General features: G+C 31.5%; 1 protein-coding gene and 1 long non-coding RNA gene across 2 annotated transcripts; both read right to left on the bottom strand.

Annotated features, from left to right (window-relative positions):
* Nucleotides 1-23,658: 23,658 nt before the first annotated feature.
* Nucleotides 23,659-62,863, bottom strand: LOC127739309 (adhesion G protein-coupled receptor B3-like). The gene is made up of 22 exons (XM_052250981.1): nucleotides 62,797-62,863; nucleotides 61,680-61,822; nucleotides 58,904-59,017; nucleotides 56,852-57,051; nucleotides 52,002-52,190; nucleotides 51,720-51,791; nucleotides 50,048-50,156; nucleotides 48,841-48,960; nucleotides 47,741-47,813; nucleotides 46,615-46,729; nucleotides 46,139-46,185; nucleotides 45,441-45,564; nucleotides 43,862-43,965; nucleotides 40,841-40,943; nucleotides 39,926-40,076; nucleotides 39,379-39,448; nucleotides 31,534-31,600; nucleotides 29,926-30,011; nucleotides 27,655-27,781; nucleotides 26,330-26,371; nucleotides 25,832-25,915; nucleotides 23,659-25,040 (listed from the first exon to the last, which is right to left on the bottom strand). Exons 1-22 carry the CDS (start codon nucleotides 62,859-62,861, stop codon nucleotides 24,987-24,989), a joined length of 2,259 nt encoding a protein of 752 aa, XP_052106941.1. The 5' UTR covers nucleotides 62,862-62,863; the 3' UTR covers nucleotides 23,659-24,986.
* An 895-nt stretch (nucleotides 62,864-63,758) lies between these two features.
* On the bottom strand, nucleotides 63,759-68,978 carry LOC127737043 (uncharacterized). The gene is made up of 3 exons (XR_007999278.1): nucleotides 68,561-68,978; nucleotides 66,763-66,834; nucleotides 63,759-63,824 (listed from the first exon to the last, which is right to left on the bottom strand). It is a non-coding gene; the product is annotated as an uncharacterized LOC127737043 (long non-coding RNA).
* Between the last annotated feature and the right edge of the window lie 3,111 nt (nucleotides 68,979-72,089).

The following is a 72,089-nucleotide window of genomic DNA, read 5'->3' as shown; positions in this document are numbered from 1 at the left end:
AAAGTAAATATTTTGTTAAAATTGAAATTAAACGAGCAAAATTGATTTAAAAACTAAAATCACAAAAAAAAACTGAACTCCGAGGAAAATTCAAAACGGAAAGTCCCTTTAAGTCGAGATGCTTGGTACAAGCTTGACACAATTCTGCATTGATCATTGTATTTGAATATCTATTATCTTACTTCCTATAAATGCTATCCCCATTGACTTACTATCGTTATATTTCTATATTACTGGATCATACATTTCATTTTACCTGTCGAAAATGCATCTTTCCCCTGTATGGTACCGTTTGACATCATGAAAAATAACATTTTGCGCTAGCGACGTCATAGCGCATACAATCAAAATCATAAAGTAAAGGGACAACGAAGTATGGCTAACGCATTTTAACTCTCTCTGAAAGTGCCTTGACATTTGGTGAAGAAAATATGACTAATCTATAAAAGCAATAAGTGAATTAAAAGTCACCAAATTTCAACAAGAAAAACATTGCCATTTGGAAGGAAGCCTAAAATGCAATTAACAGGTTCGAACACACAACATCAGTGATGAAAGGTTAGTTTGATATAGTAGATGAACTATTGAATTCACTTGGCAACCGAGACTCAAGTAAGAAAATAGTGAGTATGAGATAGAAAACAAACAAACCAACCAATAATTCAAATTGACATCATATTTTTGGGCCACAAAAAGTTTTCAAACATTCTACTCTTTATTGGTTTTTTTTTCTGAATAATTGTTGGCGGAAACAAAATATCAAGTGCAAAAAAAAGATCAGATTTCACCATGGATGGTTTTTATGCAATTTATTACGTTTTCGCTTGCTGAACACACATATTGATTTAGCTAACTTTCTGAGGTTTGTTCTTACCATCTCAAATATGAGTATTTATGGTCATGCCTGTTATGAAAACTGTTATCTGTCTGATGTCATTTATTAACAACTGAATACTATTAATTCTAAATACTCACATAAGTGTTGTTGAAATTGGAATTCCAGACGGAACTGTTGTAATATTCTTCGACCAGCAATAAACTTCCATGTCATAGCAAATACACGTAGATGGACAACCAAATACTGTACTGGTCAAAGCAGTGATTACAATTAAAAAAATTGTTTGTCGCATTTTCTGCAAAATATTCTTAATACTATAAGGGTCATCATTAATCATTATAACCAAGATAGAACGGTCTTAAAATCAAAAGGTAAATGTCTTTCGTCTCAATATGCTTATTTGAAATAGATGAAGTATATCTATGTTATAAGAAAAAATATCAAATAGAAAGTTAATGGAATTTTTGGACATTGTTGAAAAAGGATAAATAATCTAGAGACTAATGTTCCAACTCCTTCAGTTGACCTTTTATGAATTTTACAATACGTGTACGGTCCCGTTTGATTATATAGATACCACTATAGCAATACTGCATTCAGTCTGGAACGGTAATTGTGATCTGATAAAGTCTTCATCGACTAAATGTACCACAAGAGTAAACTGTTTGGACTTTTCAAGCCTTGCGGACCCTGTTCTAATCGATAGTGTTCAGTGAGTTTTTTTCCTGTCAAGATAAACAAGACATATTGTTCTTGCCTACGATTCAGGCTTTATCAGATCTATTCAGACCAAATCAGACCAAAGGTTAAAATGCTGTTTAGATTTTCTAAGACCGTGTTAAGTTGTGTTACGATTTTAAAAATATCGATGCAAAACGGGACACTTTAAAGGCGCCACACCACCGCTTATAAATCAAATCGGCAAAGCTTGGAAGATGTTCTTTTGGAGTCTTTTATATGGCTATTTCTTTAATATGTTTTTGTATAAAAAGTTGTCAACATTAAATAGCTTATTAAAGACAATAACAAGTATTTGAACGGTAAAAAAAACTGTAAATCATTATAAATCTTTCATTCGTGCATTATTGCTTTCTTATTCTCCGTATTTATTCATTCCGTATGTACAGATATACAGATTAGTAATATATCCCAATTTTGATTTGATATGAACTTTAAAATTTTCTCCAAAAGGGGCCTGATTTGTTATTAATCATAAGTACATATGAATCTTTATATATTTTGCATTATGGATGATAATGTTTCATGAATTATTTGCATGTGTACGAATTCCTAACAATATTATCAAACCACTTCGCCCTACATATAAATAGTATAAATTCATTGTTCGTAGCCAATTATTGGTCAAGCAAATTATTCCTGAGTATCTGATTTAGTTTATTATTTTTTTTACTTTTGACAGATGTTTGTTGAAGGATCTTTACATTTCAAGAGACGGATTATCTGAGACGTCAACCAATATCAAAATAATTATAGATAACCATGTCTCACAATGTGGTCGTTTTTAATATATAAAGAAAATCCGGGTAATATTGGACATTAATATTTTTAATAATGCATCAAGAACACAAGCATATTTCAAAAATGTGTGTAACAGTTTATATTTAACTTAATATAAAGCCCGATTTTGATACTTCTCTTTCATTTTTTACCATCAATTTCTAAGAGCAAGACAAACTAAATGACTGAATTATATTATAGAAAAATCAAAAGAAATACAAAATTACATAAGTTGAAAAACAATTGACATACATAAAATGTAAACAGATAAGTTTCAATACCAAGGATATTCGTTTAATCACGGAACCGGACAACCTAGTATAGCCGAGATGAAAATGCATTCTACTTTTTTTGGGGTAATACAAAGTAGTTACCTTCAAAGATTCTTAAACGGAGATAATTATAGAAATGATATTTTGCTTACTATATAACTTTCGTCGGAGCGCATGGTGTATATATCTGTCAGTCAATATGCTATGTCAGGGATTATATTTCCTATCATCATTTCCTTATGGAGGGTTGATGCTCACAAGGAAGTTATTAAGCCAAGAGTTAAAAGTTGTGAAATTACCCATTTGCAAATTTTACGGACGTCAACACGAGTTGGTTGCATTGACCGTTATTGAATATCGGTCCCACATATGACAACGGATGTGCTTGAATGTTGTAACCACAAACCCACTCTCCTTTTCCTCAAATGTGAAATACCCAATAAGACTGATGACCGGGTTAGTACTTGCACGAGCAAACGATTGGTGCCACATGTAAAGCCGGATCTGTTTGTACTTCAGGGGCATCTTTCGCCTCAGTTTAATGATATGAGATAACATACTATTTGTATCTATTAATAATGAACTTGTTATAGCACTGCCATTCATTGTTGTATAAATTGACGTATGAATAGAAACTTTGATTGAATGATAGCACCATAATGAAATAATATAAACATTAATTGAATTGAAACTATTCGGTTTCGTTTCTGCGCCATTAGGATTTGTTTTTTGCTCTAGGTAATAAGACTCCGATTCAGAATGATTATTTCAAATTTTTTTTATATCTATTTTAGAAGTTCAAAATATTACATTTCTTAAAATTCAAAATTATACTTTTTTCAAACAAATATCTTTTTTATAAGAACTTTTACTCGTCCATCGTAACATTTTAACATATTTTGTCTATGAAAATTTGGTTCAGCACGGAAACATTGCACAATCAGGAATACATTTCCAGTTGTGCAGTTTTTTAAACATCAGAATATAGAATAGTATAATCACAAAGTGCAACTAAAAAGGCAATTTATCTAACGGGCCCGGTAAACACTTTTTACTTGTAAACATTTGCTGACAAGAAAATGTGTTTCATACATAAATAAAATCCACTGTATCTTAATATATTACTTTCCTCATTATTAAAAGCTTTGCAAATGGCACCTTCTAAATGGGGTTATTGTTCTTCTGAACTGCAGTAGTAAACTTGAAATCTGAAGTTATCTCCTTAGCAAATACGTTTTCTCATATATGCTATGGTCATACTTGCAACATAATCAATTACTTCAAGAAGTTCGAAATGATAGAATAAATATTTCCTCTGTTCAGTAGTATTCAAAGTGAATGAATCATAATACGTGCAATGTTACGTCGCTTGTTAGTTTAGCTGAGATATCTACAAATTCTGCCAAGTAATAACATGAACGTTAACAATAAAATTCTTACTGCATCAGAGTCGCATTCCGACATTTAGTGTCTCTTCAGTGGTGCCAGAAGCCAGATTATTCTAAAATCCAAAACTTATTTAAAAATTAAAGAGAAGTACATTAAATTATTATTTAGAGAATAAACATTAGAAATTAAAATGATTAAAATTATTTACCTTAGACTGCAGTCGAAATAATTGTGTTTTCGTATATGTTTCAGTAAGGACTTCTCTGTGTGTTCAACGATACGATACAGTGATTCGAATTGAATATTATTAACTGTACATTTGATATCTTTGAAAAGTAGGTCACACTATAAATATATATATTTTTAGAAAATCAAAGGTCTCATCAGCATAAACTCCAACCAGGCATTTTTTTTTTAAATATTTTCGTTAAGCATGTAATTATTACCAAACAGCTATAAAAATTTAATTTTAACAAGTTTTAATCAAATGATGATCCTTTTGTAAAATGTTAACCCTTTTGATCGTGAAAGGTATCTAGTCATAACGAATAGTACAGCTCACATTATTGCAACGACATTAAAAGCAATTATTTATAAAGAAATCAAATTGTATTATCAAAGAATTAAAACCGATGTAAAATAGTATCACGAGTCTCACGTTAAGTTGGTCTTGTATAAATTTCGGTCGTATAGCTCATAACGTTTGTACGAAATTTTGCATCCTTTGCTTTCTGAAGGTAAACCATTTAGAGTACTTCGGACTGACGATATTTATAAAGTGTTATTTGTATCCTTCTACGGAAAGACAGAGAGAGAACGCCCTTTTTTCCATTCGTTTCGGTTTTTTTTGTGGTTAACAAGTTCGTATACATCAACGACATATTTATATGTCGTTGATGTATACGAACTTGTTAACCACACAAAAACCCGAAACGAATGGAAAAAAAGGTTTTTACCATGCTCACATTTTGTCACTATTTACTGTGACCAAATTGTTTTAGATTGTGTATATTTATCCAGATTACGATGAAGCTTTATTCTCGTATGTCAAGGTATAAAAAAGGAAGGGCCAATTAACCCTATATATATAAAGTAAGAAGACGTAGATGATTGTCTATGAGACAACTAGATACAGGAGTCCAAATAAAGCGGATAAGAGCAAGTATTTGTTTCATGCGCTTTGTTAAAATCATAAAGATGTTGAAAGCTTCTAGTATTCGAATACTAGAAAATCAATATAAAATGCGGGTTCATATTTTCAACAATTCTGTACCTTTTTTTAAGTCATAGATTTATTTTATCGCTAGATATTGCAACGGAAGAAAATGTTTATAGGTATTAATGAAATATTCCGCCGAAATATGTTTCTTATCAAAATTAATCAATTTGTATTTGAATGACAAAACGAAGTTCTACTTACGATATTTTGTTTGTTTTGATTACGGGTGACCTTTTATAACAAAGAAACAATAAAACTTGCCAATTTCAAAATTTAAGCTCAAACATTTGTATCGTCTACAAAAAAGGGGCGAAAGGTACTAGAGGGACATTCAAACTCATAGATCAAAAATAAACTGACAACGCCATGGCTACAAAAGAAAAAGATAAACAATAGTACACAAAACACAACATAAACAAATAAAGACTAAGCAACACGAACCCCACCAAAAACTGGGGGTGATCTCAGGTGATCTGGAAGAGTAAGCATATCCTGCTCCACATTTGGCACCCGTCATGTTCCTCATGTTATTACAAACCCGGTAAATTGTCTACTTCGGTACGTAGGTCACACTCGTGAAAAGGGAACGGAATTGAAGTTACGACATTAGGAACATATCCGATATCATCTATAAAACGGATATTCTAGTACGGTCAGCCACCTTGTGATGGCGTCCGTAAAATTTACGAAGGGAGATAAAAAACTCACCAGTTACTCTCTTATCAAAAATACTTAAAAGACCACATACAGTATCAACATGTTGTTTAAATCATAGATTTAACATTTGAATCTATGATTGTGTCAATTTAAGAAATTATCTAAATTAAAAAAAAAAGATGTTGTGTGATTGCCAATGAGACAACTATAAACAGAAGACCAATTGACACAGAAATTAACAACCATAGCTCACCGTATGGTCTTCAACAATGAGTAAAGTCATAAAGTCAAAAGATTCCCTTATTTAGTTGACAGTATGGTCATTCAAATGTTTTGATTCATTCAATATTATTTGGTAAACTAACTGGCATTTAAAATGAATAAACGTTACCATTATAATTAAAGACTTGTAGCTAATAATTATATCTCATTGAATAGTGTATGCAATAACATTTCCTTGTATCTTGATAATATATAAATACGGTTAATATTGAAATATTAAAACTTTTAAAATACGTGTAAAGATAGCATATATGTGGCAATAGGAGTTAATGAATTGTGTTATATATCTATAAAAGATAAAGTAATATGTGTTTTAAAAATTGACAATGTGTATGCACGATAGGACTTTTTGTCTGTTACAAATGATATAAGATATTAACAGATTAAATTTAAATAAGTGAGATTACTGACTTTGTTTTCAGATCCCCCTCCTATTTTCAATATATATCAGTGGAGTAGCAAAATATTAAATGACAGAAAATACGATACAAATCTTGCTAGAAAAGCACTTCACTGTGACATTACGGTACATGCTTAATGCAATACTAAACAATCTGATGCTGTGTCCGCAGGTAAATACTCACTTTAAGTACCTCAAATGTTAGTTAGAATATCTTCATCTGTCTGTCTGTGGTTTGTATTGACTTTTGGCAGGGGAATGGGGTAATATTATGCAATCAATGTGTCAGCTTATACAAAACTGATCTGTCAACTTCTCACATACACTATAAACAAGTATATCATTACACAATAAATTATTTCATCATTACACTTTACAATATTTCCCTTTCATCTTTTTTATTTAAATCATACACGATTCACATCAATGAATATTTACCAGAACGCACCATATGCGATAGCAAATGTCAGTTTACCTGACGTCATAACGCTGTTTATTACAATGGCGAACAATGACAGTGGTTTCAGATTTTGCCTGTTGTAGTTAATCATATAGTTATAATTGAACGTTTTAAATTTTCTCTTTCCTGCATAACTTAAATATGTGATCAATAGATTATAACATGTCTATTCCATATTAACCCTGGTATCATCCCTCGACCCAATATCAGTCCTAGGCTTAAGCCTTGTAATGATACCAGGTCCAATAAGGAAAAGTGTATGTTTTAATCTATAATTACAATATAATAAGTTGATCACTACTTCATGGCAACAAAAACGTCTTTGTCTAATATAAACATTTAATTCTTAGTGTTAATTCTGTTTTTCTACCGGTTCGTTTAATTGTCCCTTTATGAATGCATTCATAGTTTGAATAACGTGCACACCTAATTCATATTTAAACTTTATTAACACATTATTATCTGAAAGATATGAAAAGACTTAAATACCTTGTGTTCAAGAACAAAACTATACGGACTATCGATTACATGAATGATTATTATAAAATTACAGTTTTTAATATAAGTCGACATGACATTTAATAGACCAATAATCTCTATTGGCTCGAAACGAGGGTCAATATTGAGTTTTGTACTTTTAAACATTGTTTAACAAATCTATATCACGTTAAAATTTTTTCGTTTAATACGAATCCAATTTCACATTAGCTGTTTTTTATAGTGATCCATAATTATTATTTATAGAAAGCAAGTGCGTATCGATGGCAACTAATTTGTCTTGGAAATAATGGAATCTCATAATCCAGGATATACAAAAAGAGAAGATGTGGTGTAATTGCCAATGATTGCAATGAGACAACTCTCAACAAGAGACCAAATGACACACAAATTAAATACTATAGGTCACCGTACGGCTTTCAACAATGAGCAAAACCTATATCGCATAGTCAGCTAGAAAAAGTTCCGAAATGACAATGTAAAACAATTCAAACGAGAAAACTAACGACCTTATTTATGTTCAAAAAATGAACGAGAAACAAATATGTAACTCATAAACAAACGACAACCACTGAATTACAGGCTCCTGACTTTGGTCAGGCTCATACATACAGAATGTGGCGGGGTTAAACATGTTAGCGACCCACCCCCTAACCTGGGAAAGTGGTATAACAGTACAACATAAGAACAAACTATTAAAATCAGTTGAAAAAGGATAAACTCATCAGATGGATAGAAATACAAATACTACAAATAAAAGTGGACGTGGCCGGGTATGATTGCTTTCAATGATTATTTTGTTATAGTCAAATGGCTGATATGTAGTTGTTTATCATATTTTAACAATGAAAAAAATACTGTTATTCATTCGTTTAGCACAATTTCGTAGTAGTACAAAATAATTTTTGTCAAACAAATAAATCTCGTCTGATATTTGAATGTCTTTATCATAGGTATTGCAAAAATGATATCATATGTAAAATTTCAAACCGTTATTGAATATTTGTTTCACAGATGACAACGTCTATATTCCATTGGTTTTTATCAAAATCCCGTTCCCTTTTCCCCGAATGTGACCTCTCGCCAGGTTCGTACTTCTGTGAGTAACACGATGGGGACCACGTGTGGAGCAAGATCTGCTTCTACACTATTAAACGAGAAGACCTCATTTTGTGTGTCGCTTCTCTTCCTCCCACAGTAAACTAATCATTATGTCTCTGTGTTCTATAGGTACCATGCATAGTCGAATTTGTCATCCATTCTTATGACTATTCAGTTTGGGTTATTTTGGAAGAAAAACGAAAATAAAGGCGTCCGGATATTGTTTCCGTCATCAGACCGACTTTTAAGTCAGACATGATTACCGGTTTTAACTTTGAGAACCAATCGTATGATAGATAACAAAAATAAAAAATAAAAAAACCAATCAGAGCGTTGTCCATATCGTGGTTTTTAGATCGTAAGAACCACTTCTATTATACCTCCGTTTTAACTTGCACATAGTTTTCATAAGTACCCGGACGGGGACAGGACAATTATTTTTGCGTTTATCTGCATGTATACTTTGATTAATATACTACTATAATACATAGAGACTCTCTAAATAATATAGCAGTGATCGCCATGGAGAAGAAACTTAGAATTAATAGTTAATAGAAAATTAAATACACTTTAATATTTAAAATATAGATACGTATGTTCATAGTATACAGAAACGCGAAAATAATGGAATATAACAGAAAACAAAATAATAACGGACTTTGAAAAAAAGAGAGAGGGCTCAAACATATTGTCCTGTCTCCATGTACCTATATGACTTTTGATATCATTTCTTAATTCTCCAGACATAAAATCGTTTACAAAAATTCATTCTAAAATAGTTAACATACTTTCAACCAAGCTTAAAATGCCCGCAATTTCGCTTTTAAATCAAACAGGACTTCCGGTTTTAAACTTGCTCATAAATTTCATAAGAGTACTCGGGGACATGACAATAATTATCGCGTTGATAGAGACTCTCTAAATAATATAGCAGTGATCGCCTAGGAGAAGAAACTTGAAATTGATAGTTAATAGCAAATACACTTTATTTATAGTATACGTATGTTCATAGTATACAGAAACGCAAAAATAATGGAATTTAATATAAAAAAAAATAACGGACTTTGGAAACAAGGGAGAGGGCTTAAACTATTTCCAAATACCTATGAATTTTGATACCTTTTCTGAAAGTCGCCAGACATAAAATCTTTTACTGAAATTCTCCAGACACAAAATCTTTTACGAAAGTTCTCCATACAACAGTTTACATACTTTCAACCAAGCTCTAAATGCCCGCGATTTCGCGGGTGTGTTCTAGTATTCTTGATTTGTGCGGGGCTCGTGTCTTTTTTTCGATTTTATGTGCACCATTGTTTTGTCTTTTGTTTGGTTTTTTTTGTATGATTGCATTAGTTTGTTTTTGACTTACGAGTTTTATTGTCCCTTTATTATCTTTTGCATATCTTTAAGAGAAGTGATATGGTTAATCAATCCGTGTCTCGATATAAGTACATATATAAACAAAGGGAACAGTTTATTCGTTTTTTTTTTATCAATATCATATAAGAGAAAAGAATAAAGTATCCTACCACTGAGATAATAGCGAATTTAAATGATCTCTAATCTGCATAGATTATTGTTATCATGCAGAGGGAAAGACGATACAAGATAAAGCTATTTTTAATGTTTGTACTTATTTCAGATTGTCAAAAATTGTACCTGTAAATTTCCGCTTTTAATAGTCAGTTGGATATTGTTTTATAACTGAAGAAATACAAGATGTTCTGAATGATGGCATCTACTATAGCTCGTAACTTTATTGTCCACATATCGCTTTAGTTTAGATTCTGTTCAGATTTTAATCAATCGGGTTTATTACTTTGATTTGATTTTTAGAATCGGGTTAAACCTTGTATATATGATGAGTTTATTGCAAACAGAGTTATCAACATGCATCCTATTTATATATTAAATTTTTTAACATTGACAAAAATGGGGGGAAAAACGAAACAGCGAACCGTAGAAAATTAAAAAGGCACATTAGTGAGATACTGTTTAACTATCATTGTTAAATGTTTAAATTGTTGAGATAAAGATTTGACTCAAAATAAAATTATTGAGTTTTTGTACTACATTAATGACAAATATATATAATTGTACTGCAACTAGTTGTGTTTATTTCCTAAATATCGTAACAGAGCTATAGATAAAGGAAGATGTGGTATGAGTGCGAATGAGACAACTCTCTATCCAAATCACAATTTATAAAAGTTAACCATTATAGGTCAAGGTACGGTCTTCAACACGGAGCCTATGCTCACACCGAACAGCAAGCAATAAAAGGCTAAAAAAATTACTAGTGTAAAACCATTCAAACGGGAAAACCAATGGTCTAATCAATATAAAAAAATATGCATGTATTTTGTATATCATGTTCCAAATAATACAGTGTTTAAGAACAGTTTTGACAGCATCTATTTCAATGAACTTTTTAATTATTGATAACACTGGTACTTGTAAGTCAGCTGTTTATCATCCCTTATGTCCAGAGATTGACAAAGAGTGTCGGTTGAGAAATTAACTATTAAGAAAACGTACATTTAAATGTAATCACTGTGAACTACTTCGTCAACCGTTTAATGTTCTAATTTCCAAATTAAAGGAATACTGCTAACAAGGAATACGTTGCAACAAAGGGTTATATATGGTGCATTTATCGTAATCTTTTTGCTGTATTATGCATGTTATGGACGTACTTATGATGTGTTTTATCGCTCTGGAATATATATGTCAGAAAGTACCACGTATTTGTTTAATTTGTGGCAATGTGGTTGAAATAAAAATACATTTTTATCAGTGATCACGATTGAACATACTTTATCATTGATTGCAGTAAAACACTTACTTGTATAGTTGATTGATATAGGATAAATTAAAAAAGTGATTATGACCTAATGAAATATAAAATAGAAAAACAAAACTGATTGGGATTACTTTATTGATATTATGAAATGTTTGTACATGTTTCCTTTTTATTCTATTTGATTTTTTTTCAGTGTTAATTTTCTTCATATTTGCAAAGTAATAGAATAATAAGACATACATAAATATATGTCCCTTTTGTTGCTTTAATCATTTAAGTTTTTGATTGTCTTCTGAAACAAACCTCATCTAGGCGTTCATTGGACCAGCATTACTTGTAATTATGGTATGTATATAAGGCCGAAAACATATCTGAGAGGGCGATTGAGCAGATTAGTACCCCTCGAAAAGGCATTGTAAACCTTAACTTCGGCTTGATTGACAATGTGTTCTGGTGGTAACAATCTTCTCTATCACCCGCTCATCTATGCGTTATTTATATATTGTAAAACCATGTGAAACATATAAACTAGGAACTTTCGACGCTTTATCTGAAATTAAAAAAAAGTGTATTCTTAATACCATCTCATGCCGATCACATAACACGTTATATGTTTTTACTTTATTAACAACTGTCGACAAAAAAACTTTGGAAGACATCTTTTTAAACCGTTTTGTAAAACATAAAAGTCATTTCAGTATTAGATTAACTAAATATTATTTTGCAAACCGAATTAGGTACAGCAAACATCTATATCAATATCTAAAATGTATGTTTCATTAAAGGTATCAATTTTTTGCATATTTATACGATACCAGTATCTATACACTGTATCAACTTAGGACATTCTAACAGTTTTTTTTTTGTTTAGTTATTGATCGTTCCTTTTGAAATTATTGATTCGCTCTACCGAACGTTTGGTTCTTTGACATTCCAACTGTAAATCTGTCCTAGAAATTTTGATACTTAGTAACATAGATCAAAAACAAAACAATTTTAACGGTAGACAATAGTTTTTATGATTTATTTATTTGTATTATCAATTATTCAGTTTGATTTTAAATTGTGTTTTTCAGATTATTGTTATCATCATCATTATAACTGTATTTAAAATGATGACTGTGAAAACGGTAGCTGCGAAAACACCTAAAGAGAAATCCAAGTAAGTCTGTTATCGGTACTACATTTGTCTGGATTATTTATTGGTAGCCATACTTGTATTTTTATATTATGGAACCAATTAAAACTGCTTTAAAGTATTGAAAATTAGATAAAATGTGAAACAAATGTCAATGACAGATGCGTGTTTTATTACGACCCACATAGCTGTCGCACACTAACATTGCCACCGGGTATATATTTCACCTTTAATTCGTTATCATGGTTATCATCGTTACAATTGGTTGAATGACAATCATTATGCAATCGTGTTTAACAGTGAAAGTTAAGGATCGACACATTCCTTGTATTTGATCATCTTTTCTCTTTTTTGAGAGAAAACACAGTTTAAGAAGGAAAGTTAAAAACGTTAGAACATTTGATTACTGTGTCAAATGCATTTAAGTAATGCTATTGCTCAAGGTATGAGTTGCTAAGTGTATGAGTGCTGAGTGCTGGTATCTATGATGAGTTTATTTTCTTTAAATAGTGCAATATTGTCAAATTGATAAACAAAACAAATCCTTTATGGAAAACCTCTTTAATGTGTATATTTTGTTGTTGTTATCATTTTACTGGCTTTGAATTAGCTGTCAGTAGTTGCAAATACTCTCAGATTTTTACTTTCGTTGTTACAGATGAGAGAGGGATAAATACCCTGCAACGTCCTATCTGTGTTATTATGAAGTTTTTCAACTTTTTATCGATCTAATGATTTCTGCTTTTTTTCAACTGATTTGTATTGTTTGTTCTTATGTTTTATTGTTATACCACTATTCTATGTTAGGGAGTGGATTGAACATCAACTATATCTAAACCTTGGTGGAAAGTTGTCTCATCAATTGCTCATTGGATATCAAAATACATCTCTTTATTATTGTATAGAATGGCACCCGATATAACGTGTTGATTTAGTTTTATCAGAACGCTCCAAGCTGAATATTTGTAACTCAGGATGTATAAGAACTAGAAAAATAAAGGCAACAGTAGTATACAGTTGAATAGCTATGTAATCAAACAATACCTGAAAAGAAAGAAAATTCCAGAAGACATTGACATTTTTTAATTTAATGATTTTAAAATGTAAAAAACGTTGGTTAACAAATTGTCAAAAAAACATCAAATAGCATTACTTCAGAGATGATAGAGGATATATTCTTCGAATGTGAGCTACCGAATTAGTCGTATTACCGTGTTTGCTCACCCTCACGGCTCATATAGGGTCGCCATCAGTTGTTTCGTGGGATTGTAGTTGCTCAGTTTTCAATTTGTTTGTGTTTTGTGTATTGTTCTATCTGTTGAACTGTTTCGTTTTTAGCCAAGGTGGTGTCAGTTTATTTTCGCCTGTTTTATAGTACCGAATTACCGACTACTGAGCTTCCTACGGTGATGATGGAAGTGTTTAGCAGCCCTCGCACGGTTGGTGTCTACTGTGACTGAAAGTCTACCACCCGAAGTATCTATCCAGAAATGACAAAACAAAAAAAAACTACAAATCGTAAATTGCTTGCGTCCGACGCGTTTATAATGAAACATAAACAAGATCATCAATCATTAATTAAACAGTTATTTTTCTTAAGTCAAAACATGAACATGATGTTTGTTGTTTCATTATAGAATTGGATTAAAAGGCATTCGTGTTATGTTACCGTTGTTTGGAGTAACGTGTAACGTGGGTACTAGGAACGTTTTCGTTGAACGATGATCTGGTCATGTTCCAATACCTATTTGCAATTTACAACTCTCTTCAGGTAATGTATACTGTTTTTTGCTTAACATGCACTCAAATGCATTGTAAAGTCCCTTTTAACCACATAAAATCATGTGAAAAAAGTCTTCAAAGTAATGAAATAGTTACAGATACCAGTATAATTCAACGGTAGCTTATTTTTCATTTGATAATTTTTAAAGTAATTGAAAAGAAAGGTGTGAAATACATGTACCAACCGCATATTCGAAATCATAATTCAATAACAAGATGAGAATGTCAAATAAATAACAAGCCAAATGAGAAAAAGATGAACGAAACTCACAAAAAAACATCATATTAAAACCAAAGACTGAGCAGCAAAAACTGAACCTACACCGGTGGTGACCCTATGTAGCCGGAATAAGTGAAAAGATTTTGGCTACAGGTTTGGCAACCGTCGTATCATTCATGCAAGCACACATTTTGTAATAAGTCTCTTTCGCTGATATCAAATTCGGAGAAAAATAATCAACAACCTAAGACCTGAATCGTTGTTATATAAGATAAATATGTTATAGAGCTTCGTAGGTGAAAAAGTAAAATGACATATATACCGAACTCCCAGGTAACTTCAAAACGGAAATTATGTAATCAAATGGCAATTCAAAAGCTTAATCACATTAAACGAATGGATAACAACTATCATATTCCTGACTTTGAACAGGCATTTTCTTATGTAGAAAACGGTTGCTTGAACCGGGTCTACCTCTAACTTGTATGACAGTCCCATAAAATTCCATTATATTGACAGCGATGTGTGAACAAAACAAAAAGACATAATCATGATAATAGATAAAGATGTCAAAAATAGGAGTACATCAGGCAACATTGTGTAATTACTATAAAAACAAACAAATTTGTAACAAAGAAACACAACAAAACATATCGACAAAGCACATTAGCAAGGAATTTTAGACAAAAGTTCAAAAATTTACCGTGACACAATAACACAATGACAGGATGTATAAGTACAGAGCCACGTCATATGTAGCGAAGAAACACAAAAAGACATATAGACAAAGCACATTAGATAAACTAATGACAAGAATGCAATTTGTTTTTGCCTTGGAACAATACCACAATGACAGGATGTATATTTACAGAGCCAAGTCAAATGGAAACCACAAAATAAAAACCAAGAATAAACAGTAAAAGTAATATTCATAAAGACAAACAAGAGAATACTATAACACGTTATTATGCCGATAAACAACGTCAGTATCCAGAATCTAATACTTTGGAAAATGAGTCTTTGGTTACTGATTAGTCTGAATTAAAGAAGTTCATTAAGGAGTACATCATAATTGGTTGGAATGAACAGGGATTTAATGTTAATAAACGGCAATGTAAATATTAAATTTCAATCCTGGTATCTATGATGAGTTTATTTACATGTGTTTATATTCAATTATCTGTTTTAGATAAACCCAGTAATTACAGATGACGTTTGTTTCGAACCTGTTCGTGACGTTCGTTGTCGATGATTATATTATTTGCAGTTTTTGAATTTAATTGGGACAGTGCACATTCATAATGTATAGAAAAACTAATAAAAAGATGCGAAAAACTATAAAAATCTAATAGGTCTACTGTGGATTCATTGGTGTTCGTTGAATACCAATTTTCGTGGATTTCATCGGTATAGGGGAAGCACAAATTAAAATGTGCAACGAATTGCAAACTTGCAAAAGGAATGTAAGCAAACTGAATCAAAACCGAGAAATTAAATATCCACACATATGCAAGTTTTTTCAAACCACGAAAATTGGAACCCACAAAAATAAATAAATCCACAGTATTAAAACTCCACGTAAAGGGAAATTTAAAACTCAGAAACACAATAGGCTGAAGAGGATGGTATGCATATCCCATTTCACATCTAACAACCGTTGTTTTGCTCATATATTTTCAATTAGTATTAGAATGATAACATATTGTTGACTCTAATTTAACCCGATATAAACAGTGTTATGTTTTATAATGTGTATAGATCAGAAAAGGTTACCGGGAGTATAAGAGACGACGTGCCAATCTAATGGATTCAAAATTATCTACCGAGTGTACTAATGATGTGAGTATATAGATATAAATATAGACAAAGATTAACAAGAAAGTAGGTCATACAAAAATTTCGCCTTTTTATTAAGTTTGTCTCTATGAACCTGAAATAGCTGATAAAACGAATACAGTGAGGCATTCTTCATGAATGTGTCGAAAACAATATTCAAGTGTTGCCTGTATATGCATTTTATATCTCCGAATTGACACAGTTGTCAAGCGCTAATACATCATGAAGTCACACATATATGAACTGTAGACTTTTGTGTAGATTTTTTCTATAGCTTTGTCAAATTTTATGTATACCTTTTGTATAACAACTAAAAAAAAACACAAATTAATAGTTTATGTTTATTGTTTAAAAAATTAATATAAACATATGTATTAAAATTAGCTAGAATGACTGTTTACTGGTAAAATTATAACAATGATTATTTCGTTATCAATATACTTGTTTTGTTGATAGAAACAATGTTACTCCAACATTGATGATCAGCAACATAGCGATATATTTTCAGTAGTATTTCATTGTTTGAACTCTCTTTCAAAAAAATATGCATATCTCTTTCTTCTACACAATATCAATAATTCATAATCGTTCATTTTTGTATAGGACAATCTAAAAACAGCGCATCGACGACAAAATGTGTACACTGACGAAATGGACGATACACTATAACAATATATGTCTAGGCAATCGTGTACAGTCTGGTCTTGTTTTTTTTCATTTAAAGTATATAAATTTAGCTTATGTCCACAATTGTATTCATTTGTCTTTAAGAATTACAGATTGGAGGTATCAGTTGCAGGTATCATAATTCGTGTTTAGTTTTATTATTTTACAATACGTTTTACTATTACTAATATACGTAATCCATATATTATGTATATTATATTTCATGATATAAGGAGCGCGAAACGCGCGTCTGGCGTTCATAATTATTATCCTGGTCCCTTTGATAACTATCATTAACCATAGAGTATTATTTCAATCATATATATCTGGGACTATAGTTCATTAACATAGCGAGAGCGACATTGTAGAAAATGTCATGTTCACATCTAATATTCATCAACTTATTGTTGATAACATATTGTTTTTGTTTCTTGTTGTGTCAAGACTGTTTATACTTAGAGATTTTGCTCTATCTTTTTAGATAAAGAATTATGATAATCAATGCATATCCATATCAATAGGTTATCTTTATGCATTTTTTCAGTTATGAAACTTAATTAAAATTTTATCAAAATATTATTATATAGAGGACATGTACACTAACGATGGAATACAACTTCAAATGCGTAAATACAACCAAATTTTGTTTTACTATCAACAATTTTTTTAACAGCACCAAGCCATTCGTGTTAAGAACTTTTCTGTTTTTGATATTAACATAACCTTAAAATTTTATTTTCTGTAAACGCTAGCAAGCAAGACAGCTCATAGCTTTCTTAATGTTTAATAAAATAAGGTATACTTCATTGTTCGTAACAACCACTTACATTGTCTCAAGAAAAAAGAATTAAAAAAATGTCATGCTAACTTTCTCGTCTTTGTCATATTTTATCCAAAAGAAAAGATACATGTACATGTTTATGTTAAACCTAGAATGTATTGCAAGTACTTTTTGTCACAAACATTGCACATCTCGTATTGAAATATCTATGTTTTTGTTTGTGTCTCCAGATGCATACAATAGAATTAGTCTTAAAGTGTGCTTAACAATAATTTTATTAACTATGTATTTGTATTCAGGTATCGCAGATCAAATTTATTTCATAGTGTGTTAATTTACGTTTTTTGATTGAGTTAAGTCTTCCAATTGAAATTTTATCGTGTGTTTTTCTATGTTGTGATGTTATACTATTGTTTCAGAAAAAGGGAGAAGGTTTGGTACCATTAAAACGTGTAATCCCGCTGAAAATGTTTGCACCTGTCCTAAGTCAGTAATCTGATGTACAGTAGTTGTCGTTTGTTTATTTAATTTATTCATCTTTCTCGTTTCTCGTTTTTTTATATAGATTAGACCGTTGGTTTTCATTTTTTAAATAGTTTTACACTAGTAATTATGGGGCCCTTTATAGCTTGTTGTTCAATGTGAGCACAGGCTCCCTGTTGAAGGCCGTACCTTGACCTATAATGGTTTACTTTTATAAATTGTTATTTTGATGGAAAGTTGTCTCATTGGCACGCATACCACATCTTCCTATCTCTATTAACAATGCATATTACATATTTTTTTAAACCTAATAAAATGTTATTAATAAGAGACGACAAGAGATACTATAAATATTTATTAATGTTATTATAATTCTAGTTTTACATAGAAATATCTTATTACATCTAAAATTTATTTTTACTATATATCAAATGAAACAAACAAAAATAAATAAAGGCAATACATTCAACAAGTCAATATGTGCTCCACTAGTAAAAACAGTAACTGAATATCGTAATTTATAGATTATGTATAACGTTTAACGATGTTGTGCTTAGTACTAAGATATGGAAGTTGACTGACAATAAAATTAATTATAAAACTAGGTTTAATCAACAATTGTTTACATAAGGAAATGGCAGTGGTTTTCCATTCGATTGTTTTGTTTGAGCGTTTGATTTGGCTATTTGATAAAGGACTTTTTGTTTTTAATTGTCCTTGGACAGTGTTTCATGTTACATCTGCAATTTGCGGAAGCAAATTTTTTGTTCTTCCCTCGCAGTCAATTCAACTTTATGCCTTATACACCATGTTCTGTATTACAACTCTAGAATCAACTGACGAGGACAGGTAACTTTTGGCCACTGAAAGCTGAATTTTTAGTTCAGTCGAGGTGGTCGTGTTGTCTTGAACGCTAGACACAGTGCAGGCTGTGTTGTCTCGATATCCCAATAACTTGAGTTTGAATTCCGGCGAAAGAAGATTAAATGCAGATTTAACATGATTGAACTGATATCAAGAGTAATAATGTATATATTTACTCACTTAATTAAAAGACTGTATCACATATTGTCTTTATTTTTTAAATTCGTCTGTTCATATGACGCTCAAATAAAAATAAAGTATAAATATGCCAAGTAAAGTACGAATATGAAGCTTTAAAGACCCGTGGTTTGCTAAATACAGATTACGAATCAATTATAGAGGCGGGAAATAATAAGAATTTCGAAAGTCAACGTTTTGTTAACATACTATTTACAATAATAACCATATAACACATACACTTCATGTAAAAGAGGGGCGAAAGATACCAAAGGTACAGTGAAACTCATAGATAGAAAATAAATGGTTAAAAAAGAAAAAGGCAAACAGACAATTGTGTAATTAACGGTAGAGGAAGATATGTACGTTGCTGAGCATATTACAATTTAAATAACAGTAAGCTTGACTAATTATATATGTCCTGATGCAATCCAACAACATTATTATTTTGTAAAGTATGTACACCAATGAAGTAGCGTAATTTTAAACACATCACATAAGACAATCTAAATAATTAAGAAGAAAAAAATACACAGTAAGATATAATTACCTAATATACATTGCTAAAATGGTGAATTGAAAGATGGTAATGTTATGCCTATATACACAAATTGTGCATAATCAACTCTAAAGAAAGTATCCCAAACAATATAAAAATATAAAAAGGCCTTAAGAGTGTAGGGGTATTACCAGATGATTTTGCAACTTAACAGACTACATAGTTAATATGAATGCCCCATGTAACATATTTATGTATCCTCTTTCTTTCCTACAAATAAACTCATCATAGCTACCAGGATTAGAATTTGTATTTACGCCAGACGCGCGTTTCGTCTACAAAAGACTCATCAGTGACGATCGAATCCAAACAAAAAAATTTAAAAAGGCCAAATAAAGTACGAAGTTTAAGAGCATTGAGGATAAAAATTCCTAAACGTTTTGCCAAATACACCTAAGGTAATCTATTCCTGGGGTAAAAAATCTTAGTATTTAAAAAATTCAAAAGTTTTGTAAACAGTAAATTTATAAATATGACCATATCAATGATAATTCCTCCAAAGATATATCATCCTTAAAATAAAGATAACGATGCAATAGGCAACTTTATCAATATTGAGCTCGTTTTCTAAGAGAATGAATTTGTAGTATATACTGTAATATTCGAAAAGTAATGTTCTCTAGATATATTTTCATTTTAGTGTTCAGTTACTTGTATATAGTTCTGATTGTACGGTATGAGATTGTCGTTTATAGTATCATAAAATAAAATTAAGAATGGAAATGGGGAATATGTCAACAAAACAATTACCAGATAAAAAAAACAGAAAAACAGCCGAACTCTATCAATGGGTCTTCAAGACAGTGCGCAAATCATAGTAGGCAAAAAAACCAAGGTTTTGTATTCAGTTAGTTTCTATAATACAATTCTTCAGTATAAATTAGCCGACACATAAAAAGGCCTTAGGTATACTTACTTTTCTTTAATATAACAGGAAGATGACATTGAGCGACGAATTTAATAATCCGTTAACCTATTTTATGTAGGAAGAATTTAAACATCACATATCATTGTACTGTTTCATTAACATTGTCCAGCTGACATATCAAAAGTATGTTTACGAGTGTGTTTCATGAAACGCAAGTGTATTAATACTTCCCTATTGTAAACTGTGCATTTTCTAGGCAGCAACATTCCGACAGCACCTTCATGTATATATCTACAAGATATTGCAGAGTTTGGAATTCCTATCATAATTTCTATTCACGAAATAGTTAAAACAAAGAGTTTAAAGTATTAAAGTTGAAATCATTACCTCGCAAATTTGACTGACGTGATCACGATTCATTCTTTATTTTCTTTGATTTTATTTTTGTTCTGTTTGCATTTTCGTCGTTTTCATTTTTAATCAAAGCATTTGTCAATTTGTTTTCGAATTACGATTTTGAATATCCGTTTGATCTCTTTCGCATCATGTTTAAAAGACAAACGTGTATTTACATTGGTCGGAACCGTCCGGTACATATCTATGTCAGAAGAAATATTTGTTTTTTGTTCACAGTATTCGAAACAAATTCCGTTAAACCCCAGCTCCTCATCCTTTTAAACATATACAAACGTATGATGGTTAAATGAGACCAGGGGCCAATTTATGATTAAAAATTGAACATTTAAGCATCTACTAAATTTGTCTGCACCATTTTGTAAAATGTATGCAGGTAGGTTTCACTGTCCGTTACCATAACCGTGTGCTCTTTTTATATATTACGAAGTTATCGGACGCGATTTAGTGCCGAAAGTGTAATTGCACATTATAACAAATTAAACATGTGGAGCCAAACAATGTTTACATTTTGGGAGCAACCACGTTCCATCTGCTTTTTACGGAGGTTGTGTTGCTCTGTCGTAAGTTAAATATGTCATAAATAAAGGCAATAGAAGTATACCGCTGTTTAATATACATAAAATAAGTTAACTGAAACAAATCCGGGTCACAAACACAACCTGAGGTAAAATGTGTTAATGTTGTTGGTAATTCGTCTTCAACAGGCGAAAATACCAAACGGATATTCAAAATCATTAGTCCATATCAATTTGCCAGTGCCATGGCAAAATAAAAATAGACAGAAACAAACATGATAAAGGCAACAGTAGTATACCAGTGTTCATAAGTCAAAAATCGATTGAGAAAAACAAATCTGGATTACCAACCAAGCCGAGGGAAACACATCAACCATGAGAGAAAAAAAAAAGGAACAACAAGAATACCGAATTGCAACAAAAACAAATGCCAACACACATATACACGAACTAATTGAGAACGAATGCCATATTCCTGACTTGATACAGGATATCTTAAGGAAAAACAAGAATGTGTCCATTTTACACGGATGCCCCATCCGCAGTATCATTTTCTATGTTTAGTGGACCGTGAACATGGGGTTAAATCTCTAATTTGGCTTTGTAATTAGAAAGATCATGTCACAGGAAACATGTGTACTAAGTTTCAAGTTGATTGGATTTCAACTTCATCAAAAACTACCTCGACCAAAACCTTTAACCTGAAGCGGGACAGACGGACGGACGAACGGAAAGACGAACAAACAAACGGACGGACGCACAGACCAGAAAACATAATGCCCATAAATGGGGCATACAAATGAGATGAACCTGTTTTAAAGCCATGCAAAACTTCCCGCTTCATGAGTTCGTAAAATAGTATCGCTAAAACAGGATGTGACTGAAATACAGTACAAACACACGCAAGAACATTCAAAACAGAGAAATGCACACACAAATAATATAAACGTTGAATCAACATGCAAATCGCAGAACAACAACGAACTTATCGCATCAACGATAAACACCACAGAATATAAAAACAGTGATGCGCTTACGTAAATAACATGAAATCTCAAACTTCATACTTTATTTTACAATTTCCCATCGAACTTGATATGAAAATACCACACGTACAGTTGAAACTGCCTCATATCTTGACATACTTCTAGAAATTGACATTGGGGTGGGTTGAAAACAAAACTTAAAAACAAAAGAGTTCCGTACAGCTGCCAAAGTGTAATCTGTAGCAATATTCAAACAGCACTTGCATATGGAGTAAATATCTCCCAGTTGATACGATATTTTTATGGACGCTATCTCGAGTTGTTTGACTGCTATGGAATATCTGTTTTACAGACGATGACAAACACTCTTCAATTTGCGTAACTACAATTTTGTTCGCTTAACCCTGAGTGTGACTTACCGACTTACACTTATCACGGCGATTTAACTTACAGTATCAACACGATGGGTACTGTATATCGAGCAGGATATACTTTCACATCCTGAGCACCTTCAATCATTCCATTTTTTGTGTTGCACAATCTTTAAATTTGTATGTTGTGTTTTGTGAACTGTTGTTTTTGTTTGTCTTTTTCTTTTGAATCGTAACGTTGTCATTTTGTTTTCGTCTTTCGATTAGGTTAAATGTACCTTTGACGTCTTTATGTTTAATCCACCATTTTCTACACATCAAAACGCCTGTACCGAGTCAGGATTATTACAGTTGTTATTCTTTTGTGTGATGTGTTTGAGCTTTTAATTTTCCATTTGATTCCGGAGTTTTTAGTTTAGAAATTTCCTCAAGGTTTGGTATTTTTTCAAGAAGAACAATATATATAGAAACTGTGTTTAACATGCAGAGTTCAAAAGACAGAAAGTTATTAATTATCAAGTTCGAAAAAAAGAATTTAAAAAACTCTTTAAAAAAAAACTAAACAAATATTGAATTTTATTCAGTGAAATTACAAGAATCTCACTGTACACATGATATATATGAGTAACTGCTTGAATATATTTATAATAAAGTAAAATATTTAACAGGAAAAATTGTTAAGTAAAACAAAATTACAATGATTAAAACACAAAGCTTACCAATAACATTATAACTGATATATTTCAATTTATTAAAATTCATTTAGATTGTATCTGTAGTTCTATGTTTTAATACCTGTTATACATCATTACCTTTGATTAATACCTTATAATTTTATTAAACCTGTTTGTCATCATACCATTTATCACACAATTGGATTTTATCAGATACCTAATCTATTATATTCGTTAGCGAGAAATTAAATGTTGATTTGCCAAATATATAGTGAAACCAAATAATAGGTTTCTAAAGAATGCCTTAACTTATATTTTTAAGGCAATAACCAATCATTAGAGGTGCCATTTCACAGAATGAACACAGCAAATGGAAGACCCTATTTTGATTTCAAAATTCAACTTTTAATTTTAGAATTATGTTAATATAAAAAAACAACAAAACTATATTCACTTTATATAGCTTTAAAAAGTCGTTGTTAGTGAACAAAATGTTGTTTTTATTACCTCATCAAATTTTCAAAAAACTTTTGCTGTCTCAACACATTTAAAAATCGAGTTTACTTTTTTTATATGCCCTCTATATGATGATATTAGAAAACGATGTCTTTATGAAATATTTGATAAGTTCTAAAGCTAGAGATACCTATATGAAGATGTTCTATTGATTTCGATAATGTCAATTGCAAATGGTGACATAAATTTATATTTGATTTCAGTGATTATCTGTATTCTTTATTCAAATTAAAAAGACAACAGATATGAGAACAAATCTTGGCAGTGAAAACTATTTACCATAAGATTATGAAAATTGGATGTGAACCTAGTATTATCCTTCGGTGTTTACTTTATGGACTGACTATCTCCCCTTAATTATTGAACATCAATGTATGATATATGTATAACTAATGATATATATATATATAATGTTGTGTTTGTATTTGTTACCTCATTACTGTGATTGTAATGAACACTTTGGTTGAAATAGTCATAGTATATAATTATCAGTAGAAATAAACAAAATATGTACTGAAAAAATGCTAAAACTAGACCCTACTTCTGAAAGGCTTGATTTATAAGTCCGATTTGTAATTATGTAAGACATTATTTTACACCAGAACAAATAATATAATAGGTATACATATAATAATAAAAAAAAAACATATTAAACTGCATATGATTGATGTGATATGTATTCTTATTCTCTCTCACTCATTTCTTTTCTGCACGGATGTTGTCGTTGAGGCGCTGTGTTTTTGAATTGTCCTATATGAAAATGAAAGAAAGTTAAAAAAAAAAAACAGAAACAACAGATCATTTATTTTCTCAATTCGACAATATCTATAAATAAGAATACTAGTACTTCTAAATTTTGAATAAAAGGCTGACCTGAAGGACACTATAATCAGACATTATTCCACCATAACAAACAAGTTATTTAAGTTTCAACGCACAAATGGTTTGTAATTTCTTGGACATGTATATGATCTATAGCTCTTCTTGAGCATGAAAGTAATATGCCAGGATAACAATCATACAACCACATTTATATATATATCAGAATACTAAAATTCTTATGAAAACATGAGTAAAGACGAAATATGCCAAATCCACTACATTAAATCAACAAAACAAATTTTGCTGTTCTTCAAGTATTTTGTTATGATTGCAGATATGCTTGTGTAAGGATATTCATAAAAAAAACCACAACGTTAAAAACAAAACAAAACATCCAGACAATGCACGAATGAACTAAGGTTTTTCAAGATCATAATGTTATCGATCGGATATTTTTTCTTAATTTGATGTGATAAAAGGAGGGAGATAAAAACAATAACACAGAACTTTATGCAGAACTATTGACAAAATCGACCAAACAATTTAAAAGGATTTGATAATTTTGTAGTTTTCTCTTGCATACTGTATTATTTTGATTGCATATTCTGCATATAAAAGCAACACTTGAATGTTGATTCAAACACCTGTATGCAAGATACTTACATGTATACAAATTTGTGGTATTATTTATGTCAAGTCTTTGATATATATTTACTTACAGTATTAGTAGACTCGGTAGGTAGTTTTGAATCCATACGATATGCGTGTCGTCGTCTCTGATAATGACGGTAGCCGAGCCTGACCTGTTTACAATATAAACATCATTATACATATGTTAATGTATAAATAAGTACATATTTGTGTTAGGGGCCAGGTGAAGCCAGTCTCTAATTTCGTAATTTTCCCGCTGTGTTGAAGACCAATTGGTGACCTTAACCTTTTTTCTTCGCCTTGGTCGGATTGTTGTCTTTGTGACACATTTTCCATTTCCATTCTCAATTTTGGGTTACAGATAAATCAATTTCACTAAATAAATTATGTAAGTTTTTAGATAAAGATATACATCATAGCTAGTTTATAGTGGATATACATCATATATATAGCGAATTTATTGATGTCTGAAGTTTACAAAAATCATCACTAACGTCCGAGTATATCATTTATACAAACCATATTTTTTCTTTTGTGTTATTGCTTTCTATTGTTAAGATTAATACCTGATCATTCAGGAAACAGTGGAACAAACATATGAAAAACCCCTGGTAAAAGAATAATAAAAATAAGATTATTTTATAATTGTAAATAAAAATGTAGCTTGAATATAAACCTATACGATTAGACTAAACAAGCACAGCTGATCGCTTAAATTGAAAAGAACAAAAGACTCGGACTTCTCTTGAACTGAATTTTACTGTGCGTATTGTTATGTGTTTACTTTTCTACATTGGCTAGAGGTATAGGGGGAGGGTTGAGATCTCAAAAACATGTTTAACCCCGCCGCATGTTTTCGCCTGTCCCAATTCAGGAGCCTCTGGCCTTTGTTAGTCTTGTATAATTTAATTCAAGTTTCTTGTGTATAATTTGGAGTTTAGTATGACGTCCATTATCACTGAATAAGTATATAAATTTGTTTAGGGGCCAGCTGAAGGACGCTTCCGGGTGCGGAAGTTTGTCTCTGCATTGAAGACCTATTGGTGACCTTCTGCTGTACTGGTATGGTTGTTGTCTCTTTGACACATTCCCCATTTCCATTCTCAATGTTGATGTCAAAACTAAAGCGATAATAAATTTCATGTTTTGATAAAAATAGTAAATATACCGTCTTAAATTTTGGTACGTCTGAATCACTTTTTGTGTACAACATACTTTCGATATATATGCATTCCAACAGCGCATGCAGATAGTGTATATATCTCCTAGTTGATATTTCAGACAGTATGTTTCGTATCATGATTTCTTTGGTAAAGAGAGCTGCTTACAAGTAAACTATTAATCTAAAGCTCTTCACGAGTTAGTTGACCGTTATGGATTATCTGTTTCAAAGATGACGACGGATATGTTCCAAATATCCTATCCTCCATCCCGCTCTTTTTTCTCAAATTGACATCACCATATAATACATCATCAGATGTTTACTATCATAAGCATCAAGACGGACGCTACACTTGTTGCAAGATATGTTTACTCTATCTGGGCACATGCACTCACATCAGATTTTAAAGAGGTTATTGTTGCTCAGTCTACCGTAATTGAATGATGCGTTATAGACTACGCTTTATGCTTTCGTCGCTTTTTTTTTTGTCTTTTTCTTTAACGTTGTCAGTTTGTCTTCCACTTATAGATATTCATTTCGTCTCTTCTGTTCCTTCTGTAAATATCTTAAAGTTATCGAAATGAAACGAAGCTCCTGTTAAAATATCTTTAAGAATAAATTATCGATCCCAGAACATTAAGGTAAATGATTGCATTTAACACATATTTGGTTTTGAATAACTTTAACACCAATTTGACTGAGTGATAAACAAGTAGATGTCTAATATACCTGCAGAGAGTTGAACGTTGCAAATAGGTATTGGAACATGACCAGATCATCGTTTATAGAAAATGCTCCTAGTACCCATGTTAATCCAAACAACGGTAAAATGACACAAATACTTTTCAAACCAATCCTACGAAAAAACAATATACATTTGTTGGTACAGAGAAAAAACATTATGTTATTCACAATAAAACGTTTTTTTCCGCGATTAGTATTAATACTTTTAAAGCAATATGAAGTATTAAAATTAATGAATATGTCGTTGATAAAGTAAAGTTATTTCCTATTATATGACTAACAATTTATCAAGCACAAATTATTCTGTAATAACAATCCTAAGGGAAGGTTGATATCTCTTTGACATACTACCCATTTCTGTCAGTTTAATTAATAATATAATTATGCATATGTTAAATTAACAGTAGTATTTGTATCTCCATTTGTCCGGTACACTCGTAAATTTTTCACACTGTGTTTACCTCATTAAGAGATAACAGGCGTGTTCCCCTGACATATAATTACCATTACGATATCTATTTGTGTCTCAGCTCAACTCAAATGTTTTTGTAGTATTTTTTGTTGCCATGGTTGTTCTTTTTGCGATTGTGAGATTTCGACTGAATGAAGATTATTGTTATTTTCGTTCATCATTTCCATCGTCATATATAAATTAATGATTAATCTCTCCCCCGATCACCATTCAAGTCGATGTCCTACTGATTTGTGTGTCATAGTCGCTTACAATAACGGGTTAAGGGTAATACCTATATCTGGTGGCAATGCAGTTGAAGGGTTATGTTCAGTTTCGATTTTTAGTATGTAATATTGATAATAATATCATATATATATTGTATGCTGATAATGTTAGCTTAATATATCTATTTAAACGACAAACACATGCTACTTAATTTTTTTCTTAATGCAGTAACTAGACAGATGACCTAAGTGTCAACAGAACAATCAAGTGTGATACGATGGTGTTTGCCTGTCTCAGTACTGTCTTGTTCTGTTGACTGAATTGTCGTATATTCTGCTATCTGTTCATGAATGAAAGTTTTCACCAACTCGTTTCATTTTGTTATTTTTTTTCTAATTTTTATAACTTTTTCCTTCTAATAACTACATGTTTTTTCGTATCTACCTTCGTATTAAAAGATGTTGGTGATCAACGGAATACTTTGTTTGAATATTTAGCTATGTAATACTCTTCGGTAATTTGTTCCAAACATTTTGAAAGTGTACTTCAGTAAGTAGTTTTAACTATTTTCCTAATGCGGCGTTCACACATTGCCGATTATTGCTCCCGTTTGAGATCAGACAGCGATAAGACACGAAAAGTGAAAAAGTCGGATTACTATCCTCAATTATCTGGAATGTCCTATCATTGCCTGAACGCAGTCTTTAAAGTTCGTAACAGATTCCTATGGGTCGGGAATGGTCCGGATAGTTCGGCGAAGCACCCCGACAGTTAGGCGCGTCCCGTAACATTCGGGGAAACTCAGCCGATTTTGTCTAGTCGGATTACAAACGTGACTACGTCGTGACAGATTCTGCTGTATCGGATCAAAATCCTAACAATGTCCTGTGTTTTCTTGACGGTATCTTGTGGAACGGGAATTTTTCATTGCTGTTTTTCTGGCCATTGAGTCCAGATTGCATCCAGATCTTGTCGATTGCGAAATTCGTCAATAATACCCACATCAGAGTCCCGACAGATACAGAAAACAATACGACTGGGTCCAAACAAAGCCGTTTGCACTGCGGTAGAGCGGACCGTGATAGGATTACGTTCCGACAGTACCTGATCATCCCGAATATGCCGACAGTTTTCTAACGGATAACTTCCGTCAGCGTCGGTTCACTGTCTGGTCACTGTCTGATCTCTGTCGGATTACATTCGGTAGAATCGGGACGCAGTCGTGACAGACTCGGTCGAATTTTACCATGCGAAAGATACAAATCGGATAAGAATCGGATTGAGAACGGGATTATCGGAACAAGTTTGCTTGGAAACGGTTGAATATCGACGCTTCCTGAACAATATCTGATTGTTGTCGTGATTAAATTATTTTTTTTTTACAAATTTTAATTAAAGTTTGAATTTCCATCCACGATTCACAGGATCTTGATCAGACGTTTGACAAATTTCAATCGGGAATGGTGCTGTCAAGGACGGGAGTAAAAATCGTGAATGTGTGACCCTAGCTTAATATGACAATAAAAAATCTTAACTGGTAATGAATGCTGACAAATTAATCATCAAAACAAACTAACTTAAATTTGACTTGTAGTGTTTTCACAGCTAACCCTCTACTGGTCATCATTTTATACACCGTTATAATGATGAACATAAAATTAATCTGAAATAAACGATATACAAAAATTATTTGACAGTAAATAGTAAAAAAAATATATTATTCCATACTGGAAATTAGATTTTGCTTTGTTTTGTTGTTAGTCAATTCGAAGGAGTGGACTATTTTAACTGATTAATGACTATTTGTTTGGGTTTATTTTTTTTTTCGAACTTTTAACAAATGATCTTTTATAGTACCTTTGACAACCTCTTACTTTTACCTTTTTTAAGATACTGACATATATTTCCCAAGAACAGATATATTGTCCAAGAGCATATCAAGAACTTTATCTGTTGTTGTTATCTATCTATATTTTTACCATAGGATTGTCAGTTAGTGTTCGAATGACGAGTTTGACTAATTCAATGGCATCTTCCGCCTCTTCCTTGAAGGCAATTCCCTTTTTGTTTTAAAACTTGATTTTCCAAATCATATGTGCATGATGTGTGAACCATAAGTAATGCAGTCAAAAAACAGAATAAGGTGCATGACAAGTACCATATGTTTGTACAGTTGTTGTGAGTACAGTAAGAGGAGATTCTGACATGAATTTTGAATCAACATGACGTACACGTATTTCCGCTAGCTAAACATGCTAACTCTTGATTCATATTTCTATTGTTCAATCTCGGCAATACAGGGTTGCACCATTTTTTTAAATTTTTTTTTCAAAGCAATAAAACCAAAAACAAATCATTATAAGTTTCAAATATTGCATTTAGAAATATGTGCGACTTAAAAGAAAACAATCAAGTATGATCAATTACCAAAATTATTGAATGTTTCTAAACAGCAAGAAGTATAGTAAGCATGGACAGTAGTTATTCGAGGATCTATCTCGAGTTGGTAAACATTGATGACATATTTAACTTATAAAAAAACAAGGATGACAATACGTAAGACATCATAACCCCGCAAAATATCAAACATGTTAATCATTGTTTTCGTTGTGTTAACAGAACACAAAAACAAGCATTAGAACGATTAGCAAAAATACTGTATGATTTATTTGTATATTTGTGTTCGGTTTGTATTTTTCTGTTATTGATTTTTTTTTTAATATCTGAATAATTTAATACATTTAGGAATTTTTCTTTTATTCGTATTTTTTTTAAATCTAAATGTTTTTATACATAGGGAACAAACATACGTCTATAATTCATCATACAATTTAGAAGTAAATACTAGAATTTAAGAAAACAAACAAATTGCAAAAATAATATCGTAATATTCCTGATATTCCTTAATTCGGAATGGTAACGTTCTTACGCATAAACTGCTTCAACAAAGTTATGAGGAGGAAAGATAAAAATTGAAACTCCGTAAATTTTATGGACACCATCACGAATTGGTTGATACATACGATGTTGTTTCACTTCAGTGTTCTATTGTTACCTTGTTTTCCTCTAATAGTTGATGTTTCCCTCGGTTTTATTTTGTTACCAAGATTTGTTTTATATCAATCGATGTATGACTTTTGAACAGCGGTATACTATAGTGACTACTGTTTTTTGTACATACATACCAACATTACAAGTAGTGCTGGTCCAATGAACGCCCAGATGAGGTTTGATTCAAGGGTTAACCAACAACTGAAATAAATGAAAGTAATCCTCTGATGGTTAATATATACATTTTACTACTTGTTATTTTATTGTTTTGCATAAAATAAACAAATGGACACAAGATTGTAAAAATAAAGTAAAAAAAGAGACATACACACAGTTCAATTCTTATGCACACCTTCCATATGTTTGCTAGGTATAATCTGCTTGAAGATATTAATAGCCAAGTATATGGTTTTAATCGAGAAATATTGGATTTTGTGTTACCCGAGAAAAATTCATTGACAAATAAATGGCCAATAGTAAATATAAAAAATCAGTGGCATTAGTAAATTTCTTGATTTAAGAGTACAAAAAAGATTTTGTGTCTTAAATCACAGCCATTGTTTTTTTTTCAAAGATAATTAACTAAACTAAAAAAATTGTGAATAAACTGTTTAAGTCCCAACTATGTATTGGCTTCCGAAGCTACACAAAACACCTTACAAATATAGATTCATTTCGTCTTCAAGCCATTGTTCCACTACTAAATTGTCTATTCTTCTTACCAGTACACTTGGTACAATCAAAAATCTGATAATAAATTGTTCAAATAAGGCCTTCGAAAATAGTGGAATTAATTACTTTTGGAGTGTCAAGAACTCGTTGGAAGTACTTGATAAATTGCATGCATATATTGGTGATGTTGAATCTGTTCAAAGTTTTGATTTCTCTACCCTATATACCACATTTCCTCACATTTTCATTAAGAAAAAAATCACACACCTAATTAAATGGGCATTTAAAAAGTCAGAATGTGAATATATATGTTCAAACTCTTTTAGGTCATTTTTTAGTAGCAATAAACAAAAAAACTATGTCAATTGGACATGCTTTGATACTATATATGCCCTTGAATTTTTACTAGATAACATTTTTGTTCGCTTTGGAGATTCCGTATATCGTCAGGTTATCGGAATTCCAATTGGGACTAACTGTGCACCACTTATTGCGGACCTTTTTTTGTATTGCTATGAGTTACAATTTATGACAAAAATTAGCAAAGACCCATCGAAACAACATCTGATACACAAATTTAATAATACTTTTAGATATTTGGATGATATTTTGGCTCTCAATAATGACGACTTCAGTATGTATACCAAAGAAATTTATCCTGTTGAACTTACTTTAAATAAAGCTAATACTAACAATGACCACTGCCCTTTCCTCGATCTTGATATCTATATCATTAACGGAAAGCTTAATACTAAAATATATGATAAAAGAGATGATTTTTCATTTCCTATCGTTAATTATCCATTTTTAGATGGTGACGTTCCCTTGTCACCATCTTACGGTGTTTATATATCTCAACTTGTACGATTTGCTCGTGTATGTAACAATGTTTTAGATTTTAACGAGAGAAATTTATGTATTACTGAAAAATTATTACACCAGGGTTTTCGATATCACAAACTAGTCAAAACATTTACTAAATTTTATCATCGGTATAAGGACATCATTCGTAAATATAGCTCAACATGCAGACTTCTTATACGTTCAGGTATTTCACATCCAATTTTTTATGGAAATATTCTTTATAAAGCACAAAAATGTCAGTATTCACCTCTGAAGCTAACAAAACCTTTAAATAGACTTATTAAGAAGGGATATAGTTACGATACTGTTGTCAGGTCATTAAAGATTGCATATTTTGGCGTTAATATTGATTCACTTATAGGGTCTTTGCATCGGCACTAAACACATTTATTTAAAAACCAGTTGTTGGCATGACACGGGTTATGTTCTTCTCATATATGTTATGATGGTATGATACTAAACCCCTAACGGGAAGGATTGTGCCTGATATTCATATGATGAAGACATAATCTTTCAATCAGTTTAATTGAAGTCTGGTGCTGGCATGTCAGTTAACTGCTAGTAGTCTGTTGTTATTTATGTATTATTGTCATTTTGTTTATTTTCTTTGGTTACATCTTCTGACATCAGACTCGGACTTTTCTTGAACTGAATTTTAATGTGCGTATTGTTATGCGTTTACTTTTCTACATTGGCTAGAGGTATAGGGGGAGGGTTGAGATCTCATAAACATGTTTAACCCCGCCGCATTTTTGCGCCTGTCCCAAGTCAGGAGCCTCTAGCCTTTGTCAGTCTTGTATTATTTTTAATTTTAGTTTCTTGTGTACAATTTGGAGTTTAGTATGGCGTTCATTATCACTGAACTAGTATATATATTTGTTTAGGGGCCAGCTGAAGGACGCCTCCGGGTGCGGGAATTTCTCGCTGCATTGAAGACCTGTTGGTGACCTTCTGCTGTTGTCTGTTCTATGGTCGGGTTGTTGTCTCTTTGACACATTCCCCATTTCCATTCTCAATTTTATAATAAGACCAAATTCATATGATAGAGACAAACACTTCTCCGTAAATTGTAAACAGTAAAAGACAATAAATATTAATATACATGTGCATTGTGATAAAAAAAATAAAACAAAACAACTCAGTATAAAATAAAACTGATATGCTGTTGTCTGTTCTATGGTCGGGTTGTTGTCTCTTTGACACATTCCCTATTTCCATTCTCAATTGTATGGTATGATTGCCAATGATGCAACATACCACAAGAGACCAAATGACACAGAAAATAACAAATATAGGTCACCGTAAGCCTTCAACAATGAGTTGAACTCATACCACATTGTCAGCTACAAAAAGGAAGAAAGATACCAGAGGGACAGTCAAAATATAAAAGGCACCAATCAGAAAAATGTAAACAACTCAAACGAAAAAAACTAACGGCTTGAAAAATGAACAAAATAATGAATGAAAAACAAATCGAATTTACCACAAAAATAAATAATTCAAAGAAACATCGTGAAGTTTAGAACTTGGCAGGAAATTTTAAGTCATAAAGTCAACAATTTTGTTGACATAGCTCAATTAGTATTAACTCAATAAGTAACTCAGACAACAAATCAAACGATTTAAGGATATCATGCAATCCGTTACCAACAATTAAAACTATACAGATGAAACATGAACAGATACATAGAAGTAAACAAAGGCCTCAAACGGTAGATGCTAATAAAAAAAATAAAGAAAAATAAATATTTTACCAGACTGCATACAACTATGGCATGGTATTGGTTGCAAAAATTCGATATTTTTCATTTAAATGCAATATTTTTTTTATCTAATTGGTATATTTCTTCATTTAAATGCAATATTTTTTTATTTGAATGGTATATTTTTTCATTTGAATGCAATATTGTTTATTCAAATGGTATAATTTGTCATTCAAATGCAATATTTTTTATTTAATTGGTATATTTCTTCATTCAAATGCAATATTTTTTTATTTAAATGGTATATTTTTTCATTTAAATGCAATATTTTTTCATTTAAATGCAACATATTTTATTCAAATGGGCTAATTTGTCATTCAAATGCAATATTTTTTATTTAATAGATATATTTGTTCATTGAAATGCAATATTTTTTATACAAATGGTATAATTTGTCATTCAAATGCAATATTTTTTATTTAATTGGTATATTTCTCCATTTAATTGCAATATTTTTTTATTTGAATGGTATATTTTTTTATTTATATGCAATATTTTTTTCATTTAAATGCAATATTTTTTATTCAATTGGTATAATTTTTCATTTGAATGCAATATTATTTATTCAATGGTATAGCAGTTTTTTTATTTATATGCAATAATTGCATTATGAGAAATTCTTTGACGTCATAAGGTCAAATTTGCAGCAACGTGTATGATTGGTCGGTATTTGTTTGGATTTCTCCCCTTTCTTTCTAAACATGAGTGACCAAGAATGAATGAGTTGTCTCATTAGCACTCATACCACATCTTCATATATATATATATACAACGTAAACCAGACGTTTCTCAGAATGTTTTCTTTTTTGATAAATCATTTGCCGCGCGTTGTGTACTGATTGATACTTCAGTCTGGGACAACAAGATTTATTTTAGTACTAGTTGTTATTAGCTTTGAGCAAACTTCTAGTTATTGCAAATACTCTAATGTCGGTGTTTTGTGTCTATTGTTTGAATGCTAGGTTTTTTGTGTGTCTCGTACCGATCTTTTGGGTTATAGTAATCAATTGCAACTGATTAGTGCAGGTTGTTCTTTTATTTTACTGTTACACCACTGTACCAGCTTCGGGATGGGTTGAGTGCTCACAAACATGTTGTTGTACTGTAACACCACTGTCCCGGGTGAGGGGGAGGATTGGGATCCCGCTAACATGTTTAACCCCGCAACATTCTGTATGTATGCGTTTGTTCAAACCAGAAGCCTGTAATTCAGGGGTTGTCGTTTGTTGCTGTGTTATACATATTTGTGTTTCGTTCATTTTTTGTACATTAATTCGGCCGTAATTCTTCTCGTTTGAATTGTTTTACATTTGTAATTTCGGGGCCTTTTAAAGCTGACTTTGCGGTGTAGGCTTTGCTAATTGTCGAAGGCCGTACGGTGATTTATAGCTGTTGGTTTCTGTGTAATTTGGTCTCTTGTCGCATTCGCAGCCATACCACATCTTCGTTTTATATCAACCCTGCCATATTTTTTATTTGCCTGTCCCAGGTCAGAAGCCTGTAATTTAGTGGTTGTCGTTGGTTCATGTCTTGACTCATATTTGATATTTTGTAAAAAGGGCCGTTAGTTTTTTCGTTTGAATTGCTCACACTTTTCATGTCGGATCTTTTATAGACGACTTTACAGTATCAGGTTTTTGTCATTGTCGGAGGCCTTTCGATTGTCTATAATTGCTTACATCCACTTCATATTTTAACTCCGGTGGATAGTTGCCTTATTAGCAATCATATCCCATCTCTTCGTCTTTATATTTATACCTGACTTCTAAACACGTGTTTTCCTGAACAAGCATATTATATGAAATGTTTGTCACTGAGCGTTACAAATTAGCAACAAACAATCAATCAATTTAAAGTTGTGTTAAATAAGTGGAAAACTATTTGATATTTATTTATTTGTTGGCTGGGGGGGCAGAAGGATTTTATATATGAATATGGGTGCCTGAAAAATAGGCATGATTAGCGACAGATACAAATAAATGATAATGCCCTCACTTCACTTCTTTATCCCTCATCAATGAATTAAAACTTAATTCATTGATTAGGGATTTAAACTGACCACCATGGAATAGCCCAATAGTGTTGAATAGCGTTTAACACCAATCAATCAAAATCTCTTCCCTAGAATATCAAATAATCGTCCCTAAACTGTTATTGTCGGACGGTGTAGTTCTTATATTTATCCAGCTTATCGTACTACATGGATGTCCTTCTGAGGCTGTCATACCTAAAAAAACGTTTATAACACAGTTTACATTCTAATATATCTGCATTCATAAATTCATTAATATCATTTAGGCTAAACGACGCCATATAAAATTGAGAATGGAAAATGTGTTTGGTATGTGCCTCTGCCGTCTAGACAATCAGAAAAAAGGAGATGGAAGAGAGCCAGAAGATCTTCCCAATGCAAAAAAAAACCCAACAGAAATGGACTTCTTCTGGCTCACTACTGAAGAACAAAAAAGCGCGCACCATTAATAAGTTTTAAAAAAGACTTGCCCCTACCCATTTTTCCAAAAAAACTGGCATTGTTAAATATGTATACATAAATATAATCATCATTAAAATGCTATTGTATTTTAATAAGACCTATTGTATTACATGATCTGAAAATTGAGAATAGAAATGGGGAATTTGTCAAAGAATCAACAACTCGACCATAGAGCAGACAACAGCCGAAGGCCAACAATGGGTCTCCAACGCAGCGAGAAACTCCCACACCCGGAGGCGTCCTTTAGCTGGCCCCTAAACAAATTGGTATACTAGTTAAGTGATAATGGACGTCATACTAAACTCCGAATTAAACACAAGAAACTAAAATTAAAAATGATACAAGATTAACAAAGGCCAGAGGCTCCTCACTTAGGACATCGCAAAAAAGCTGCGGGTTAAACATGTTTTTTGAGTCTGAGTCACCATTTATCAGGACAGTAATTGGGTTTACAAAGATAGAATAATGTGCAAAATATAGATAAGGGCCGGGACCAAACCTATAGATAATATGATAAAGAAATCCCCCCTAGACACCGAGGTTCTGGATCCGCCACTCTTAAATGTATCTTATAACATACATTTTGTACGGGTCTAGATAATAGCTAATCGTACAATCGTACAATTTGTTTGATACAAATCATTAGATCACCCCTAGTTTTTGGTAGGGTTCGTGTTGCTTATTCTTTAGTTTTCTATGTTGTGTCATGTGTTCTATTGTTTGTCTGTTTGTCTTCTTTCATTTTTAGCCAGGCGTTGTCAGTTTATTTTCGATTTATGAGTTTATGTCCCTCTGGTATCTTTCGTCCCTCTTTTGTATCTTATTATATTATATACTGTGGCACAAAATAGAGTTACTTGTGTAACTTGTTTGTCATGTGCACGCAAGTATCTGTTTCTGTCCAAGGACAGGTTATGTGTCAAATTAACTATTATAACATTTTTTGCTCGACGTGGCCATTATTGGCATTAAAAGCCAGTGCACGAACTTGCACGAACGCCAAATTTAATTTGAGGGGCGATATTCTGACGCGTTTTTTTTAATTTTTTGGTAAATCATGTTTAGAAAGAAAGGGGAGAAATCCAAACAATTACCGACCAATCACAATCGTTGTTGCAAATTTGACCTTGTGACGTTAAATAATTTCCCATAATGCAATAATTGCATATAAATAAAAAAAAAAACTACTATACCAATTAAATAAAAAATATTGCATTCAAATGAAAAGTTATACCAATTGAATGAAAAATATTGCATTTGAATGACAAATATACCATTTGAATAAAAAATATTGCATATAAATGAAAAAATATACCATTTAAATGAAAAATTATACCATTTGAATGAAAGATATTGCAGTTAAATGAAGAAATATACCATTTAAATAAAAAAATATTGCATTTAAATGAAGAAATATACCAATTGAATAAAAAGTATTGCATTTAAATGAAAAATATCAAATTTTTGCAACCAATTCCATGCCATATACAACTGGTTGAACACTTATTAATACATAAGTCAAAAGTTAAAAAGTCAGTATCTCGAAATAAATTATTGTTGTGTGAATACACCGTGAGAATACACCACTGTCACTGATTACGAACGGGTTGACCCACCTTCAAACTAGTTTGATAACCCCGCAACATTATGTTTGTGCCTGTCCCAGGTCAGGAATATGTCAATCAGTAGTTGTCGTTTATTGTCGTATATCTGGTATTGCTGACAGACAAATTAATTAATTGAAGCACCATAACCTTAGAGTACATACATTTATTGGTTCGACCCCGACCTTGTTAAAGTAAAAAACACTTGAACGTTAGTAAAGCTTAGTCTTCAAAAAATAGTAGTAAGATCAAAGACTGGCCAATCTGACCGTAGGCAATATTTTTTCGCTAATTTAATTACGGACTTTAGCTGTGTGATTGGATATAACCATTGTGGCATGTCATGTCGGTTTAATACAAAACAAAATTCATAGTCATTTCACATCAATGAATTATCGTATTTAAGATGCGTAAGAATGACAAGTGAACGTGAGTCACCAACCACTCATCAATATTTGTAACATCATATAATACTTACATTCTTATTCTACATTCTCATACAAACAATTATTTTTTTTCTTTTTCTTAACAATTTGTTATGAGTATAATGTATCATATCATAATTTGGCGGTAAATACGTACAACTGCTGATTGCCATAGCCTTTAAGTTTAGTCACAATAGCAGTAAATCCAACAATGCAAGCTGGAACAACTGGAAATAAAGATTGAATAATTTTGTATACAGTGAAGCATACTTACTATCGTTATAGCACTCTAATATCTGCAATATGCACTGTGCAATATGTTTTGCACTTTCGTACATGTTGCTATCCCTGTTTTGAAGGGATTTTTATTCCCGTGTCTGTTGGTTTGCAGTTTTTAAATCACATTTTTCTGTTTTTTTATGCTTTTTTTATTTGTCTTTTTGTATTTTTTGGTCATGATGTATGCCCTCGACTGACCTGTAAATATAATTCCAAAATATACTCTTTTTTGTATTGAAGCTATGGATAAATCGATACTTGAAGTTACCTTTTTGTTTTCATATCGACAAGCAAATAAAATTGTTTAGCATGGAAAACATATGAGTTGTTCAATTACACATGAATTATCAAATAAAATTATACTTGTTTGTAGAATTAAGCCGTCTATTTGTATGTGTAATGTAAATTAATGTTTTTCAACTTACTCCAACATGCAGGTATAAGCTTATGAACTATGGAATTTGTTGGGAAAACAAATACTACCATTCTCACAATAAGAATACCCTCCGCCAGCATCAATGCAAAGTCTGTTAGGAACATAAAATGCAAGCCAACTGCAATCGCTGAACATATAACCTTTAAATAAGATAAACCAAAAAGCATAACTAAATATATAATAATTTAGCAAATTATAAAGTCAGTAAATCTGTCTCATTGCCACCAAAACTGCATCTTCCTGATCATCGTTTCAACAAAACTGTCCTTTAGCATTTCAAAATGTTAACAAAGGTTCGTGACTTCATCATCGAACTTTTTATAGAATCATTTAAATGCACATAGTATACTACAAATCCTTCATATTGGCTTTTTGTCAGAAAAGATACTTTATACGTAGTAGTTATTGCTCGATTAAAAAATTGTATAATGCTAGTCAATACTCGTTTGCATTTGTATGACTAAAATTAAATTTTTTCATGATTACATAAAAATGAAAATTCCTCAAGGAACTAATATCCAAATAGTTTATGCAATTGAATTGCAAACTTTTCAAATACATATATTTGTATTTAAACAATTGTTGGTTAACAGTAATGAATATTACAACGAATCTGACTAAAATTTCTATTTTAGGTGACAGCAATTTTTCTATGCGTTCATTTTATTTCTGATAGAAAGTTGTCTTATTGGCAAGCATACACCATCTTCTTGTTTTGATAATGACTGCTTGGTGTTGTTATTGGATACCAAAGTATATATTTGTAGTTTCATTATTTCTAATTGCGTTGTCAGTTTGTCCTCGACTTAAGTATTCAGGTGGTTTCTTTTTTTCTTGTTTCAGTTTTGAATCACATGTCATACCTTGTTTTTAATACTATATAACTTTATTCCTTTTTTCTTACTTTATTCTCTGTTTGTTTTATACCAGCTAGGAATATTACATACGACATAATTAATGCCAAACATAGGTTCATCAGTGTTTTAGTTCTATCAGTTTTCACATACCTACAACAGTAACAAAATCAATGGATACACGAGTCTTGAATTTAGCTACAAAATAATGAGAAACGAACGCACAAATATCAGGTTAATTATGTATTGTTGCATCACCGCTAGTGATTAATCGCGTTTAGAAACGTCAAAAACCTTGAAATGGGACGACATTGTGTTTTAGGAAGATAGATTATATGTATTGACGATAGATATCATCTTTTATTTGTCTTTGTAAATTATAAACTTAACTGTTTAATTTATATTTTTTATATATCCTTATGGTGTGAATGGGTGCTTATACAACCCGCCATTGTGTTTTTGTGCTATGGTGACTTTTTTTGTATTCTCGTCTTTCGTTTTTGCTCATGTGTTTTTTGTACATGCCATTTTGTTTATATTTGTTGACATATTTTTTGTTTTTATTGTGATTAAGTATCATAAATTACAAGTTCACCGAAATAAAATAGTTAAAATTGCAACAAAACATTTGAATTATATAGAAAATTACCCTTTGGTATGTGTATAAAAGTAAAATCACAAATATACCGAACTCCGAGGAAAATTCATAAAGGAAAGTCCCTAATCAAATGGTAAAATCAAAACCTCAAACACATCAAACGAATGTGTGTTACATGTAGTGTCATGGATGGATGGATACCCCATATTTTTGAGTGTCAATTATAAAACAGATCCTGAAGTTGAAGATATATACTAGGTTCTTTTCATTTATCTGCTAAGTATTTTTCTGAAGTTTACATCATAAAGAGTCCAGTAGTATTGCACCAAGTTGATGCTAATTTTTCAGCTGAAAGACATACCGTGACTTGATACATATATATTTTATTCAATGATTTAGGCCATTCATTCGCGAGACTTATTTCGGTATGTTGAACCAACATGTTTATCAAAATCTTACATGTAAAAAATGCGGTAGTGTTAAACAGTCCTACGAATGACTGTTTCGTTTTTGGCGGTCTCTTGGTATACCTATATTAGTTTGATGAGTGGTATTTGTCTGTTTGTATAAAAAATCGACTAACTTATAAAATTTTTGATAGAAGTAGGGAAACATATTTAAAGTTTTATGATCTTCCACGTAATATTTTACAATTAAAGGTTTTCATATGCAGTAATTGAATAATAAGTATTTTATAACTATCCTGTTACATCAACCAATATAAGTATAAATCATAGCTTACTAACATTTTCCGTTTTTAAATTGATAAATTTATAAGAAAGTAAGGTTCCAACACTACTATACAAAGTTGACCTTGATTTGTTTATTTTATTTATGTCTGTCTTTGGTCATCAAGTTCTTCTGTTTCGGTTATTTGATATCATTCGCCTCAGATATTCGGTAATACTTTTGATATGATTTGCATATCCCTACATATTTGAATTGGATTGGTCAGTTAGAATTTTTCTTTTGGTTAACATTTTGATAAACTATGTTTCTGAAACTACTTTTGGAACTTTTATAGTGATCTATTCATGCGCGATACAGATGCATGCAGAGATCCCGGGTTTTCAGCAAATTGAGATTAAAAGAAATACATAACATTTCTTTCTATTCTGATGAGTGTATAACAAAAAAGAAATAAATCATTTAAACTTCGGAAATGTATAAAACTAAATTTAAATAAAATTCAGCTTAATTTCATGAATAATTTAGCTGATTTACGTCATGGCTAGACACGACGTCATACGAATGACAACTTTCACGGGAAAGATTATTTCGTTACTTGTACGCTTCAAATTAGGATAATATTTCATAAAAATGAAGTTTATGAGAGAGATGCTATGTCATTTTAGATTTTTTTGCATTCAAAGAACATGCATGGATTTTAGAAAGTCAATATGGCGGCCAACTCCTTAGTTACGACTTGTCAAATGTGTATTTGATGATAGCTATATTAGCCATTACACAAAAAAATGTTAATAAAAAATCGCAAATAGTTGGCTTAAGAATTATAAGGATAAAATATTAATCAAAGGTACCAGGATTTTAATTTAATACGCCAGACGCGCGTTTCGTCTACATAGATCGAAATAGTTAAATAGCCAAAGAAGTACAAAGTTGAAGACTCTTACTCACGAACTTAACATAAAAGTCCTAAGGACTTTTATTCAGTTTGTGAGTTAATCGCCCCGGTTTACACATCAATAACCTACAGAAAAAATGTGTTAAATCCTATATTGAATGTTCCTGGTGAAATTATTTCAGAAAAGCTTGTCCGATGCATTCAATTTATAAAGCGTTTGTTTCATTAAAAAAACAGTTATTGTAAGTTCAATATTGTATTTCATACTTTTAAGGAGTTTTTAAGTCAATATTGGGTAAAGTGCTGTACAATTTCAGACGGCTCGAATGAAATGTTTCAGTGATATTACGGTTTCGTCATCTTTGATTGTGTTTACTCTGTAGATGTTTCAGGGCTAGACACAAAACTCTTATTTTAAAAAAAAATAAAACGGAATGTACACTTAATGGACAATTCTGTCAATTGTTAAAGGTACAAAGACAGTAACATGTGTTTCTATCCCCAATGTGATCATTATGCACTAATATTCTAAGGTAATCATTGGCAACTGATTGTGCAGAATGAATCAAATGTATTTTATTTAAAAAAATACATGTCTTATTTTTGAAAAAGTTTAGACCATTCATTTGTTTTCTAGTTATAGTTCAGTAACCGCCTGGATAAACCTTCACAGGGACAACAATGGTTTTAGAATGCATATAAGCAAATTAAATTATCAAATATTATAATGTGTATGCTATTTTTAATGAATAGTGTATAAAATTATAACTAATGGGGTAAAACAAACTCTTTAAGTTCCGCTGATATTTTCATGTAAATTAAATAAGTATTCATAACAACAATGTTATTTTAATTACAACAATGCAAAATTGAAATTGTAAATCTTACCTCCAAAGAACAAAATGAATGAGAATTGTAATGACCAGAAACAAAATGGACACTCCACATCCGATGGCTGATATAAGGCTCAGTGGGAAATAATGAGACGGTGGCTTGTAAAAATAGTAAAATTATATTAAGAAAGATAGACTGATATCAAAGTACAATTTTTAATACTTGTGCAGACTAGTTTTACTAATTTTGTAGTATGGCGATGGTTCTTCACAACAAACCAATAACGACAAGTACAAATTTAAATTTGCAGAATATGAGGATGAAGATACCAACAATAAATTCAAACACAATCATTATGTAACGGAGTGTTACTTGTATAGGAGGACGATGTGATTTTCAATGTTAACAAAAAAAAAACGATATCTACAGGTAACGTTTTTCTTTTTCATATTGAAATATTATTTTAATAACAATATAAACCTTTAAAAGACGAATTGAAATAAAGAGTCATATTATTATCCGATACATAAAATCTGCCTGACTGATTGGTCAAATTTCCCAGAAAACGCATTTTTTGTGTTTTTAATTATATTTTAAATCAGCACTGGACTCATTTTAAATTGATATGGAATTTAGTTTCATCAACTAACTGCCGATTATCTTTCGGTAAACAGGCACAGGAATAGATGAAACGATTTATGCGCAAATGAAGGAAGCAAATTTAAAGGTAAGAGATTTTGGATTGATATGTAAATTGATTTAAAATTAATGTTGGTTTTTGTGGGATTTTCTACTTCGTCCTTATATGAAAAAAAAGTGACCTGACCCCTTCAAAAAAACAAAAAACGACAAACAAAAAACAAATGTTTGAAATTATCATCTTGTCAGAACAATCCTCCAATGCTCAGGACGGTAGGAACAGTGAACAATTTGACGTCAGACAGTTGAAAGCTTGGACAAATTAAATATGTTTTAAGAAATCAATGTTTTTCTTTAAAAAAAGTCATTCGACATAATCCATAGAATCCCCGAAACAAGCATTCACCAAAAGAAGAATGAATACTTGAATGAAACATAGTCTGTTCGTTATGCTTTGATACCCCAAACATTAATGCATATTTCAGACATTTTTGCATTGTTGAGTGCATGGATTTTGCTTAATTAGCTAATACAAATGTCCAAAAGGAATTGGTCAATTATAGTTTATGACTGATATAAAGTTTAAGGCAACTTCACGGGTTAAATGCTCAAAAATTGAAAATTGTAAATATAAAGTATCCCGGTGCTGTCAGTACAATAAAATAGTGCAGAAACAGAAAGACTATTATCCAGTGCAAACTAACTCCAATAACCCCCAACACGTAGGGTATGAAAAGATAATATTTCAGAAACATTAGTTCAGTTTAAATCCGTTAACATATTTGCACATGCAAATAATAATTACATTAATTGGAAAGAACATGAAAATGGATTTCGCTGCACTATACTTCTATTTGTCATCACTATTCGTTTTTCATATCGCGAGCACAAAATATTTAGAGAGTAAACATAATAAAATTATAGAAATAATAAAATGCAGATGTGATATTTTATTGAGGAACTTTGATATATTATCTAACAGAAGTAAACATACTGTCCTCCCTGGGCTCATCAAAATGGCAAAATTAGTTGTATGATTATATTCACATATCGTGTACGAGTCAGTAGCATCAACAACTCGTGAACCAAATGTCGACCACGCTCCATTAAAAGTATTTCTATAAGATAAGTATCAATGTCACATTTGCAGTTTTTCTGTTGATATAATCTTGCAAAAAAGCACAAAAGGGTAAATTCGAAAATGATATACAAATGATAATGTGTATCTTCACAAAGGATATTTGAAAGGATAATGTTTAATTAACAAAACTGAACATAATGTTGGAATCAACCAAGATGACCATGTATAGTTTCCAAAAGGCATATTCAATTCATGTTTCAATACATCTGTCGTAATATGTGACTTTTATGAATGGTGATTACTGTGTTAAAGTAAATAATTCAAACCACATTAATTTCCTTTTGTAAAACGCGTATTTCAGTATATTACTGTTCCGGATTATGGGAGTGTTGAGAGGTTTCAAATATTGTTTTCACTACCACATGCGTTAGCCTGTCATATATATATGTGTTTTCCTTTTATTATTTAAGCAGAAATAATGTTTTCTTGTGTTTGATGATTATTGTTGCAGGCAGAACGATCAACATCCAACTATTTATTTCTGGAAAATAGTAGTCCTATTGACCATCAAAACAAATGTCCTCACTTCAAGAAAGACTGTTCATACTTACGAAGCACTAAAATCCCAATGTCCACAAAATGGTTTGGAATAGTTTTCCTTGTTGAATAGAATACAAAAACAAGAATGTTATTCTAAACATAATAATGACACAAAAATTTAGACAGTGATATGTATGTCCGAGGGAGATACATTAATTTCTTTAAAGATAAAATGAAATATTATAACATCAAGTTTGAGAAGAACAATATGCGTATTTTCATTCCAGCATCGACGAGCTGGGTACTGGTATGATAATACCCTCTGAAACGAACAGTCCAACAACATTGGTCAACTTCGGTGGTAGTAAATACATCAACGATACCAATTTAAATGCACACTATTCACATTTCAACAATTAATGTCACTTCACCAATGCCCGAGGACAAAACTTGTTGTGCATCCAAACAGTTTGTTAAAACAATAAATGTAGCAGGACTGAACAGTGATAAAATACCATAAAGAGATAATTTTGATAAATTTACTCACCAAAAGATGTTCGAATTTTATAATTAAGGAATAATCCGAACAAGTTGTCCCATGAATTGTAAAATCAGCTATAATAGAATTAACACCATAACTCCCATTAAATGGTTTGATGTTCCTATCAATAGAATGAATACATTTATATTGAAATTGTATTCAGCAAATTCAAAAAATTGTTTCTGAATAATCAATTGTTAAATGCTATTATCATTTTCTCTATCAAACCGGCAAAGTGTTAGGATGTCGGAGTTCCAGCAAGAACCAGCTAACGTAAGCAGGCAAGATCGGAATGAAACTACTAGTAAATGTTTCAAAATATGCACGGGGCAACACTGTTATCTTAGGTGTTTCAAGTTTTTACAGGAACAGAAAACATCACCAAAAATAAGTATTAGCCAAAATACCGAACTCAAAGATTAATTCAAAAAGGTAATGTTTCATTAAACATGACAAAATCAAAAGCTCTGCTATACATTCTACAAGACAGATAAGGGAGCCGTAGTGTAATGATTAGAGCATAGGACTACTAACACAAAGGTTCTTGATTCGATCCCCGTTGAGAAAATTTCAGGGACTGAATGTTTGGCTTTCCCTTTGACACTATTTGCAAGTATGGGCTTGAGAAACCGTGATAGTCTGTCCGAAAGGGACGATACAAGGCTGATCCGTGTTAAGAGAAAGCAATATCTCTTGCACGTAAAAGACACTCTTGTAATTTCGAAAAAGAGCAGGCTAATTACGATACAAGGCACCACTCGAACCCGCAAAAATGATAGGGATTAATATAAGTTGCAACAACTTGTTTCCCAACCCACTATGGATAACTATGTTTAAAATATGACAAATGGAAAACCACTCTCGTATCAAGCAAATATAACATGTTTAAAAAGGGAAATAAGGATGCGGGTAAAATGTACGAAGGATAACTCAGCGTATAAAGAGTATGGAAGTCAACTTCTAGTTTTCAAGGTTTTAATCAACAAGTGGGAATTGTATAATCAGTGTAGTAAATACATGTCCAAGTCTATTTTTGTTATTCTTTCAACCGTAAAAATAAAAGGAGAGGAGCGTAGGAGAGCTTGTTGATTTCATAGGATTAAAACATCTGCAAATACAATTTTAAACTTACCCATTTAGTATTATATACTTTGGAAACAAACGTGAAATATTTCTATAGAATGTGCTGCTATATCCAGTCAAACCTGGAAAAGATATACTGAATATGTTTTGTGTTTATCGTTTTAAATAGTACATGAGTATACATCATTACACATTCTTCTCCAATTGATAAACACTACGACAATGATGGGTAGCTCGATTACTTATGTTACACCTCACAGTGTAGCGCAAATCATAAAATTGAGAATGGAAATGGGGAATATGTCATAGAGACAACAACCCGACCAAAGAGCAGACAACAGCCGAAGGCCACCAATGGGTCTTCAACACAGCGAAAAAATCCCGCAACCGGAGGTAGTCCTCAGCTGACCCCTAAATAAAATTGTGTACTAGTTCAGTGGAAATGGACGTCACATTTTACTCCAAAACATATACATGTATATTTATAACGATTTAACAAAAATATAATATAATTTGGAAGTCTTTTATGTTTTATGCCAATACACTGTGCAAAAATGTTTGGCATTTAAAAAAATAAACGAAAACTCGTCCTTTTTAGACCCGTTTTACTGATTTTATGAACTTTTGCATTGATCTCTGGTACAAAATGGAGACGTCCCAAAATACCAATTACTAGAGGCAACCATCAATAAAAAACTACAAAAAGGTACATTAAGAAAAGGTTTGATTATTATAGAAGTTTGAATATGAATTATACTTAGGTAGCTAGTATTATACCTTGAGTGCGTACACACCTTACATGTAATGACCGAATGAAATGAAATTGATAATTATATCCAACAGATCTACTAGCTTAATATCGAATGTAGTGACAAAAAGTTAATGCAAAAATGCTTAATGGCAAAGTTCATAAAAACAATTGCAACATGCAACGGTAATATTGACCTTAAACTAGTTTTCCTATTCTTTTTGCACATAGTTTTGATGCCTTCAAAAATAATTCAATAATTTGACTTTGAAAAATGTAAAAGTTTTTTTTTTTAATGATAATTGACGTTATAGTTTTAAATACTTGAGTATGTTTGCTCCATATTGCTTGCGTCATGAGTGTATTTTGCTATTATTTTTTAATTAAAAGTGTTTATTCACCGCTACAGATATTCTTTTTCAGTTGAATTTCAGTCGCTGAATCTGATATCCACGAGTCAGATGTTTTTAAGCGGTCAGGTACAGTTATCTCGTCCAAACCAGCCTTTCCAACTTGCATTACTGAAATATTATATATTTCTGGAATAACTGATATGTATATAGTTTAAAAAAATATTCAAAAACATAACATACTATAGGTATAGGAATCCTTTAAACAACGGTTAATAGTAGTATAATACCGCCTAACTTTAATGAACTATTTTTGTGTTGTTTTGGTATTTACATTACAAAAGGAAATTTTTATAGCAACATCCCAGCTGCACCTGCATACGAAGTATATATCTCCCCATTGCTATGATATTCCTATGCTATTTTCTATCATGATTTCCTTGATAGATGATTGCTGCTCACAAGGAAGCTATTAAACCTAGAGTTCCAAATTGATGAAGTTGAAATCATCTCATCGTAAATTGTACGGACTCCATCACGAGTTGGTTGATCGTTACGCAATATCTGTTTCACAGATGATATAAGATATGTTCATAATGACGAAACTACAATTCCGTTCCCTTTCCACGAATGTGACCAACTGAATTAGACTATTTACCGGGTTTGTAGTAACATGGGCAACACGACGATTGCCACATGTGGAGCAGGATCTGCTTACCCTTTTGGAGCACCTGAGATCACCCCCAGTTTTTGGTGAGATTCATCATGTTCGTGTTGCTTAGTCTTTAGTTTTCTTTATTGTGTCTTGTTTACTATTGTTTATTTGTTTGTCTTTTTCTTTTTTAGCCATGACGTTGTCAGTTTATTTTTGATTTATAAGTTTGAATGTCCCTCTGGTATCTTTCGCCCTTATCTTATCAATTGTCTTTTAAAATCAATATACTAAATGTAACAACTGCAAACTACAGTTGGTTCAAACGAAGTTGTAGGCTTCATATTTGATCATTTATTGGTTAGTGTATTAGTAACTGATGAGTTAAAAGAACAATTGACACGTTAGTCTTCTATGTAAGTATTTGGTTGGAAACAATTTTGTATCTTTTTGTAAATGTAAAAGAGCAAATTGTCATCCCAGTTTTCTTCACTTCAAGTTTAACAGGTTAAGTTTCACATAAAGGCATTTATACTCACAATTTAACACACTTAAAATGGAAGTAATATTCTGCGGCACATCAGTCAACAGAGTTTAAACACGTACCGACATTTTCCCTTGCAACCACCAAGGATAATTCACCGTCAATAACATCGTTAAATGCATTACTATACTCCGTAACTGCGTTCACTAGTAACGTAACACCACCTGAACCCTGATGAAATAAATAAATGGATATTCCAGAATATAAGATAGATATCTGACAAATATTTGCACTATTTACAACTTGTCCCTTTTTAGAGGTTTATTTTTTTTTTCTTTTTTCTATGTTTTAGTTTGCAGCTTTGTTTTATAAAAATGCGTCCTTTTCGGGTTTTTTTTCATCTTGCTTTTTTTTTCTCTGCCAATTCATTACTAGTCTTTCTTTGTTTACATCTAACTTTGGTACCTTTTTGAATATTATTTGTTACACCAAAAGATACGTGACACATATTGAAGGGATATTCTAACCCATAAGTCGAAAATACACCGACAACACCATGGCTAAGAAAGAAAATTGACAAACACCAAAAAAATATACGAAACGTGCAAAACACAACTTCAAAAACTTTGGTAATATTAGGTGCTTCGAAAGTGTAAGCAAATTCTGCTCCACATGTGGCATTTGACGTGTTGCTCATTCAAGTTAACTCCCATTGATCAGTCTAGTAGAGTCGAGAGAAAACTTTCGGGTAAAGGGAGACGGGATTGTAATTGATTTGATTGTTGGTGTTTAACGTCACTTTTAAGCACCTCTTTTGGGCTATTTCGTGGTGGCCAGTTTATATTGGTTGAGGAAGCCGGAATGCCCGGAAAAAACCACCGACTTTAGATAGGAAAACTGACCATTCTAGTCCTAATCTTTTGGTTTGATAGCTTCACTTCTGAGTATCAACCCTTTATCAAGGAAATCATGATACATAATACAAGCCTTGGTATGTTGTATCAACTGGGAAATTTATACTCCGTATGCAGGGGCTGCTTTAATGTTGTAACATAGAAATTGAACTTTCACAATAGGTAAGCTGAAAATATCTTTTGTCGTAAAGTTTTGTTTTCAGCCAAAACTCATTTCTGGACGGAAGTGATGGTATGAGGCAGGTAAGAAATATATGCATTTAACACACTCAATAATTTTGGAATAAAAAGTTAGAGAACATCATCTATATAGCGGTTAGTAAAGTTTAAGGACATTTCTTACTTATTTTATTTCCTCCTTAAAAGTTCCTTTGTGAAGTCAGCCTCATATGAATAAATGAACAAGTCGAAAAGAAGAGGACCACAGTTGGTTTCCAGCTTGATGCCGACTGCTAGTTGAAAATAACACGTACTCCAAACGGAACAAATATGTAGGCGATCTTGTTTATTTCATAGAATTTTTTGTTTAAATCTGAGTAATTTTTAAGAATAACAAATACTGAACAGTTTAGATATAACATAATTGATTTACAATTTTTTAGTTTCAGCATTCCTGGTGAATGCAAATAATCTAACTAAGTTGTAAGTGTTCTAAAACATAAAAATGAATATTTGCAACTTACAATTAACATTATATGAACCTGATTATGAAACTGAGATCGGTATCTTTCTTTAATAAAACATAACCATTTACGACTTACAAAATAACGACACATAGACACTTGTGTAAGTGTTTTAAAACGTTATGACAGAATAACAAACGGGAGAATGTGATAATGCTTTCCTTATCTCAATATATATTATAAGGAAAAATATAAACCTCGTTGTTAAGTTCTTCCCACGACTGATGGTTTCTTTCATCAAGTAAATTGTCGCATAGAGATCCAAAGATCTGAAACAAAACAGATGACTTTGATTAAATAGATAGATTAAATTAGAAATTGTTAGATACAAAGTTGACATTTCACTACCATTTACTCTATATTTCTATTAATTTACAAATATTAACATTAAGAGAATTCTGGTAAGAATGAATAAATCTTGAAATTTACTGTTCCATGTGAAAATTTTGCATACTTTATTTATAACCAAAATAACACACCTCTATCTGATCAACTGAATGGTCTTCTGTGTGGTTTGTAACGTACTTGGCAATATCATTCAGTACAGTTGATGACGTCAGCAGATCACCTGACCGTAATTCATCATTATCTCTTGTAATGTTTTCTAGATCGTGCAGGATAATGGTCACAGGATCATTTTTATTGTCCCCAGACAATAACTTAACTGTCTAAAGTGATTTGAAAATACCAATGTAAAAGTACATTAAATAGCAATTTGCAATCCAAGAAAAGACGTAAATCATTTAAAAGTATATCATCTTATCAGAACTCGAACTCGTTATGGTACCTCGAATAATAGCAAGTCGTGTATATTAGATAATTTAATTTAATGAAGACACTGGCGTACATGTACGTTGTTTTTGTTTACAATATATTATTAATCAATTACGTTAAATGATGTTGACACACATAAGGAACGCCTCTGTTCGTTTAGAATGACTATTATCACGTGGTTTTATTTCTTGAATATTCTCATTCGTTATACTAAAATCTTAATTGCAGCACCTGTTTAACTATATACAAACATTTTGATTATACATCGTATATAGTTTAAGTTGTACGTATCATTGCATGTAGAGAATATTATAATTATTATTAGAATGTTACTGCTGTGCCAGTTTGTTTTATTTTTCAGCTCTACGCTACGTGAAGGATGTTGATGATTTGATGAACTTTTATACTGAGGTGATGTGGAGAAAGATTGACTTTATAGTGTTGATTATGGTTGGTTTTGTTCATATAGTGCTGATTAGACATCAACAATTTATGTAAGACTTTATAAACTTAGAGTCGTATACGCGGGAATTACACATTAAAACAAAATGTTATATTATACATATCTTAGTGTTAATTTGTTAGATTCAGCCATGAAACTGGGAAGTCGCAGATCTTTTAAGAGGCGGTTCAGGGAGACAATAAACGGACTTATAACTCTCTCCCTCTGGCACATGTCTCTACCTCACAGACTTTATGTGGGAGGGTATCAAATTATTTTCTAGTGTTCACTATTGCCATCGAGAAGAATCTCATCCATTTTTAACAGAAGGGAGATGTCATCTCTGCAGTACACGTAATGCAGGTTGTTTGCAAATAACAAAAACTCGGAGGGATTGTTGTTCTTGTATATGTTTGTGTAAAAATAGGGGGAGGGTTCTCCGTCAATTCCTTTCTTGCACGGAGGAATGATATGTTTAACATTTATGTTATTGTAGGGTTCCACATATGCTCTTTTAAATTCATTGGCGTTCGGGTTATTTGTCTCCCTGGAACTAGTTAAATATTTTAATCGGCGGCCTATCAACAATCCACAAACACATGATGGTGGAAAAATATATGTTTTGCATTATCAGTAAAATGTATTCTGTGTTCTACTTTGTATTTTTAGTTATCAACGCCAGTGTTTTGTTAATATACTTATCAACGCAAATAAGAAACTGAATATGTAAAGGCACAAGTAATTGGAAGGGTTCAAATACTAAACACTATGTACTTCGTTTGAAGCATTGCAATTAGATAAAAAAAAAATATAGTTACCGAGACAAGGGGTATTAATTAATTGGAAACATCTGTACCACTACATCGACACTGATAAACTAGATATACTAACACAAAGGTTCCTGGTTCGATTCCCATTCCGGATGAAAATTTCAGGGACTGAATTTTTGGCTCCCCCTTGACACCATTTGCGAGTATGGTCTTGAGGAAACGATGATAGTCCGTCGGAAGGGGACGATAAATGACTGACCCGTGTTAAGAGAGAGCCATATCTCTTGCACGTTAAAGACACTCTTGTAGATTTCGAAAAAGAGCAGGCTAATGCCGCTACAAGGCAGAACTCGCACCCGCAAAGTGGAAAGGGATTAATATAAGTTGCAAAAAAATAAATATGTTTAAACTATATATTATGAGCTATAGATACAACATTGTTAGACAGGTATAATTCGAATTAAGATTTGAAAGACATAACACTGTCATTTCATATATAAAACGAAACATGAGACATATGTATAACAAGAAAGAGGCATTAACAACAAAAATCTAAACATACACCTTTTTAACAACTGTTAACATTAAACAAGTTCATGTATATATAAACAATATGTCAAGCAACTAATTCCATGACTCTTTAGAATACTGTTTTTAAATGATAGGTAAGTGAGGAAATGACACGAGTTAATAGTCTTGTTCAATAAAGAATCAGACCGTTTGATGAGAGTGTTCTGTCGTGATAAGAACATATCAAGATTTGAAAAAAATTACTCTAATTGTATTGAACTTAATTCATGTCAACAGCTTTCAGCTGAAATCGTAAACTTTCACAACTAATTGAAAAATTTTGGTTAATTCAACGAGTTATGGTTATTATAAATCAACAGCTTGATATGGTAAGAACTATACATTAACTGTTTACAAAACATTGCATTTTTGAAATACTAAGGCTTTTCTAACACAGGAATAGATTACCTTAGCTTTATTTGGCAAAACTTTTAGAAATTTTGGTCCTCAATACTCTTCAACTACGTACTTTATTTCGCCTTTGTAACATTTTTTTATTCGAGCGTCACTGATGAGTCTTTTCAAGACGAAATCTGCGTCTGGCCCATATATACAATTTTAATCCTGGTATTTATGATGAGTTTATTTGATTATACAAAAATTCATATGTGCAACCCACTATTGAATTCACCTTGGAATAATGCTGAATTTTGTTTATAAATCTAGACCTGCACATTACAATGATACTACACATTAAGTTATGTGTCTGTGAGATAAACATAACTTCTTTAGTGATATACAATGTATGTATTCATTATTTTTTTTTCAATGGAAAGAACATCATGTAGTTGTCAGTGTTAAAATTACTAGTAAATGTATATGAATTTATACGAATAATACCACTAACGAACAGCCCCATTTAAATAAATGTTAAAGGGGCACTAGCTACGATATATAGAAAAAATTTAAAATACGATGTTTTTGTGTTCGATCATTAATGAAAGTGAAATAGTGAAATAATCATTCGCTTTTAGCAGCCAGTTTGATCCAATTTTGCCAAGTGAATAATTCGACCTCATTGAGTCCATATTGATGTGAACTTCAATTTAACCCCATAGCTAGAAATGGATAACGCATGCATTGTCCGTGTTCGGTTATTTAAAGGAACAGAATGTCAACATTGAAAGTGAAACAAAGGTAAATCATTGTATTGACTTGTTCGATCCACAAAAAATCATTCTTATACAGGTAAAATTAAACGATGATTAACATTTATTTTAATCTATAATATAAAATGTAAAAAACCTGGAAAAATCTAATTACACGAGTTATACCTATGTTATGTTTATATCGCTTATATGGCCATCGGAGGTCAACTCGATAGTAAATTAGATGGCGGCTAGACTAAAAAACACACGAAACGAAGCTACATTTTATCGAACCCATGCCCTGTAAGTTGCTTGTTTTAGACTTTTTTTTTAATTTTGAGAAATGTTTTACATTGTTATAAATCATATTTGAAAACTTGAGTTAAATCGGTGAACGTGTATTTGACAGCTAGTGAGTACCCCTTTGATTCTTTGATATCAATTATATTTTTTTATTTGATTTGTAGGAGTCATTTCATGTCAAAACTATAAATTATCTTGACTTCTGATGAATGATACAACATGCACTAATTATACCATCTTAGAGTGTACTAGTTCCCTGAAATGTGGTAGTTAAGAAAACAAGAACTTCTGCCATGAGCAACAGGGAAGGTATGCCCGCGTGTTTTGATTACACATGCAGTCAAACCTCGGTGTGTCGAAGTCGAAGGGACCGGACCAATGTATTCGACTCATCCGAGGTTCGACTCATCCGAGGTCGAGTGTGTCGTCAAAAATTTGTAATGCAAGAAATACGGTATGAGATTTGCGTAAACTAGATACTTTGAACAGTGAGCCTTTTTTCGATATGACACACATTATAATGTGTATGCAATCGCCATTGTTGGTCCTTCATAATAATCAAGCACACAAAAACAGATACAAATCATGCACAACTAAAATCAATAGTCTACACAAATATTTATAAAGGTCAGTCACTAAAAATTATGAAATCATTCTTGGAACGAAATAAGTACCGAACGGTCTTTGAATAGGGTGTCTGCTGTGCATTAAATTATCTTGAATTTATCATAATTGTCTTAATCCTTCATTTATTGTAATTAATGAGTCTTAATTCTAACGATTGATTTAATCTCGGCTAGTGTCATTTAAATTCGTTTTTTATCTCATGTGAAATATGATCAACACACTAAAGTTCCGCTTGAACAATCAACAAAGGTGTTAATTACCGGCAACCATAAACATGTCAATTTAACTGTTATACAAACAAGTATGTTTACTCAGCTTTAATCTCTTTTGAAAATGATTAGGTTACATAAGAATTACATCCGATTTGAGTTTTTATCATTAGGTCTGCATCTTTCGAAAATTCTTACTTTCAAACTTCGAGACATCGGGGTCAATTTACATTAATTTTATATCGACGGGACTATAAAATTTACCCGACATAACCGAGTATTCGAATCAACCGAGTTCGACTCATCAGAGGTAATTATGCATTGATCAAACGGGAATTTAACCTGGACCGAGAAGTTACTATGACTCATCCGAGTTTTCGACACAACCGAGTTCGACACAACGAGGTTTGACTGTATTATTTTTTGTATATTTAAAAAGAAACTTTCAACAAAGAGTCTACAATTTCTTTATATGCTGTAAATATCGGAAATAAACCATGTACATGTATGAAAGAAACATATTGTCATAGTATATACAGGGTTTACCTGTTCTTTGATATGTTGTATTGAGTTACTTATACAATTGCTGTAGTTCGGTTTCTCCCACTTTCCATCGCTACTGCAGTATCTTGAGGCATTACCTGAGTATTCACCAGTACAGACTAAAGTAGCCAGTGTGCTTTCTGCTGTTTTATTCCAATTAGTATGAAAGTTGTCCATATTTTCTACGCAATCATTTGCAGATTCTACATTTGGTAAGTAAAAGTATATTGAAGACTCAAATATGTCTTGTAGTACAGCAATTTGAATATTGATTTTAATTTGTGGCATGAAAAAGATGTGACCATACAGATGTGCGCTTCTTGGCAAACCAGCTACACTCATAAAGAAGTATGAAAAAGCAGTATCGAAAAACAAAATGGGAAAGATTAGAGAGGTATATGTACAATAAACTCAATAATCTGATCTTAGATATATTCAGTTACTTCCTTGAAAAATTATGAGGAGTGATACAGCTACAAAAATTACAAGTAACAAAAAATGCTAGTAACATTCTTCTAACTGTTGCAACAAGTCTTCACTTGATTACATGATTTAACGATCTAGAACTTTATTTCGAACTATAAACATGCCAAAAGAGAGAAAATAATTAAAATAAAAATGCACAGGTTTCAATGGTTTTTCATATAAGTGCATAGCTGTTAAATGGTCCTGCTGAATGATGAAGTGACGAAGTATACTGATGATTATTTGACAAATTAACTGTTTCATAGGCTTTATACATATGTGAAAAAAACAAACAAAAAGCGTTTTGCTTAGATTCTCAGCTATGAAACAAATTTGTAATTAGTTGCTATAGTAACCACTATGTTTACTTTAGCAATAGTTACGAGAAAAGACAAACTGAAGAATTTCCGATGATATTGATATACGATATTCATTATGTTTTGCTGATGGAAAACCTTTTATACAGGTCTTGGTTGTATAATAACATTGAACTGTATTATACTGTTTTCAAACTGACACAAATGTGTACAATTGAATACATTATGTTGACGTTTCGATGTTTTTAATGATTTTGCTTTTGTTGTTTGGTTTCTTTTTCATTAAAGAATATCCTGCATCAATTTCAAATACTATCAGTAACGTCCAAGCCAAAAATTGATACATTGCATGCAACATGGTCAGTATAATGCATACTGTGAAAGTACTTGTATTCGTTGGGTATCAATTTTCGTGAAGCATGATATAAATGTTTAAATATAAAGTTATCTTGACATTAAACGTTTTCGCATTTTCGAGAGTGATTTCCAGAGAAAAAGCCAACTTATATTAAAAATGAATTTAAACCTAAAGACCATTTTGCATTGCCTTGCAATTTTTCAAAGAGACATAAAGCCTACGGTATATTGTCATACAATAAACAAAACCCAAGTGTGATGGTCACATTGCAATGATTGGGGGATTAAATATTCCAATAATAAAGATATGAAATTGAAACCAAGATTTTGTTATATCAAAAGAAGAACATGTGGCATGATTGCCAGTTGGACAACTATCCACCATAGTCCAAATGACGTAAATTTATGTATTGAAAAATATGAAGCTATTAATCAGTGACCAGTAATGGTACAAATGATAAAATATGTTACAAAATATTAATCCTGTCATAATTTGTCATATTGAAAAATACTAAAAATGTTATACCATCAGTGGACCAATCGTTAATAGAGCATTTTTTTTTTTAATTTTCGCATGGGCAAACACTAAAGTTTATCAACTTTTTGTCACGAAATGTAAATTGCTATATAAGCAAGAGCCTAAGATTCAAGTAAAGCCACTTCAAAAAATAACACGGTTTTGAAATAAAAAATGACAAAGTAATTGTAGAAATAATCTATATCTTGTATTTAACTTATTGCTGCTTCATATACAACCATACCACTTCCACATCACAGTGATGTACTTTTTGTTGAAACGATTAAAAATACCTTGCCCTGTACTTATTAAATTAACGCAATATGTATTGATGTAGTAAACTTGTACATCCGTATTATTGTCCATGCCATACAACCATAGGTTTTTTGTATGTCTTACCTGTGCATGTAGCACCTGTCCATTCAACAACACAGGAGCATGTTAGATTACCATTACTGTCCTGACTACAAGATCCTCCATTTGAACAGTAATCAGTATACTGACAAGCATTGTCTGTGTAAAACGATAAAACATTTATCTAACACTTAAAAATGCAGTCCGAATATGTTGGATTTATCTATATAGATAAAGTGTACATTTAAAAAAAATGATATGTCAATTGCATTGAATGACTATGGTAATGTTTTTGATCATATGATAATTTGGACCTTTCGCGTATGTTCATTTCGATTGAAAAATGTCACTAACTTTCATGGCATCAATTCACACTTGCTGCTATGAAAACGTACGCGCAAGATCAGACGACGTTTGACAGGTTTTAAATGTATGTTTTAACGTTGTTTTCTATCACTGTCATTAGAATATAGATAACAATATTGTAATATATGCTCCGACGGCATCAATTAGTGATATGAGGGTCGCTACTGGTGTCGCTTAAACTTTGTTTGTGACCATCAAATCACTAATTGATGCCGTCGGAGCTTAAAATACAGTTATATCCTAATTCGCTTACAGTCATTGCTATAATGTTTACTTAATAAATAGAAATTGTGTCTTCCGAAATTCTTCATAAATGACAGCTTCAAGGGCCGTTAATATATGCATAGCTTATGTAAGTAATAGAATACGCTAATTTTCAATATTCATCGTAATATTAACCAAGACCAAACCATACGCGTATGGTCCGACAAAATGAGAGTATACGCATAAGTCATAGCCACACGGGTATGGTCCGAAAACTCATTTGGTCTGGAACAGTTTTAGAATTATAGTGGTTTGTGGCTCTTGCTTTGTGTTTTTTGTTGAACCTTTCTTAATTGTGTTAATTCAAGTAAAAAATAAGTGATATAATCTATATTTTTCATTTTTTTTTCGGACTGAGCTGATACTACTGATAACCAGTCCACGGGGCTCAGTGGTCAGTACTTCCGTACTGGAATGCTTTACAACAACTCTTTTTAAATGTTTACTAATCTCGTAATTAATAAGAAATTACGGTTTCATCTTACTTAGCCGAAATGAAACGTATATTTATTTGCCCATCAGTTTTTGGTATTTCCTGGTAATATAGCAATTCGTAATATTGTATTTCGGTCTTATACATCCTTAAAGTTCAAATATTCAGTGAGCGTTCCTGGATGAGGTTGATTCAGGAAAGGTTTGTAACACTTGGGATTTAGAAAGTGTTATTTTAATTTTTTGTTTGTTATTACATATTACTACGACATCATTTGACCTAGAAGATCGATCCATTTTAAAACACACCTGTTGGGTTTTTTAGTTACCGACAAATTCTTAACGAGAAAATTGTTTACCAAAATGAATGTCTGTGTATGTGATATTTTGCATTAAAACGTGTGTTAAGATTAAGCATCCAGTCTATGACTGGAAAAAATCAAAATGAATCTATTTTTATATAAAAAAGAAGATGTGGTATGATTGCCAATGACACCAAATGACACAGAAATCAACAGCTATAGGTCACCGTGCGGCCTTCAACAATGCACAAAGACCATACCGCTAGTCAGCTATTAAAGGCCCCGAAATATAAAATGTAAAACAATTCAAACGAGAAAACTAACGCCCCAATTTATCATATATGTACAAAAAAAACAAAATGTAGCACATCAGTAAAACGACAACCACTGAATTACAGGCTCCCGACTTGGGACAGGCACATTCCAAACTCTCCCACTAACCTGGGACAGTGGCGTAACAGAACAACAACATAACGAACTATAAAGATCAGTTGAACAGGGCGTAACTCATCATATTGATACAAATAGAAAAAAAAACATCATAAAAAATCACATTTACTTACAGCTAGTTTCAAGATAACATTAGTTTATTTGAAGAATCGATAAGTTTACCAGAATCGTTTCTAAATTTCAGGTATGGTTAACAACATATCCGTAAAAATGAGGATGTGCTATACTGCTTGAAATAAGTTTTCTACCGGTACAACCAAACTTCAAAACTAAATCTTTATATCTATGGCAGAATTTAGTAAAGGTTTGGGTAATTTGTGGTAACGAAATCCCTTGTTTAATAATTTACCAGAATTGTATAGAATGCATAGTTTTATTTCTTAAAGCACACATGTATGACACAATATGAAATTATGAATATCAATAGGTTGAAGGTATCTGCGGAAAACTATGTAATGTTAAACGGAGTTGACATACGAGTTAGATTAAACGAAAGAAGAAAATAATCAGATCTTCTTGATTTTCTAGGCACTATATTATATATATTGTAATTAACTTTTTAATTTTGTTCATGAAACATATGTTGTATTTCCAAATAGGAGTTTCATTTTAATATCATACCCATCTTATTTATTATTGATAATTCCCTTGGACATAGTTACGAGTCACCTCAATATTTACATTTTTAAAACATCTTATAACCATCTTTTTGAATCGTGTGTCATATGATTATTGAACAATTTTTTTTAAACGAAAACAACAGACTTTCTTTTTTTCAACTTACATATTAACCACTAGCTAACACTTCACAATTCTAAACATTCGCACTCTGTATCTTTATCTCGCTTTAAGATTGTCATTATGTCAAACAAAATACGAATCCATGAGACAGTATTTTACATATCTAAGATAAGTATTAATTGAAGTATGTTAAATCAAGAACTAATACCCATCTCGACTCTTATAATGATATTATCATTGTTTATCAATTTTTACACAATACTTACAGGTACAATTATCAAAATCGCTTGCTTGAAGACTTGACAGTAGAAAATTCCGGTCGACACAGACTACACTCTCACTAGTAAACGATTTTGATTTCAGCCAGGACCAAAAGGGAACGTTACAATCACAGACTAATGTAAGAAGCCTGATCATAAAATTGATGATAAGACGTGAAATAGTTAATTAATGTATATAAAGTCAAAAGTAGTATACCGCTGTTCCAAAGTCATAAATCGATTGAGATAAAACAAAATGAGAGTTACAAATTAAAACCGAAGGAAACACATAAAATATAAGAGGAAAACATCGAGACAACAGGAACACCTGGTGTGCATAAAAAAAGACAAAGCAACCTACATAAAAAATAACTATTAAATGGTGGGTTGAACCTGAATATGTTTTCTAACTTTTTACTGTAGTATAGGCTCATTATTATGACTATGTTTTGAAAATTACTACGTTAGGGTAACACAAAAGTCAGCAAAAAGAACACGGATGTGTTGGATATATAACACACAGACATGATAAAGGGTATTCAATTTAGCTATGTTACTATGTAATGGGTGAGAATCCTATGAGTTTGACGGTCAGTCTGGTATCTTTCGTCCCTCTTTTAAGGAACAATACAAATGAATATACTTGTGCACATGATACATGTATCAATTACATAGTGTGATCACCATCACCAAAGTGGAAAGGAAAAAAAACGTTTCCTTTTTTTTAATTTTCAAATATTGAATATCTTTATTGTTTTTGTAAACGCGTATGCATAGACATACGCCTGTTAATACCGATATTTAACTGTATCACATTACAAGAAAAGACAAATATTTCAGTCAAGAATTAACATTTATACGTCTAACAGACAAATTCATTCGACTATATCCATAAATATGTTATAAAATAACATGCATTTTTTTGCAAATTAATAATATTTGTAAAACCAGGGGTTATATTTTAAGTGATACAAATAATATTTTTTTTCAAATGTACTGGATGTGTAACTGTACTTCATCATATCCATAATTAACGTCGACAAAAGAAACATAATACAATAATGCAATAACAATTCAGTTGACAAAATGATTATAAGTCGTTCGATGTAAAATTTGTACTTACAGGGTGTGTAAATTGATGTTATATGCAAAAGTGTCATTCCTGACAAATTTCAATATGTTTCCCATCAAATTTCTGAAAAAGGTATATAACAACTTTAAAATGTAAGTAAGTTTGTCAATATCTCCCAATTACTTCAAATTCAGGAAATAAAGGAGTGCATACACATACAATCTCTGTAAAGTGATATAATAATTTTAAAATTTTCAATTTCTAACAAGTGACAGAGCTTAACCATTCCTGATGATTTGAAAAGCTGAGGACTATAGAATAAAGGTGTCAAAAATATGGAATTATTAAATGTATGCAAATAACCAAATGCTAAACATGTGAAAGGATTTTGTACCCCGAGAAGCCTAAACATATGTATATATTGATTTTACTTTTGTGAGTGTATTTTCCTGAATAATCCACTGTGACAGTAATTTTAACACTCGTAGCACTTGTTTTCTTTCTACTGTAATCTCCATATAAACTGACGAAACGCCCGTCTGGTAACTATCTACGTCCACGAAAATGTTGATGAACGTTTCAGATCCCTTGGGAATTACCCCATCATCAGTCTGCTTATTGGTGTTGACCTGAACTATCAGTGATAAGTTCTTGTCAACAATTAGACTGTCTTTAAGATTTTCAATTATTGAAAACACAAAGGTTTTGTTCAAGATCTGTGTTCGCCGCCAGGAATCCGTCTTTGGCACTTAATTTAGAATTTTCAATGAACATGGAATATCCCGTATCAAATTTTGCCTACAAGCTGCTTGATTCTTGCTCTACTTATGATTTTGATGTAGACAAAATTCGCTTCTTGCATTCTGAACCATAAACTTGATATCTATGATGTTTTTGAAGCAGTTAGGATTTGTTCATTCATAGCAATACACATACTCTTCCATTAAATGCCTCTATATGTTTTTAATTATAGTTCTGAAGGATATATTGTTAAACTGTATACATACATATAATTGAGAGCTGGAAGGTCTTCAAACGTTCCTTGTTCGATTTTAGTTATTTGATTGCCTTGTAAATGTCTAAAAAAGATTAATGATATTATTGTTATCGCATATGATTTATTGCTCTGGTCTTTTCATTCTCAAGCTTGTTGACTGAAGTGGTTATCATGTTACGACAATTGATTTAGTTATTTGTTGTGAAGGAATCCTTCCTTGAATCAAAACGTTAAAGCAATTGCCATTTGTGTTGCTGCCACTCCATTTCTTCTGTTTATGTTTTTGTATGTGGTATAAATCAAATGTTAATCGTAGGCGTGTCACTTTTGGCAATGCAATATATGGCGACTTAAAGTGTCGCTATCACTTCAAGTATAAAACTCACATATTAGTTATATATCAAATAAACACATATTCAATAATCTAAATGTAATACTTGAATACCGTCCATCCCCTTTTTGAACATTACTTTTTGTGTTGTTATTACGCCTAAATTATAATACGTGATAGATATCTTATTTAAAGGAAATATGCTATGCAAAGTAGTGTATAATTGATTTTTAAGTGTTTCTTATTGTACATTATCAGCGTTGAACTTACTTGGAGTACAAATTCCTTTAATAATGTTCTGAATGTCATACATTGATCTGTCAACATATGTTCTTAAGCTATCCAATAGATGAGAAATATCTTCGTTGGTTTCAGTTGAAATTATGCTCGAAATCATTTTAGTTGTACCCTAGAAATCATTGTAATGACCTACCACTTCCGGTGCTTACAATTTGAGTTGCCATTTTGGATTGTTTTTAAAACAGAAGCGTTGAATCAACATTATTTAAAACGCCTGTCATTGGCCGGTGGGTAACAAATTAAAAAAAATACTGAACTCCAAGGAAAATTCAAAACGGAAAGTCCCTAATTAAATTGCAAAATAAAAATCAAGAGATAAAACACATCAAACGAATGGATAACAAACTGTTATATTCCTGACTTGGTACAGGCATTTTCTTATGTAAACAATGGTGGATTAAACCTGTTTTAATAGCTAGCTAAACCTCTCACTTGTATGACAGTCGCATCAAATTCCATTATAGAACTTAAGATTTAAAAGAGGTCAGTGATAGTTGTTTGAATCAGAAAGCAACATTTAAATTGTCTGAGCCTTTAATGATAAATATAATTGCCCCTTCTTTCTATATTTTATATATATACTATATTCGATAGCAAGGCAGGGTGCAATTTTGTATTGCTTTATCTTTGTGCAAATCTTTGATGAAGAATCTAGGTGTAAAGACTTGATCACGATTTAAATGTAAACGCTGTCAATATTGTACATATAAGTGGTATACAATTTTTTGAGACAATATCAGCTAGTAATTAATGCTGATACTTTTTTCAAAATAAATTTTATAAATTAAGACTAAACATGTGCATAATATAGCTGTGTTCTTAATATGAAAATTAAAAGAAAAATTAACAACAACAGGTCACTGTTCGCCCTTGCACAATGAGTTAAATCCATACTGCATAGTCAATTATATAAAGGATCCAAAATGAAAATGTCAAACAATTCAAACAAGAAAATTAACTGTCTGATTTATATACAAAATAATGAACGGAAAACAAACTATTCATGTGCATAATATGAAAATTATATTTAGTTTGATTTTAATATACTGATAACAAAATCAATATCAATACCAATAAAAACAAGATTCAAAGATCTCGTTTATGTGTTGAATTTAAAACTTTTGAGGTTGCACTTTGTAAATACAGCTGTTTTACAAACCACGCCTCTTTTTGGAGAAATATAATTTTCGTAGATATTTTGTTTTGTTTATGTACTGGTTCCAATGATCTGTATGTTTAATCTCATTTAGACATAATTAGGAATGTTACCAGTATAAATACAAATAGATAGCGGCAAAATTGAAATATAAGGAGGACCAAAAGTGGAGACAGAGGTAATACATAAGTTTAGTATACGTTTAAACTCTTAGAAGTTTGGGGTATATAAATATTGAAAATATGCCGCACAGCCTTATATTTTAATCTTTGAAACAAAATTGTAGCACATATGAACTTTCTTTTAATAGGATATAATTTTTTTACGAAATATGGGGAATTATTTTATCTATATTTACATAATAGCAACTTATATTGGGTGAATAAAGATAATTAAATTGATGAAGCCTGTTTTTTTTTATGATAAACATTTCATATTAACATTTAAACTAAGGTTTGTAAAAGTTACCGTATTAAACAATGTTGTTTTTCGATTTATTTTTTTTTTAAAACGAAACAACAAGGAGAAAAAATGCATTGCTCTTGATTCACCTTCACATAGGAACGATTGACGCCGAGTGCAAGTATGTTTTATATCAGATGATTCATTTCGTATATTTTTTAATTTTTCGATATTTAGCTCTGAAACTATATAATTACTTCGAGCATTTGATAAGCATTGCCGTGCGAGTTAACTTAATAATCCTGAAACTGAGTGTTCTTCAGCAGAGTTCTATCATTTTCATAAATTACACCTGCATTAAAATTGCCAAAATCATGAAATCTGATAGATATCTTAAAAGTCAAACGACTAAAATGAACACAAGCAAAACTTTGAAATTATTAAAAGGACCCAACATCAGCACAGATAACCTAGAACGCAATTACGACTACCAAGCAGTACTCCTGTTATAGAAACAGAATATAATCTTACCTTTAAACTATTGCCTTCAAAGTTAATACTTTTTACATAAGTTGCTAGTTATGGTACTAAATGTACCACTGGGAGTTAATGACAACAATGTCATTTCTCTTGATTTATCATCTGCAAATAGGTTTTTAAGCTAAACAATGTATCCAATAATGTGTGTTTCCGTACTGCAATTTGCAGTGCAAACATTGTACGTCGATGCTGCATCATACGATACGAAATTAGTAACATACCCTTTCCCTGATTGACTGAAGATGTGTTTTTCTGCTTTTGAATAAAACATGTTTAAATCTGTATACATACATAGAAATGAGCGCTGGTAGGTTTGTGAATGCTCTTTTGTGTATTGTAGTTATTTTTTGGCTAGATAATACTCTGAAAAGAAATAATTATAATTGTTTGTTACAATTATAGTGATTTTCAATAAAATAACATACGTACATAACTCAATGAATGATCTTAATGAGAGCCTAATATTGTCATCTAAGACATTTTGCAAAATACAACGCTCAATCTTAGGTATTTCAATGCTATTAATACTGTAACCATACTCTGTATTTTTCGACAAATTTGCAATTTCCAGCTAATGTAAAAATGATGTGGAACTCTTTAATTTTAAATATCACGTGTTTATCGAGATTCCCTCCTAATTTTCTATGTCATAAGATCACGTACATCCATTCTTCTCTTTTTTTGAAAATCCTTTTTTTTTATTTTTAAATATTGAAAGCAGATTATTAATAAAGTGATTATTCTGACACTATCAGAAATATCGAGGCTAAAGTGTTGTCATAATTTGTGTCTTCACAAAATTTGAAAACGGAAAAATCATTTTTCTTTACTTTTTAAATTAAACAAAAAATTTTTTTTAACCCGCTTTAAAATTCATTATCTAGAGATATTTTCAGACTTAATTTTATATAAGTCGTTAGGAATTCTCATTTTGAGAAGATTGCATTTGATTACAAGTTATTGGTACATGTATCACGTTAAAAAGGTTGTTGTCGCTAACATCATTCAATAGATGATAAAATATTATTTAAAGACTTAAAATAGTAGATGGGGTTGATTTTAAAATAATACGTAAAAATTCATGCAAAATATGGATATTCAACGAACAAACAATTCAATCTGTCTAACTATAAGTGGACGCAAGTTACACAGAGATTGCATAGATATGCATCTCGAAAGAATTTTAATTTAGGATAGACTTCACAGAGGGATTTGACATCGATGGACCCGACCTACTTCGCACACCACGTCATACCTCGCCGATATCCATGCCAGATCCAGAGGCCATTCAAACTGTCATTGCCTTACTTGAACAAACAGACACTCCGTTCCAACATCAAACAACAGGTCGGAGCAAGATGAAAGGGAAGAGAGCAGCAGATCCAACACTGCAAGAATATGTTATTCTAGTCCGCATAGCAACCAAGATAGCTGGACGATAAAACCCAACATCAGTCAGTGTCGAGTATCTTTAAGCGCCATCGTAAAAAGGATAATTGACTAACACGTAGACGTTTTATATTATTATATTCTTCGTCGCAAATTTAGTCCAACTATGTTATAACATCTAATGCAAATCTTTATCATTTTCAGCCAGATAAGAACCCCTGCATCTAAGATATTGTGTGTTTTTGTGTGTGTGCATGTAATTGGTTTTGTGTCAAGGATGTATACCCAATATACTTTTCTTGCTATTATAATGAAATTGTGTACATGCTTTTAAAGTCTTTTTGCCTTTCTCTAAACATGCTAAATGGAAAACATAAAATCACTATATGCATGTCAAGATGTTTTTCTTGTTTGTTTCCGAATAGCTGTCTTTCTTTTGAAATATACATGTATATTTTCAGAGAAATTCAGCTATATTAATCGTTGAGGTCATTGCAATTTAAACAAAGATGTTATTTCTCTTGAAACATTTAAATTTAAAATATATGCATTTTATCATCACGCGTGTGTTACTATACTTCAGACTTCAGTGAACACATGTTGGTTGATGTTCATTCATTAGTTATGTTTGAGTCAGCAAACTCTGCCAGCGAATGACTTGTCTGCAATCGCATAAATTATTGTAAAATTGTATACAAACAGAGATTGTAATCCCGGTAGGTTTTCAAACGCTCCATTTTGTATTGAAGTAATTGTTCTTCTGCCTTTCAACACTCTGAAAAATAAAACTAGTAATGCTTTGGTAGTGTAGGATATATCGTAGTGTTGTATCGTTAAAGCTTGTGAAAAGTCGTGAGGGATTTAAATACTCATTGTGTGATTTGTCTGCAAGTATCATTTATATATATCTTTAAAATATAACAATTGTATTCCAATGTGTGTTTTTATATTGCAATCTGCATTATATCATTAGGATTGTTTTCATTATAACAACAAATCGAGGTGCTTTTTTGATTTGCATTCATTAGGAACTTTCGAAGCAAAACTGTTTCAATCATCGTTTGTATAAGTAGCACGATACTTACAAAACTGTATCACAAAGTCCCAAAAGAGCCTTAAAAAAAGCATAATGAAAAATAAGAAGCATTAGATTTTGCCTCAGTTTTATTTGAACTGACAAAAATTCAACAGACCAAAGCCACAATGTGTAGATGCGATATTAGGAGCTTAAGGTAAGAAGAGAAGTTTTTAGTACTCAATATTATTCTTGAATCAAGGCTTACAAAATAAAGTATTCACCTTTACAATTTATATAACCTTACAACTGTCGTCATTACAGGATCACCTGAGATAAGCCCACATTTTGGTTTGGTTTGTTTTAACATATGCTTAGCTTTTTTGGTTGTGATTCGTTTGCTGCTATTTGTATATTTGCCTGTGTTTTTTTCATTTTTACCTATGGCGTGGTCAGTTTATTTTCCGTTTTGTGAACCCTTTCAAATAGTCTGTCAATTGTTTATCTTATTGTAGACATTATTGAACAATGTTTAAGAATGTGATCTAAATATAAAAAGATGTGGTGTGATTGCCAATGAGACAAATTCTCACAAGTATCTAAATGATACAGACATTAACAACTATAGGTCACCGTGAGGATTAAAGCCATTTTTCGTAAAGCATGTTGACCTTCGCTTGTATAATCTCTTCATCAATACCATTTCCTGGGTTTTGTCACACTCTTTTACTCTGTTAACTATGTAACGTGTGCATAATTTTGAATGCAAAGTATATATTTTTGTTTTTCTGACCAGTGAAAGATTGATAAAAACTCGTATCTGAAACGTTAGTGTAAGTTTTCCACTGTCAAGACTCGTTAAAAACCAAAATAAATTATATAGAAAACGAGAGCCTAAGTATCTTTATTTCTTAGACCGGTGTGTCCGGTGTGTAAAATTCCTTTTGAAATTCCCAAATAATACTTGCTGGGAAAACTTCGACTACTTATTGTTGATTATAATGTTTTTATAATTTGGTTTTAAAACTCTTGAAAAACACTTTTTCTCAAAACAATACTTATTTATTGAATCATAGCTTTAAAAAAATCACTGCATACACTCTAACATTTCTTTTTCTGTACATTGTATATCAAATTTATGTCAGCTTTTTGTCAGTTTTAGCGGAATATTTAACATTGCCATAAAACGCGAGGTTTGGACAGCCACAAAACCAGGTTTAACCTGCCATTTTTTTTTCTTAAAATGTTAAGTAACAAATCAGGAATATTGCAGTTGTTTTCTTATACACTGCTACTTTTGCAAAGATACTATTTCTGTACTTAAAATCTGTAGTTATTGAAATATTTACTTTTAATATTTAGTATTATTTCTTTACTTTGAAACTATTGTAATATTTAGGTACCTGTATTTAACAGTACTTGATTTGTATCCCTATGTATCTGTTTAAAAATCATACAAGACTAAGATGTTTCTTTATAGACTAACGTTTTCGTTTTTGCAAATTATTAGCATACATAATCTTGGTCATCTACAATTGCCTCAATTTAATTTAGTGAGATCTGCTAGGCTCATATAAATTACATGTTAATACGTACGTGCTCAATTATATTATGTCAGGGTTTTTTAGTGGCAAAATATGATCTTTACCGACTACATGCAACCCATATTTTGTTCATGCAGAGATTGCAAAATATAAAAATAAATTACATATAAAATAAATTAAAATCATTAGGCACCTAATTTTGTTTAAAGAAATAAAACACAAATGATATCGGAAACGATTATATGTTTACATTCAAGCCTGTTATAATCTACCTTTTAAACCTGATAACTGGTACAATTAAAATAAAAAATTAATTCAACTCGCTTTAAATTACGTTTTTCTAATATTTTCCGAATAAGTTTTCATAAAGTAGTTTGACATTTTACAATTCGAAAAGAACTGATACATGTAATATATAGGTCAGTGATATGAACGTAGTAATGAAAGATACTTTAAATTCCTTTGTTCCGTTGAAACATATTCATCTCTTAACTAGAGTATGTGATAAATTTTAAATTTTCCGAGTGCCAAATAATGCAAGTTCAACACACTTTTAAAATAAGAACAGCTGCCTCCACCACCATCCCTAGGCATCCAGTAACAGCCTAAACCGTTATATGGTACACTTGTGATTTTTAACAGATCGATTAAGATAGTATTCTATCCCGTATTTAATTTGCAAATCAGATGTATTGATTCTAGCGATACTTATAAATCTGATGTATACAAAATGCGCGTATAAAATTCTGCATTATAAACCTGGTATCCATGTTGAGTTTTGTTGCAATGAGGTTGTTGTTGATTCATTATACAAATCATCCTATGCTTCCGAATGACACTAGAAGTTTTGATAAAATTACTGGAAAAAAATTGTTAAACTTTATACATACAGAACATTGAGCGATAGTAGGTCTTTAAACGTTCCTTGTTGTATTGTCGTTATTTGATTCCCTTCCAAATTTCTGGAAAAGAAGAATTGTATTATTTCTATTTTAAACGAATAATTGTACAGTCTTTTCAATATAAAGCTGGGTGACAGTCACTGGTAAATAGGTTGTTCAAATATTTTGTGCCATCATTTTGTTATATTTTATGTAGTTCTTTTTGCCTTTTAGTGTGAAGCATTCTATTCTTTAATTCAAAATACAAATTTCAGACAAAGTATATTTTGTTGCTATAACTTTTTGTTTCATGATCATGTTTCTACCCGAGGCTTTCATTTTAGACATGTCCCTCTTTTAAAGAGGCATGCGTGGTGGTTTCCACACTACTGGCTGGATTTCAGTATAAGTCGGTCATCCTGGTCTGATAATCAACGGTATGTATCGATTACACGTATGTCAAGATTTTGTCACACAGTCAGATGAGGCTATTATAGATATTCACTCCTGGAAATATGGTCCATTCAGTCATGTCAAGATAAAAAAGATTGGAGGTTCTAACGTTCGATTAAGATCCGATGAGACTGTTTCATGTCGAGTTCAGTCATGTCCAGCTTTATCATTTTGAATAATAAACGGGTCCGTATCAGAGATTGCTTTCCTTTAAAAATAAATCAGAAAACAGAAAGACGAGGTTCTTTCATCTCTTACAAATATTTGTTTAAGTTTTATTTCTTTAAATATCCGTTCATACTTACTTCTGTTTGTATATGTTATTACCAAACAATT

This window comes from Mytilus californianus, unplaced genomic scaffold (genome assembly GCF_021869535.1).
Source record: "Mytilus californianus isolate M0D057914Y unplaced genomic scaffold, xbMytCali1.0.p SCAF_4, whole genome shotgun sequence".
In the NCBI taxonomy this organism is placed as follows: Eukaryota; Metazoa; Mollusca; class Bivalvia; order Mytilida; family Mytilidae; genus Mytilus; species Mytilus californianus.
Note: the sequence above shows the minus strand (reverse complement) of the source record. Positions and strands in the feature narration are given on the sequence as shown.

Excerpts from the sequence above, each read along its gene's own strand:
- LOC127739309 (XM_052250981.1), bottom strand. The coding sequence starts at position 62,861 with ATGGGAAACATATTGAAATTTGTCAGGAATGACACTTTTGCATATAAC. Across the intron at positions 57,052-58,903 it reads GACAGGTGCTACATGCACAG|AATCTGCAAATGATTGCGTA; the intron begins GTAAGACATACA and ends TACCAAATGTAG. Across the intron at positions 31,601-39,378 it reads GGCTATGGCAATCAGCAGTT|TTGTTGGTTAACCCTTGAAT; the intron begins GTACGTATTTAC and ends CATTTATTTCAG.